General features: G+C 32.9%; 2 protein-coding genes and 1 long non-coding RNA gene across 3 annotated transcripts; 2 read left to right on the top strand and 1 right to left on the bottom strand.

Annotated features, from left to right (window-relative positions):
* Positions 1–5,526: 5,526 nt before the first annotated feature.
* Positions 5,527–23,153, top strand: LOC148623959 (acyl-coenzyme A amino acid N-acyltransferase 1-like). Its single transcript, XM_088566318.1, has 10 exons — positions 5,527–5,549; positions 8,103–8,139; positions 11,014–11,258; positions 12,284–12,544; positions 14,553–14,722; positions 16,038–16,151; positions 17,142–17,218; positions 17,846–17,936; positions 19,465–19,666; positions 20,727–23,153. Exons 3-10 carry the CDS (start codon positions 11,051–11,053, stop codon positions 20,873–20,875), a joined length of 1,272 nt encoding a protein of 423 aa, XP_088422444.1. The 5' UTR covers positions 5,527–5,549; positions 8,103–8,139; positions 11,014–11,050; the 3' UTR covers positions 20,876–23,153.
* Positions 23,154–28,394: 5,241 nt separating this feature from the next.
* LOC148623960 (uncharacterized) lies at positions 28,395–30,474 on the bottom strand. The gene is made up of 3 exons (XR_015919583.1): positions 30,331–30,474; positions 29,219–29,296; positions 28,395–28,587 (listed from the first exon to the last, which is right to left on the bottom strand). It is a non-coding gene; the product is annotated as an uncharacterized LOC148623960 (long non-coding RNA).
* Positions 30,475–34,233: 3,759 nt separating this feature from the next.
* On the top strand, positions 34,234–60,189 carry LOC148623961 (cap-specific mRNA (nucleoside-2'-O-)-methyltransferase 1-like). The gene is made up of 22 exons (XM_088566319.1): positions 34,234–34,368; positions 35,790–35,935; positions 36,120–36,278; positions 36,673–36,765; positions 37,726–37,797; positions 38,462–38,556; positions 40,154–40,226; positions 42,096–42,288; positions 42,720–42,838; positions 44,491–44,587; positions 45,185–45,317; positions 45,912–46,097; positions 46,935–46,991; positions 48,849–48,906; positions 49,399–49,467; positions 51,443–51,583; positions 53,074–53,199; positions 55,296–55,387; positions 56,118–56,234; positions 56,405–56,523; positions 59,124–59,232; positions 59,525–60,189. Exons 1-22 carry the CDS (start codon positions 34,344–34,346, stop codon positions 59,682–59,684), a joined length of 2,439 nt encoding a protein of 812 aa, XP_088422445.1. The 5' UTR covers positions 34,234–34,343; the 3' UTR covers positions 59,685–60,189.
* The last annotated feature ends 10,254 nt before the right edge of the window (positions 60,190–70,443 follow it).

A 70,443-nucleotide genomic window follows, 5' to 3' on the forward strand; every position in this document is an offset into this window, starting at 1 on the left:
TCAAATTGTTAAAAATTTTTCCAATGGAAAAATGCTCATAAAGCAGTTCAGGAGGTAGGTATAAATTCTTCAAATTGCACTTTTATTAAGAACACAAGTTGAATATGGTCCATATTTCTTCACACTTTGCAAGAGAAAAAAACTTGGGTACCAAAGTTAAACGGGACCTTCCTTTTCCATAGCCTTTAACAGTTCATGTTCCATACACGCACGTGTATATCATGTATATGAACTTTTCAACGTTTTGTTGCAAAACACATGGCATTGAGGAATCTGTTAAGTTGGTGTAGTCCAATTAGCTGCCCATTACTGTAACATGAAGTTTCGGGATCTCTACATTATACATATAGAGGTTATGCGCACATAAAAGTACTGTGTACATGTAAGTACATTCCCGAGGAGCTAGCTCCAACGCTTTTTAGTTTTGCTATATAGGTATATGTCAGACTGTCTGTACTAACAACTATTAATATGATTTTTAATTTAACCATTTTTTGTTTATGACTTCGTGCAAATCAAGTAAAGCTGGTACATAAAAATATAATTTTAATCACCTTCATACTTAAACATTGTACGTGTAAATATTACCCTTTTTAAAGATGTTTGCCACATAAAATCTTTTTTAATACTTAAAGTTTACTTATCATTTTTTGTTAAATTTCCGATTTATAGAAAACCGTCACATTATGACTTTATGTACATGTTATTGTGTGTAAATAAATTATGAACTGTACAAGTACGATAGGTCCGTCAAGTCTACATTTGTTAAATCAAGTATGTTTTATACATGTACAAAAGTACATAAAGGGTAACCCGGTTAACTGGCTTTTCGAATCAAAACATGAACAAAATCTTAACTTGACAAACTTTGTTCAAGTTTCTGTATATATGTGCATGTATTTGCATCTCCCTCAGTATTATTTCTCCATTGCAATTGAGAATTGTAAAATTTGGTTTTCAACATTTGAGCTTTAGCATAATAAGCGGAGAAATAGTTTGGGAAATTGAAATGAGGTTGTAATTATAACCTCCTTTTCTGAGCTACTTTTATTATGATATTTGTACACATAAGTGCATGCAAGTTAAAATACATTGCACATGCAATGTTATTAAAAAATGTTTTACAGCCATAGTGATGTCAGATGATGTTTTCCTTAGAATATTCAATAGACATTGATTTTGAATTACACAGTTAGATTTACTGTATATGATTATAGATTAACACCATACACTCAATCAAAAAATGCAGGCATTGATATACAACTACGTGTATGTTAAAAAAAAACATTTTTTATTATTTTTGTAAAGTATTAAAGGATGAGGATTTTGTTTAGTATCAAGACAATCATTATACTACACACGTAAAAATAACTAAATTTTATTACATTGTGAAGATTTACAGGATTTAATAAATGAGAGATTCTTGAGAAGTCAAGGACAGTGTTTTGAAATGCTGAATGTATATACACGTTACGTTGGTTCTGACACCAAACGATACTGGCAGTTCAGGCTACAAATGTATATAACTATTTAGAAGTTGATTAAAATTGTTTGATACAATATTTAGTTGAGATATTGATTTTGAAGTGGTATCTGTGAGCCAATATCTATGGATTTAACCTTAAAGTCCTTCATATACCGGTGTTGTAATTTTGTTTCATAAGAATTTCGAATGTTATCTGTTGAGTACATGACTCATCATCATAATCATCATCATCATCATCATACTTTAGTTCCTCTTTTACAGAGATAAACATTCAACAATAGAAAAGCAAAATACACTACATGACAAAATTAAACAGCTATGGAAAATAGAGAAGAAAAAATAAACATGAAAACGTTTGAAGCATTACTTGTTAGTTAAATCGGCTCAAAAAAGTTTTTTGAAACATTACTGATAAAATTTGCATAAAGGTTAGAGAATTCTGTTAAGGATTGTTCAATTTCTGGACATTTTTCAAGTATACCAATAGTACGTCCCATCATAATATGGAAAGGTTCATCAGGAGTTTTGTTGTACAGTCCATCAAGAAAGAGGAAGGCCTGAATTCCAAAATTGTCAAGTAATGTCGTCCAAAAGTGATCCCGTTCGCCGTTTGAAGCTCCAATGTGACTCGGTCAATACAAACTGGTATTTTATAGTTCACAATATCTGGTGATTGTTCATTATCGTCTGAATTGACATGCTTACTGGTTTGAGTAGCTACCGACGGTAATTTATCGGGTTCTGAAATTGCACGGTCAGTATTAATAGCCTAGATAGATGTGTATTGCGATCATTATTTGAAGTATCGCTTGGCTGGTCATCACTCTGTTTTGATTGAACACATTTTCATTAATTAAATCACATCGTTGTCTATCATCTAGACGGGTCGTTACACCTGATCCAGCAAATGAGTTATTCTCGGTTTGGTGTGTTAAGTCACCTGTAATTACTGACGCACCGTTACTTGGAGGTTCACTACATGGTCCATCTTTTATAACATTCCTGCGAGACGAATGAGGGGATTTTTTTTAGCTTAGATTATATCGCCGATATACGTTTTTCGTTTACGTCATTGTCAAATTCTCCGTCAGCCCTAAGCTTCCCGTCTAACGTTTTCTTATGAGCTATAAGATTGGTTATTTTCGAACTTGTCTCACTAATGTACTGTTGTAACTGGTTTGACAATTCATCGATTGTAGAGTTTGCGTTCTTAAGGTCACAGGAAAGACGAAAAACTGTCCTTTTTTGGTCTTTAACTTCGTTTTCTAGAACCAATACTCGATCTATAACAGAATGAAGAAAAGCATACACGTCGCCATTCATAACAAAATCGGTAATCCCTTCGGGGACCCCGCTCGTGGACTGTGTGCACGTTTTACTGAATACTTCGTGTATTTCGGACGGGTCGCCTAATATGAACTGGTTAATAATAAGCAATCTCTAGCATACTTGTAGCTATAAGTACTCGCTTTGGTAGTTTTTCTGCTTGCAAGTTTCACTCTTGGACAATTTTCTAAGCCCCTCGCACGACTCGTCAACAAGGTCCTGTACCATGTCAACAAATTATCATCGGCATCTGTAAGGTCTAGTAAAGTTTCTATATAAGATTCTTTGGGCTTGTTTTGCAATTCAGTGTCAAGTTTTTGGATAAAAGACTGGTTAGAGATCTACGAGAGTTGCGTGTTAGGGCTGTGGTCACCTAAGTGTATTGTTTGTTGTCGTTGGGATGGGGTGTCGGACATTGTTCTAGCTTGATCTGATCTTCCCGCTGGGGGGTTTTCCTGTCTTGTCTCGAGCACTTTCATTGTCTATAGAACTATGGAACAATTCCTGATCAACAGATCCAAACGAAATATCACTGAGTTGGTTATAATTTCCATTCATTATCACACTTCCACATGAGTGTGCCGCCATTTCTTTTTTTAGGCTACAAATGTATATAACTATTTAGAAGTAGATTAAAATTGTTGGATACAATATTTAGTTGAAATACTGATTTTGAAGTGGTATCTGTGAGCCAATATCTATGGATTTAACCTTAAAGTCCTTCATATACCGGTGTTGTAATTTTGTTTCATAAGAATTTCGAATGTTATCAGTTGAGTACATGACTGTAAGTGGGAATTTTTTTCCATTAGGCCGTTTTATTCTCTTTTCCTAGAGAACAGTTTAACTAGGACTAATGTAAAAACAAAGACATTATAGACGTAAATTCTTATCAAATCACACACTACTAAGTTGGTCCTAAGGAAGAGTAATTGACAGGCTTTTTAGGGAATTGAAAATGGAGCATTCCCAAACCCCGAGTTTGCCTATATATGTGTGTGTGTGTGTGTGTGTGTGCGTGTGTGTGTGTGTGTGTATTTAATATAATAGTGTCACCGCAAAACATTGTATATTGGTTTGGTGCTGACAGCAACATCACCATCGGCGGCGTCCGTGTCGTCGTCCATATTCACTTAAATTGGTTTTCGTGCGATGACTTTATAGTTATGGTTGATCAATTGTTATGAAATTTTGATATGATTTTACTAACTCCTAAAGAAATGTTCTTATTTGATTTTGAGTTTATGGCCCCTACAATTTTAAAATAAAGGCCATGTAACTGACAGATACCACACTGTAGGTTTCTGTTAATCTAAAAAAAACTGAGAGTCCAGAATTTTATCAAGCTAACCTATATAAAGTGAAATGGCCAATCCTTAACATGACATAGCAAGTTCAACACATCCATGCAAGTACACCTTCAAGTAAGAAGCATTGTAATATGTATATGACTTGTCTTATTGCAATTGATAGTGGACTTTGTTCCCCATTTAGATGTTTAGTAACACATGTTAATGGATATTTATCAACATGTGCATAATTCAATTATTGATATCAATAAATGAATGATTGATATTAAGGATTAATTATTGATATCAATAAATTGTAATTTATCGATATCAATTAATATCACAGACTTATTCACTTGTTAATAAATAAATATTGATATCAATAAATGATTTATCAACACATTAATAAATATTTGTCAACGTGTTAATAATTTATTATTGATATCAATAAATTATACGATTTATCAACACGGTAATAAATATTTATTAACATGTTATTTAATCATTTATTGATATCAATAAATAGATGAATATTAACGTGTTAATAAAGAGGGTGCCACTATAAGTGGTTTAATCGTGGTCAGAAAAGTGTTTGTAATTGCTTATTTTATTGGATATTTGCCCGGCATGCATAATCCGGAATAAGATTTAATAACATGTTAATTAATATTTTGTTCAATTTTTTTTTTATATCAAGAAATGATTTATGAACATGTTACTATAATTCCTCTATTTTCCTTTCGTCTGTGGCAACATCCCTTACCCTACCGGTGCACCTGGTCCATGCTCCCAGTTTTAGTGGAGTCCGAGTTGTTCATTTGCTTTTGTTACTTTGTATGTATGATTTTAGTTACTTTATGTTCTATGTTGTATATGTCTGTTTTCCATGTCTGGTCTTTGTCACTGGATTACATTCTTTTGATTACCGCTATAACCGCGGTTCACTTGATTACTCTTTTATCAATAAATCAATTGTGCACATGTTGATAATTATTTATTAACATGTTATTAAACATTTATTAGCATGTTGATAAATATTCATTAACATGTTATTATATATTTATTAATATCAATAAATGGGGAATAAATTCCACAACGGCTTGCCATGGAGAAGTTTTCTAGACAATGCAAATACGTTCAAGACAAAACGTATGTCTGTTCAGATTTGCTCTTCGAGCAATACCAGTCTGCGTCCATACTTGCCCTTCGGGCATTACCAGTCTGTGTCCTCACTTGTACTATCAATAAGAATTCTCGTCAAATAGCATAATGAGCGGTCGTGCGAGATCCACAAGGATAGTCAAGACCGTATAAACCGCCAATAGGTATAGCATAAATCCGGAGGTTTTGTCAATGCCCTACCATTACGGTCCTATTGTTACTTTTCTGAGGTCAAAGGTAATGAAATGTAAACAGGTATAATTTTTCACAAGGCAGAAGGCAATCATGTACATTTTCTACTGGATTTTAAATTGCTTCATATTTTTAAATAGCAGTTTATAATTATGTTTTGCACTTATTTTTAATCTTCAATTGCTTAGATTCTTAATATATTGAAGTTAAACATAATGTTATTTCAACGTGAGATTTTAACTGGCAGCGTAACTTGTGATGAACTGGATGTCTGTATACCTGTTTCTTGTTTTTTTCTTTCACTACCAAACATCTCTGCATGGATTTATACATAGCATAGTTAAGCTTTTTTGTTTCATTATGTTCATATCTGACTTTCTACACAAAAATGTAGTACTTGCAACTACCTGAAGTGAAGACCATTCAAATTTCCTCTGATCCTGCAACTCTCCTCTTTTTTAATTAGTTATGAGTATGTTGAGTTGGGATATCCAAATAAAAAGAGGGTTGCAGTTTCAGAGGAAATTTGATCTAAGTTAAAGATTAATATTATTTTCAGAAAAAAAACAGCCATATCTCTTTGCATTTTATAAAAACTATCAGTAATACATATACGTACTACCTCATATGAATGTATGGTTGATTCTTACAACTGAATACCAGTGTGGTTCTGTTGACTACATGTAAGTCCTAGATGAGAACATAAATTCCAAATTATACTCTTTGGTCACAATAAAAGATATCTACATGTATTCACAGGTCTGAGTCCAAATTATCTCAAATATTTATACAACCCCAAAAATTGTTCACTCGCATATTGGTTTGGATTTGTTGTGGTCATCTAAAGACACTTGTGAAAATTTGAGTATTGGTCGATCTTTATAAATTTTAAAACAAGGTTGCAAACTCCAACAGGAAGGTTGGTATAGATTTTGGGGGTTAGAATAAGGGGCATAAATGGGTCCTAAAACAAGAAATTCATTAAATTAACAATACAACTCTAATAAAAGTATAGCAATATCTATGATATTGCTTCACAATACCACTGGGCCGGAATGACTTTGGGCCGGAACGACTTGGGCCAGAACAACTTTGGGCCAAAACGACTTTTGGGCGGAACGACTTGCATCCATCTCATTCGCATACGACCAAATCTTGTTTGCGTCACTCAAAGTTGGAAATCGAAAATAAATGGCTGCTGACCCTGGGTTAAGGTTTTCAAACTTCTTTTTACCGAGATTTGATGACAAAAAGCTGATAAAACTTATATCAGCATAAAGAAAAATGAATCCTGAATCGAACTAGGTATGCATCACCTACACGACTTCAACATGAAAGTCGTAAGAAGCGCGTGAAGGGCGATACTCCGCGGTACCGCTGAATCTCCAACTTTTTGTATGGCACATCGTTCTGACCCCAACCCGACATATCAATATCCAAATAAAAAAGAGGAGGGTTGCAGGGTCAGACGAAATTCAGACTACAAAGCGCAATGCCGTCAATGGCTACAGCATAGATACACAAATAAATAACTCATTATACAGTATATATAGTGGGTAAATCCCACGCTAATCCCTTCAGGGATTCGGCGCTGGAGATATTTTTTGTTTTCAAAATGAAGAATATCTCCAGCGCCGAATCCCAAAAGGGAATAATCCAACTGGTGGTAAAAATATTAGGACTCCACTAAAAATTCAAAACAACAATTGATGGACATGTTTTGGTTTTATATGTACAAAATGTAGCCTGGATATTCTTCTAAATGGAGAAGGCACTGCCTATATCAGCAAGCACCGTGAGCTTGACCATATGTGTACCGTCTCTGCAAGTTTCATAATATTAATAAGGTAGAAACCATTTGATTTTTCTGGGCATGGGGATAAGGGGACTATGTATTTTTTTCCTGAAACAAACATTTTTTTCCTTGAGCAAAAATAATTTTTTTCAGGGCCAATCAAAAACAAATATTTTTTTTTCACCATCTATTGTAAACAATCTTTTTGTCATCTCACTACTGCATCTCTTACATAGACAGCATGATTTATTTTGTTGTCATTTTTTTTTTATCAAACTTTTTTTTTCTCTCCAGTGATAAGTCAAATTATTTTTTCCCACATTTTCCAGAAACAAACTTTTTATCCGAAAAAAACTCAATGGTTCCCACCTCCCCACATCCCTCCACCCCTGAAAAAAAATAATGTTTGCTGCCTAAAGGACATTACATAGGGTTGGGGTTGGATGAGGAATTTTGTTTCTTAAGTGAGATATTTTTATTTATATTTCAAAATCTGCCTTCTTAAATAATGAATGAGTAAAAATATGTTTTTTTCAAAATCCCAGCCTCATACCCCTTTCCCCCTCGCCTTCAAAATGGTCGATAACTTTGCAGCACTTCACCATACTTTACAATTTTTAACCCTTAAGGGCATATATAGCAACATCCTTTTCCATTTAGCGGGTCAAATTAATTTGTACAGATACCCAGAATATAATAGTTCTCCACAGATGGTGGGAATGTTTTACACATACTTGTACATGTATCATGTGATGAAAACAAAATTCAAAAAAAAAACGATTGCATGCCTTTCCTATTTTCGAAAAGATATGTTATAATTTGGTTAATACAATTGGAGTTATATTTTTTTTAGGCTGGTTTTGGTTCTTGACAACAGCAACAGTGGAATAGTGATATACCTACATACATACGCATTTTTCCCAAACTTTTTAAAAACACATCATATTTACTTCTTTTAACAAGTAAAAAAAATTGAAAAGACTAAAAAACTCAGAAATCATGAAATTATTTTTACTGTAACGCAAAATTAACCTACATATTTTTATTTGTTTGATTTAAGGAAGCAGTGAATTTTCTCTATAAGAACAGTCACTTTTTGTTACTGCTGGGACATGACTTTTTTTCATTAGTATATTGGGGAACCTTAAGGGAAATTTAGATAGTACATGTAATAACCATAGAAACCAGCCCCACACAAACTTCTTTGTTATAAAAAATAAAAAATAATAATAAAAAGTATTTAAAAAATATTATGATTGTGACCTACTTAAGGAGTGGATGAAGAGGGTCGTCGGCAACCATTTATTGTTTGTTTAACCTTGTTCCGATGCAAGGTGAAATTCTTGGTTTCGAGTTTAATTATTATCATCTTATTCACCTACGTAGCTGACCATTACTCAGTTCTGTTTATTTTAGTGTAGATTAAAAATCAATATTTAAATATACATTGTAATATAATTCTAATTTTGAATGCAAACACAGATTTTAGGGTGAACAGTAACTAATTATGAAAAGAATAATATTTGAGCTGATTTGAACATGTAAGTAAACAGCTCTTGAGCTGACCTTGATGAGGTATGATTTACACTCGCAGGCCCCAGTTCTTCATTACAAAAAAAGAATCAAAATTTGTGATTGCACTGGAGTTAAACTTTAATGAAGTCTCTGATTTAGGTTATCAAGAAAATGTCAAATTATTTTTAAAGGGCAGTACTGTAGTTCTCGCTTGCAAGTAATTCTCACCTCAGGCAATGTTTTTGTTTCTCGAGAATCAGTACATTAACCCGAGTTTTTATTAGATGGTGGTATTAGGCTCTCCTTTGTAATACTTTAAATGAATGGGCCCAGAAACTGACGAAAAATTATATTTTTTATCAAATTAACGAATCAGACAGAAATGTTGGTTCTTGAGAAAAAAGGGGGTGGTCGAATTTTTTCGTCTCGCCTGCCAAACAAGTTCAAACTTTAATATAATATGTCTAACAGATTGCTCTTCAATGGTCTTTATTAAATATGAGCTTTTGATACATCATTTTCCTTGAGTCAGTTGAGAAATAAAATTGTGGTTAGCGAACCTGACCTGTTTTTTTTTTTCAGTGGGTTGTTTACCTATGTGTAACAGTAATTAATCTTGGCCCTGTAATACGATTTGACCTACTTAAAAGTGAGGAAAAATAGCTGGAGAGTTAATTTTTTTTTTAAATGTTAAAAACAAAAACACCTTTTAAACCTGGTTGATTCTATCTGTGATAGTAGCTCTTTCCAATTTTAAACCCTTAAACGTTTTTACAGCCTGTATATTGTTTCCATGTGTTAAATGTTTAGTATGGATAACTCATTGGTAAAAGATGTTTTGTTATTATTGGACTGCAAAAAAAAAATCAGCAAAAATAATTGAGTCCTCCAAACTAGACTTTGTCAAAAATGTTTTGTATGAAAGGTAATATACTGTCCTAATCTAAAAATAATAGTATTGAGCAGCAATTTGTTAAATTCACCCATTTTTTAATGATTGGTATGGGTAGATTTATCTATACATAGAAAAAAAAAGATAAAAATTGTCCATTCTGTAATGAGAGGCAAATTGAAAATAAAGAACATTTTTATAGTCCTTAAATACCATGACAGTCTAAAATTAAATGTTCTATATCATACAAGCATAATTAGTTCAACTTGTTAATAGAAATGGAAAACATTTTGTGATGGACTGTACAGCTGTCATATGACAGACACCTAACATCCTTTACCTCTATTATTTTAAAATCAATCAAAACTATAAATATGTATATTTTAGTATAATGTGTTTTGATTTAGAAAAAGATAATTAAGAATTGGCTATGATAAAAATTTTGTCTATTGAAAAATTACATAAATTTTCCATGTGCATTTTGTTTATTGTGCAAAGTGCAATAAACAAAATATGCACATGGAAAATTTATGCTATTTTTCAATAGACAAAATTTTTATCGTAGCAAATTCTTATAAATTAATTTTAAAACATATTTTTATCTTTAAACATGAGAAAAGTAGCTCTGAATTTAACTGAATAAGGGTGTGTCTATATTTTTTTATCCGTCGAGATATAACATTATTTATCTCAAATTAATTTATTTGAATGTGGATATGAAGGGAATATATACTAAAAAATACCTGTATTTGATGGAGAACTGCTATTCTCATAGGACTATACAGTGCAGTGGACGGCTAAGGATTTTTAGGACTTAAATTGGCCAAGAGGGTATACAGCTATATTACATGTACAATGTGCATGTATATGTCAATGGAAAGATAAACAAATGTAGTTTTTGAATATCATTCTATTCTAATTGAAAAGTTGTAAAGTTTTCTGCTATTTTGTATTTATTAGAGGAGGGGTCAAAGATCAATTGACTCCAATACACTTTGATAAGTAATGAATGAAATCAAGTGTGTTGTAGGTATCAGAACTCAGTGACATGTAATGATCGCATGTATAGAATTTCAAAAGTGTAAAAAAGAACTTGAAATTTTATTATTTCTTTTGTGAATCAGACATATTTTTTCAATAATAAAGTCATCGCTTTAATATTTGACAGTAGCTTCATTTATTTGCAAAGTAAAAGCTACATTGAGGTTGCTGTTTTAATGTTGAATTACTCTTTAAAGGAAATGGGACACAAAATTGTCCTTTATTCACTTTTTTCATGATTTATTTTTAAGGTTTTTTAGTGTAAATGGCATGCAATGTTCAAATCCTTCTCGACACCCAAACTTTTTTTTAAAAGTGTAAGACTGTGTAGAGTAAAACACACACGGAGTATAATGGAAATCAAGGTGTACCCTGAAGACCCTTTGATAGATGAAAAACTTGAGATAATTATAACTGGACTAATTCCCAACCAGGAAGTAAGCATCAAGGCTACTGTCACAGAGGCCAAGTCTTCATTTTCATCGACAGGATGGTTTATATCTGACAGTGATGGAAATGTTCATGTTGACAAACAGTCTTCGTTAGGAGGCACTTACAAAGGTACAGGTATTCTTTTCTAAAGTAAATGAAAATATTTTTCTTAAAGACTTTTATGTCCAACTGCTCTCCTTTAGGCAATTACTGATGATATTTTCTTTTATATTTTACACATATATCCATCAAATGTCCATAATAAAAAGAACGGATGTAGTGAAATGTGACAAAAACATCAGCGAATAATCTAAATACAAAATAGTTAATATGTCAGAATCAGTCTAGTCCTATAGTAGCAGTTATTAGTCGAATACATAAAAAGATATGGAGATTTCTTTTGATAATTAAAATATGTTCTATACACCTAAAAAATGTGCATATCAACTTTATAGTGCAGATCAAATGTAGTGAAGAAAAATAAAAATTATTTTAATATTGGTTGAAATGTATAGCACGCTACATTCAATTTTATTCCGATTTGTTGATATCTTCTACTTTTTATAATATATCTAATATAATATACAGTTTAAAAGACATCTTGTAAATTTTGTAAGATTTCTCATAAACTTAATGAGATATCTTATACGTTTAATAAACTTTAACAGTACATTATGAAAGATATCTCACATCCCAGCTGCTCATGGACATTCCTAATTTTGTAATGTCGTTGCACATTCACAGTCTTGTCAGAAAAGATGATATTGATTTAAAGAGATTTTAGAGTAATTTTAGAATGAACTTATCATATATTATGTACAATGTACTATGTTTTAGCTTATAACAGAATATAAGAATTTTTATTTTGTGTTTACTTTTGTTCTTAATTTGGATTTTAAAAACATACATTTTCAGATTAAAAATGATCAGTATAAAAAAATGAAAACGCAGTGTTTGCTGCAGCTAATCGTTTCTACTTTTTTTTAATGAACACGAGAAGTTAAGGTTTGATGTATAATCTGTCACAACAGATAATTCAAAAACAAAACCTTTTGTTACCAAAAACTTGTTAAAGCCAAATGTAAAACTGTCCTCCTTCTTATGTGCACTCATAGATTCAATATGCTTTTTAATATTTACATGTGCTTTTGAAGGTACAGATAGTATGGGTTTATTTTGGAGTATGATACCTGATCCTGGACAACAGAAAGGCCGGTACTATAAACATAGTGTTTCTTCTCCACAGTCTGTTATCCTGTCAGTCTACAATGGCCATATATCATCAGATGATTATCCTAATACCAGTAGTGCTGTGATAATTTCTAAAGACCTCCAAAGAAGGTTTTTACATGAAACTGTCAATAGAGAAGAAATTAGAGAGGGGAACCTTAGAGGCACACTATTTACTCCACCAGGCAAGTGTTTTATGTGTCATCATTTTTAATTGTATATTAAACTTTTCATTGTCACGAAGAGAAATAAATCTGAATTTGTAAATCTCATTTTTACGATCGACAGTTGTTCATTTTACATTTAACAGACAGTGCTTTTTGAAGAAAAAAACAAGAAATAACATAAAAATAAAAGTTGTTTATCATTATTTTGTTTAAAATCCCTTTGATCTTGCTATACGATGATTTTCAATCTCATGTCAGTCGAGTGAGAATCAAAACTATTGTCAGTTTCTATGTCCTCGCGTGACATACAAGCTACAGTGTAGGAATATTTGACGACCCAAATAACCGTCTGCTTGTTTACTGCGTATGAAATAATGGCTAATTTGTGGCAATATTTTATAGTCTACAATGGAAAATGATTAAATACAGTAACTTACCCGATTAAAATTAATAAATCCCAAAATTATTCCACACATTTTAAACGCGACCGTCATAGTTAACCGATTTTTTTTCAAATGATGTGTATCACTGCTGCACAACATACACGACTTCATGTAGCAAGTCGCCAAAAAATAGTCCCGAAAAGAAAATTTGCAGCACTTATGAAACTTACATATTTAAGTCAGGAAAATTGAAAATAAAAAAACTAATACCTTACAATTCAGCAAAACAGCAATAAACAAATTATTAAATATTTTTTCAACTCGCTGGAGTTTCTCATGCTCATCTTTTCTCACGACAAAGCCGCTCTACGAGATCAGCACGAGAAACTCCCTCTCATTGAAAAAATATTAAATAATCTAATAATCTCATCAAATTGCTGATATTACATTTAAAATTTCTTTCTATAAAAATTTATCAGAATGACACACTGTTTTGCTAAGTTAGACATGAACTTGAGTTTTTCATTGTCATAAAGTATTTACAAAATAGTGGTCAGTGATTGCTTTCTATTCTGACAATATCTAGTGACCACTTTCCTTTTATGACATTGAGAAAAGTTTCCTTACTGAGTTCAGCATAGTAATGTCCCTTTCTGTATAGCATTTTATAACAATGATGGTTTGTCAAGATATAGCATTTATTGCTATTGAAATACTTAATTTTACAAAATAAATTGTTATTGAAAGGTGCAAATGAAAAGCTGTGATTTGGAAGTAACTCTTTAGTGGTAGTTCTCTTGGTATAATTAAGTACGAGTCCATATAAAATTCAGACACCACCTATGGTAAGGTGTTTCATGGTGTAGAAAAACCCATGGATCAGACAATGTTTTTTTGGTCTACATATGCTTTTTTTTTTAGATGACAATAGTCCTTTCTGTATTTAGATCTGTACTTTGAGAAAACTACACTTCCATCTCCCACTAAATCAACCAGATCAAACCAAATCAATACCGATAACTCTTGCAAAGTGCTAATTTCATGTACAAACTATATCAATTTTATGTCAGAAGCGCAAACCCCAGATAACAAACTAAGGCTGTTTATGTGATTTAAAACGGTTTCTGAACGAGAAATAAAACTGAATTCTGTGGGTTTTGGAGATGCATCTATAAAAGGAATATACATTTGAAATCAAAATTTGTATGGCCATTACAGGCATATTTTGTCAAATGTTAGAATTGGTTGATTAAGAATTTGCCTTATGTTTATTAAAGGAAATGCTTAAAGTGAAGTCTGCTCAAAGAAGAGTATGATGTCATGATTACATGTACATCACATGGTCTATTAATTAAAGAAGATTTGATTTTGTTGACAACTACTATTTTCTGTTGAGGAAAATATATTATTTTTTTATTTATAATCATCTAGGATTATTTTGATCTGTTTTATTTCGTCAATTTATGTGACTTATATGAGCTATTTCAGGTGTTAATATCACTGGCAGGATTAACTATTTGATTTCAGTCGGGAACACAATAAACTAATTCCAACACATAATATATGATAAGTACTTTCAAATGTTATTTTACACACTACTTGTGTATCAGTGAAAAAATATAAAACTTCAAATTTTGTTACAGGACCAGGGCCATTTCCAGGTGTAATTGATATGTTTGGGACTGCTGGTGGTAATGTAGAGTACCGTGCTGCTATGTTAGCATCTAGAGGATTCATCACATATACTTTACCGTATTTCAACTACGAAGACTTGCCAAAGAATTTCACTGAAATTAGTTATGAATATCTTAAGGTGAAATTTTTTAATGGTTTTTCCATTGGTTTGTTTTAATAAACTACAAAAATTATATAGTATATAAACGCTATAAGGCGACATTGTGGTTGACAATCATTAGCCTATAAGTGTACAAATTAATATATATGATGTACTTAAATATTCAAAATTGGAAGTGTTTTTAGTGGTAATGGCTTTTACCTGAGTTAAACATGTATTATATAGGTTTTGGGTTGTGTTTTGAGTAAACAAACAACTGTACAAGATATTTTTTTACAAAAAGAAGATTTGGATTTTAAGAATAATGGCTCAAACGTCTGATGCATTTGGGGCAAAGTATAGGCATTTTCTGAATCTTTGTAATATCAAAGGAATTCATTAAAAATAAATTAATGCCTTATATGGGCACTTTGATTGTCCTAATAAGTTTAGATTTAGAATTTAACTTTGATATTATAAAAAATATCAACTTTTAGGTTTTTTATCCTTCAAGATAAAAAAATCATATGTTACCTCACTGTGTATTGCCAATTCATCGTAAAATAGACTTCCCTACTATTTCTTAACACTGCACACAGTATAGTCCAAAACTAATTCCTTCTGTTACATTCAAAACCTTCTTAAACCAGCAAATGAAATTTCAGTCAATTATTCAGCTTGCTTACATTCTACTATTGCTGTAAATGAAATGAAGATCTACATGTAGTCCTTAAATCAATTGAAGATTTTAGTGACTCCTATTTGGCCTTACAATCTGTTTAGTAATAAATTTGCATTTAGGAAACTTAGGGTTTTTTTTGCAGAATGTGTCAAGAAATATTAAATGTGTTAAGCATGTTCCATTAAATACACTTATTTGTCAAAATCCATATTAACAGGAAGGGAAGGGCAGTTAACCAAGTAAAATTTGCTGGAAAATTCTAATTGAAAAAGAGTGTCTATTTTTGGAAAATTTTATGCACACTTGGAAAATTTGTTACATTCGAGCATAGATACAATGTAGGAATAAATGTTCTGCTGAAACAGTGTATAAATGTAATTACAAATTAATTTCTGGACAGGTTTAAAAAAAATTGAAAAAGGAGAAAAGAAACAAAATTTGTACATGTGTATGAAGTTGGAGGCTGTTTAACTATTGATCTGCATTTTATATATATATATACATGTATATCTAAATTCAGTATTTACCTGAGGATCAATGTTCCTTGGTTCAAACAAACAACATACTGGTGACACAATAACTGTTTTAAATTAACCAAAGTATGATACACCTGTTGTGTACAATAATAGTTACACTAGTAATAACTTGTCCAGTTAATACTTTTGTTTTTAGGAGTCAGTTGAATGGTTAAGTCAACACCCTAAAGTCATTGAAGACGGTATTGGGGTAATGGGAATGTCAAAGGGAGGAGAGCTAGCACTCATGCTCTCTACACAATGTAAGGAGGTATGTGTATAATAACCTGGCTGGAAATGCTGGAGGTATACAGCGACCATAGTGTCTGTTCGTGCATCCCCAGTTGTGATCCGCAACATGTATTGATAATTTTAATCTACTTTTGTAAAATTTATCAGAAAACGATATTATTAAGGTACCAAAAAGTTGACTGGAAGGGTTTGAAATTCACTTGGTCAGCGATCAAAATTTTGTCTTTAATCTTTATTTCATTAAAATTTGTAAGCTCGGTCAAAAACCATTTATATATTCTAAAAGACAACTTTATTTCCTATCTGATGATAAAAAAGTTATTTTACAGAATCATTGGTGAAAGCCACAATCTTGGCTGGAAGGGTACCTTGTCAGAGCATTGCCATGGCAAAATTTTGACTTTGATCTCAATTTTCACAAATTTATAAAAGCCCCAGTCAATAATTGTTTACATATTCTGAAAGACACTTTTATATTAGACCTTTCTGAGTTGTTGTGTCCAAAATGACACTTAAGTTTGCCTATGTTAAGTATGTCAAAAACTAATATTGTGTCCACACCTCAAGTGAAGAGAGTTTAACTGGCTGTGGTTGTATCGTGCTGCGTTTGATGAATGCTTTTTATTCCCAGATTGTGGAGTTTGAATCTCATGCAGTTTCTTGATATATATGCATGTACCTCCACAGTCAGGCGATATTTGCTTAATGTGTGTTATATCACCTCACTACTTAAACAGTTAAGTTGATTTAAATATTCAGAACTTAGAATTTTTGGTAATCTCTGTAAGTATTTACTAATTTTATAAAATTATATGATGGTGCATTTGTTGCGCTTCACCATATCTGTTCTATGGATTTGTTAAATCGTAAAATTTTTACTTATTATAGCAAATTTTTGAAAATTAAAAGGAAAACAAATATTTTGTGCATTAATTCTACCCATATCTGTCTGTATAAGGTGACCTTGCTCCACCATAGATAAATGTTAACTTTCATTTTCGGTTTTCAGATAAAGTCAGTTGTTAATATCAATGGAGCACCCTTTCCATCATATGCACCTATTGGTCCTTTTACTGATTTTGTAGAGTAAGTTAAATATATCAGTATTAACAAACATTGTTAGATGTTCATGTTATATGTACTTCAATTTTACATGCATTGAAGTGGAACAATATACCCCAATAACATTGGAAATAAAAGTCTCACATGAATTTGAATTTGAAGTCATTTAATATGCTTAGTCTATCTTTGTATGTTAATCTTCGAAAATATCATTATGCGTAAATGTTCATTTTTATTATTTAAGTTCTATGGAAACCTTAACCAATCCTATGTCAGTATGTATAAAGTTTGAATGTATTTTCAGTAACCAACTGGTCAGGGTTCAATCTCAGTGGCGTTTCAAGCTGCCCCCACTGAGCATTTGAAGTCCTCTTAACTACATGTTTATTCTGTAAAAATTGAACTTTTCACATTAGAAATTTCAATCTGCAGAATATGGGACAGCTCTTACCACAGCCATGTCGTCTGAAGTCTACTAGGACTGATGATGACACTGTATTTATTATTATTATAAGATAAGTGACATATCAATGGATTAGGCATCTCTAGATTGTAATTTCGTCCTCTCACATGTTACACCTGCCTTATCTTATTTCGTAAGCCAGTGAATTCTTGTGAATTTTTGCTAGCAATTATTCATTAAATTTTCAGAGCAGATACTTCTAAGTATAGATTTGAAGAAGATGGGGTGTGTATATATGAGGCTTTAAACGTTGATCTTAAAACAGAACATATTTTCAAGGTAAATTCAGTAGTTTATATATATATATATATACAACGTCTCAGAATGTGATGACTCTATTCGCTACACTGCTCCATCGGATCAAATTGATACAGGGAAGATATGTAAACGTATAGAAAGGTCTGAAAAATTCCCAACGATGTTAGAACTGTCAAATTTGCGATTTTTCGTTCCCTCCGCGGGACTCGAACTCATACCGCTATATAGCTAATATAGCAAAAGCTATATTTTAATATAGCCTAGCTGGCCGAGTGGTCTAGGGCGCTGGACTTTGTGCAGGCGATGTTGCCATAGATGTCACAGCGGTACGAGTTTGAGTCCCGCGGAGGAAACGACCAAAAATTTGCATCGCAAATTTGACAGTTCTAACATCGGGAATTTTTCAGACCTTTCTATACATTTACATATCTTCCCTGTATCAATTTGATCCGATGGAGCAGTGTAGCGAATAGAGTCGTCACATTCTGAGACGTTGTATAATATTGATTTGTTGTGACATGCATCATCAATTTGATCCTCTATACTACATAATAACATCTAAATGAACTGTACCGTACAACCATACATCATGTACCAAGTTACAGCCCTAGATTAATCCTACGAGGAGGAATGACCTGGCCAGGGAAAGCTATATTTTTATATAGCCTAGCTGGCTGAGTGGTCTAGGGCGCTGGACTTTGTGCAGGCGGTGTTGCCATAGATGTCACAGCGGTACGGGTTCGAGTCCCGTGGAGTGACTTTTTCAGACCTTTCTATATATATATATATCTCGATGTTTCTCCTATATTCTCTGTTTCAAATATTGTTGAATTCAGATCTCATGCAATGTCTTTATATGTACATGTACCTCCACAGTGAGGCGATATTTGCTTAATGTGTCTTATGTTTATATCACTTCACTATTAAAATAACTTGAAGTTAGTTAACTGACTGGGTGTGGTGTTAGTTCTTTTAAAGTTCAATTATAAATCTTATTTATTAAAATGTCTGCTTTAATTTAAAATCAAATCAAGCTGACTAAAGACGATTGTATATTCTCGAAATTTTTTGTGTGTAAAATATTAAAAGTTATATTCTTCTTTGTGTATGTTATGAGAATAGTAGGCAACTAAATATCAGATATCTCTTAACAAGTTTAAAATGGATGACGAAATATTTTCTCCCCTCTATCCCAAGAACTGCAAGATGTCACAAAGGTGCAGTATTTTAATTAAGGAATTAAATATGGTCTATATACTTATTTTTTAAGAATGTTAGAATAAATCCATAAAAAACAAGGATTTTAGTTTTTATACATCCAGGATTTTAGGATGAGTAACCTAAAATTTGCAAAAAGTAACATAACCTTTGAAAGGTTGAAATTGAAATACTAAAGTATCTAGGGTTCTGGTGCTGGTGAACCGACCTATTCATGGTCGCCTCAACTCTAATGTGACAACTAATGAAATCACATCAATGAATTTCCCTTTTTGCACTAAGATCTGTTCTGGTTCACAGTTATTTAACAGAAATCTTCATTTTATTTTAGACATGGGAGTCAAATGCTCAGATCATGTACATAGCTGGCGATGATGACCAGGCTGTTGACCCTAAGTATTCTCAGATGTTATATGATCTGTACCCAAAAAACCAGCAACACAAACTCATTGTGAAGAGATATCCGAAAACCGGTCATCTTATCGAACCATGTTATACTCCTTTCTGTAGAGCTTCATACCATAAAGTATTTGGTAGGTACCTTGTGGTTTCTTGTACTCATTCTACTGAAATGATTCTGTACACATGATAATCCAAGTTTGTCGCCTTCTACTTGTGTTTTAAATGTATTATTTGAGTAAGAATTTCATATGTACATGGCTACTTTTGCTTAGATGTTGAGTTGTTCAAATCCGGTTACAGTACAGACATTAAAAAATTGTATCCCATTATTTACATTGACAAATTGGCTTGGATTTTGTAAACAAAGCCATCTCTGGTTACCTGTGTCTAATGATTTGACTGAAGTTGAGTTTTATAATCTTTCTACTGATTATTGTTGCTACCAAGATTTGTCTGTTTAATTTGGAAATTCACATGTAAGTACAGAACTAAAAAGAAAAAATAGGATTATATATAAATTTGTCAACAATGTATTGATTAAGAATTACTATGGGAATTATAAAATTAATTGCTACACAGCCAAATAGCATCATGGAGCTGATGTCAATTTATAGTAATTGTTTAATCTTATCATGTGAGAATTGTTTCATATTAACCAAGTAACAAACTGTTTAAATAAAACTTCCTCACATGTGTAATGTACCAATTCTCCACATTTTGGATGTTATTTTTTTGCAAGAAGATACACTTTCGAAGATCTTGTTGATTGAAATGTTGTTAAACTGTCAGGAATTTATTGGGGTTAGTGTGGCACAGTCCTCTCCTTATATTTTTAAGTTAAAACATTGAAAAATCCACAGAATGTAAAATAGTTCAATAAATAATCATGCAAATTAGTTATTAAGTGACGTATTATTAGTACAATTGAATATGACGATTATTTTTCATTTTTTTCTTGAAAATAAAAATGGAGCCCTGGTTTTTACATACCTTGGTTCCCTTGATTACTTTTTCACATTTTTCTTTAGAAAAAAAGCGAGCCTTGGTTTTGGGTGTATATTTTTCATATCTTTCTTGACAAAAAAAATTTCGAGCCCTGGTTTTGGCTCCCTTTTGAAAATATTTAGATTTACCTCTGTTCACCAATTTATTCACTTGATACTTTTACGGATTCTCTCATTTTTTTTTTAGGAATAAATTTTGTATGGGGAGGAGAAATGAAAGCACATGCAAAAGCTCAGGAAGATTCATGGCACTCTATTAAGGAATTCCTTAAATCAACTTTAGTACCAGATCGTTATAAACAGTTTAGAACAATGTGTATATCAAGTCAATTGTAGCTTTTATTTCATGAAATTATTGTATTATTAACTCACCTGACTGGCGATGTGAGCTTGAGCTATTGCCATCACTTTGTGTCCGTCGTCGTCGTCATCCGTCATCATCATTAACAATTTTTCCAAACTCTTCTCCTCTGACACCACTTGACCAAATGGAAGCAAACTTAGTATGAATGTTTTTTTGGGGTATCCTGCATAGGACTGATGTGGGGATTTTTGATCTGTTGAAAAACATGGCCACTGTTGCAAAAATTGAACATAGGGGTCAGACAGTAGTTTTTCGCATATATCTCCAAAATTGTAAGGTTTAGCCAAATTCTGACACAAGTAAAAGTGTTCAGCATGATAAGATCTATCTGGTCAAATTTTCGTTTTAATCCATTAAGCCATGTTGGAGGTATTGCTCTTTCTCGATGTTTTTTTTTTTTATTTTAATTATACTTCTTTCAAAAATCTTCTCCTCTGACACTACTTGACCTTATAGAACCAAACTTGGTATGAATGTTCCTTGAGGTATCCTGGATAGAACTGATTTTGGGATTTTTGATCTGTCAAAAAACATGGCAGCTGTTATTAAAAATAGGGGTCAGACAGTAATTTTGCATATATCTCCAAAACCTTTGTTTAAGCCAATATCTGACAGAGTAAAAGTGTTCAACATGATTAGATCAATCTGTGGTCAAATTTTCATTTTAATCCATTCAGGTCTCACGAACCACTTCCGGGTCAAATGGCCACCCCCTTATGTAGTACCAAAAACACACTGAACCTTGACATATGCATTGTAAGTGCATTATTTATGTGTATTATGATTAAAAGTAGTCAAAATAAAGCTGAGAATGTGTACTTTAAAGTCATATATGTAATTAACTACAAAAGTGTATGAATATTGTTTACATGTGTGATTAATTTGCCTCCATGTTGTCAGTTAGCAGAACAGGTAAAAATGTGGATTTTCAGTATTATTTATTCAAGTAAATTTTGTGAAGAATTTCTACAATCATCGTACCATTAGCATAATGAGTTAGGAAGCCTTACTTTCCAAGCTTCGCAACGGTATGCAACTTTAAGATGTCATTTGTCCTGGGAATTCACAGTGAGACTTTAAAATTACTTTTTTAACATGTAAAGTAATGGAAACGTTGGAAGTGGTTAGTAAGACCTAACCTAAGGTCTCACTAACCACTTCCAGGTCATATGGCCACCCCCCCTCCCCCCCCCCTATGTAGTACCAAAAACACACTGAACCTTGACATATGCATTGTAAGTGCATTATTTATGTGTATTATGATTAAAAGTAGTCAAAATAAAGCTGAGAATGTGTACTTTAAAATCATATATTTAATTAACTACAAAAGTGTATGAATATTGTTTACATGTTTGATTAATTTGCCTCCATGTTGTCAGTTAGCAGAACAGGTAAAAATGTGGATTTTCAGTATTATTTAGTCAAGTAAATTTTGTGAAGAATTTCTACAATCATCGTACCATTAGCATAATGAGTTAGGAAGCCTTACTTTCCAAGCTTCGCAACGGTATGCAACTTTAAGATGTCATTTGTCCTGGGAATTCACAGGGAGACTTTAAAATTACTTTTTTTAACATGTAAAGTAATGGAAACGTTGGAAGTGGTTAGTAAGACCTAACCTAAGGTCTCACTAACCACTTCCAGGTCATATGGCCAACCCCCCCCCCCCCCCTATGTAGTACCAAAAACACACTGAACCTTGACATATGCATTGTAAGTGCATTATTTATGTGTATTATGATTAAAAGTAGTCAAAATAAAGCTGAGAATGTGTACTTTAAAATCATATATTTAATTAACTACAAAAGTGTATGAATATTGTTTACATGTGTGATTAATTTGCCTCCATGTTGTCAGTTAGCAGAACAGGTAAAAATGTGGATTTTCAGTATTATTTAGTCAAGTAAATTTTGTGAAGAATTTCTACAATCATCGTACCATTAGCATAATGAGTTAGGAAGCCTTACTTTCCAAGCTTCGCAACGGTATGCAACTTTAAGATGTCAATTGTCCTGGGAATTCACAGTGAGACTTTAAAATTACTTTTTTAACATGTAAAGTAATGGAAACGTTGGAAGTGGTTAGTAAGACCTAACCTAAGGTCTCACTAACCACTTCCGGGTCAAATGGCCACCCCCTTATGTAGTACCAAAAACACACTGAACCTTGACATATGCATTGTAAGTGCATTATTTATGTGTATTATGATTAAAAGTAGTCAAAATAAAGCTAAGAACATGTACTTTAAAATCATATATGTAATTAATTACAAAAGTGTATGAATATTGTTTACATGTGTGAGTAATTTGCCTCCATGCTGTCAGTTAGCAGAACAGGTAAAAATGTGGATTTTCAGTATTATTTATTCAAGTAAATTTTGTGAAGAATTTCTACTATCATCGTACCATTAGCATAATGATTTTGGAAGCCTTACTTTCCAAGCTTCGCAACGGTATGCAACTTTAAGATGTCATTTGTCCTGAAAATTCACAGTGAGACTTTGAAAATTACTTTTTTAACATGTAAAGTAATGGAAACGTTAGAAGTGGTTAGTGAGACCTAAGCCATGTTGGAGTTATTGCCCTTTTTTGATGTTTTTTGCTATTTTTAATGTTATTTCATTCAAAAATCTTCTCTGATGAAACTACATGACCAATTGGAACCAAACTTGGAATGAATGTTCCTTGGGGTATCCTGCATATATGTGATGGGATTTTTTATCCATTGAAACTATGGGCACCGTTACTGAAAATAGAACATAGGGGTCAGACAGTAGTTTTTTGCATAAATCTCCAAAACATTCGGTTTAGCCAAATTAGACCTACAAAAGTCTTCAGAGCAAAAAGTTGTCAGATGACTCTTTGTAAGAGTTATTGCCCTAGAAAGGAGAAAATGATGTTTTTTTTTTCAGCCAATATCTTGAAAACTATGATAGATATGAAGAAAATTTCAATTAGTGAAGTGATCCTTATGATAAGTCCTACCAAAGTCTTCTTGGGTCAAAATTATTGGACTACGTCTTGTAAAATGTTTTGCCCTTGAAAGGCAAAATTCAACCAGGTGAGCGATTCAGGCTCCTGGGAAGCTCTTGTTTTGATATTATTTTCATTTTGCCTTTGGTTTAAAAGCTGAAATCTGATTAGTAATTGTAATAGAAAATTCAGCTTCACTTCAAAGTCGCAGAAAGAGCTATAATTGTCTATATACAATAAACAAAAGAATAAGTTAAGAAAGTTAAGATGTTCTAGTATTCGATGCAGGCTGCCGTGTAAGTCATTACAGCTAACACTGCTCTGAAGAAACAAATCATTTCAATTTTGAATTAATGTTCAGACATGCCAAAGAAAACATTAGTGTTCTTTAAGGGACTATGTGTTTTATGTCCTTATAATGAAAATCGTAAATGTAAAATTAGCTACGTCATTGTAGTAGACCAAAGTGTTGTGACATCATAACTTATGACTTATTTTACTCTTATGATTTTTTTGTGAAAAGGACCACTGAGTTATTGTCAGTTTTATGGTATTCCAATATCTGTCTGTTGGTCCAAATGACGTTTAGATCTGATTTGATATTTCTGGCATCCCAATATATGTCTGTCGGGTCAAACATGGTATATATCTGACTTTTTGGCATTCCAATGGGAACATCTTGTGCTCCTCTACTTGCTGACCTATTCCTTCACTCTTATGAGGATGACTTTAAAGCTGATCTGATCCGAAAGAAAGAACTTCGTTTATCTAGATTCTTTAATCTCAGTTTCCGCTTATAGATGACATATTATCGTTAAACAATCCTAGTTTCAGGGATTTGATACATCACATCTACTCCAAAGAATTTGAGATAAAGGATACTACAGACACCGTGAAGTCAGCCTCATATCTTGCCTACACTTAAAGATGAATGGTAAAGGAAAACTATTGACCAAACATTACGACAAAAATGATGACAATTTATTCAGAATTGCCAACTTTCCTTTCATCTGTAGCAACATCCCTTTAGCACCAGTATGTGGAGTTTTCATATCACAACTCCAACGTTTTGCCAGAGCTTGCTGTAACTACGCAGACTTTCTGTATCGTGCTAGACTTCTTACAATTAGGCTTCTGGAACAGGGTTATGTTGCTACAAGGTTGGTCATCACTACGGAAGCTTTATGGTCGTCGTCATGACCTTTTGGATCGTTACGGTGTATCCATCTGCACCATGAAAACTGATTTGTTCAACGTGTCATAGTTTTCCTGTCCTCTTTCGTCTACCCCGGACTTAACTTTTTATGGGCAACAAGGCGGATGTTACTAGAAAAGATACTTACCCTACCGGTGCACCTGGTCCATTCCTCTAGTTTTCAGTGGAGTCCGACTGGCTCATTTACTTTTGTTACCTATTCATGGTCGCCTCAACTCTAATGTGACAACTAATGAAATCACATCAATGAATTTCCCTTTTTGCACTAAGATCTGTTCTGGTTCACAGTTATTTAACAGAAATCTTCATTTTATTTTAGACATGGGAGTCAAATGCTCAGATCATGTACATAGCTGGCGATGACTGGCTCATTTACTTTTGTTACTTCGTAGGTATTATATTAGTTACTTTATTTTCTTTGTTGTGTTTGTTTGTTTTCCATATCTGGTATTTATCCCTGGATTACATTGTTTTGATTTCCGCTAAAATCTTGGTTCCCTTGATTACTCTTACTACCATTGCTGCAAATTTATTAAAGATTTAGTCTTTAAATCAAATGAAGATTTTACGGACTTCTTTTTGGCCTTATTGTGTTAATAATAAATTTTGTTTATAGATATGGAAAAATGTGTCAAGAAGCATTAAATGTGTCAAGCATGTTCTATTTAACATATGTACAGTCGTCAGTCAACATTTTCATCCTTTCACCAATATTTTAAACTTGATAAATCTGAAGAGTAATTTTAACCAAGTAAAATGACGGAAAAAATTCAAATTTATAAAAAAAAACAGCTGTTTTATTTTTAAATCTTATGTGCTTCTAGGAAATTATTTACTTAAGCAGAGCCATTGAATAGAGTTGCAAAATAATTTTTTTGGGTTTATAAAAAATTGTTAAATGGGTGAAATGAAATTGATCTACAGATCATACCTGTTAACCTTTCCACAGAATCGATGAAAAATTTAGAATTTTTCACATTTAAATGTAAGATTTGTGGGATATCATTCAATGTCTCATTAGTTGCCATATTTTTTATTGTCGTTGCTATACATAGCGTTACTTAATATAAAATAGAAAATCTTAAGGACACAGAACTTTGTATAAGCTTATTTAGCTTGTTTCCTAATGTGTTTTTTGACTGTTACATGTCATACTTGTAATATATGTAAATTTATATGAATACTTATGTTCAAACTAAATAGAAAATTTAGGATCTCATCCATAAAATAAAAAAATCAACAAGAATTTCCATTTCAATTACTGAAAATGATACATCTTTGATTTCGAATAGCAACCCCTTATTTAGGTGAATACACAAACACATGTCAAGCTGTGTTTAATTAGAAATATTTTTAAAGGATCTAGTCGCGGCTTCTCTATGTCATATAGTTCTTGATGTTTAGTTATTTTTCAGCTAGCACAAAAACGTTATAAAAATGTTTTAGAAACGTTTCCTGAAAAACACTGATCACATTTTTAGAAATGTTTTTTAAACGTAAAAATGTATGGTTGCAGAAATGTTATGATAACGTTTTTAATAATCATTCACTATAAAGTTATTATAACGTTTCCTTAAAAAGACTGAAAACATTTTTTGAACAGGGTTATGTTGCTACAAGATTGAAATAATCACTACATAGGTTTTATGGTCGTCATCATGAACTCGTGGATCGTTATGGTGTATCCATCAGCACCATGAAAACTGATGTATTCAACGGGTCATAGTTTTCCTTTCCTCGTTTGTCTACCCCGGACTTGACTTTTTATGAGCAACTCGGCGGGTGTTTCTAGACAGGCAGAGGACGCTTGCCCTGCCGGTGCACCTGGTCCATGCTCCCAGTTTTTAGTGGAGTCCGAGTTGCTCATTTACTTTTGTTACTTTGTATGTATGATTTTGGTTGCTTTATGTTCTTTGTTGTGAATGTCTGTTTTCCATGTCTGGTCTTTGTCCCTGGATTGCATTCTTTTGATTACCGCTATAACCTTGGTTCCCTTGATTACTCTTTAAAACGTAAAAAATGTATGGTTGCAGAAATGTTGTAATAACGTTTCAATAACCATTCACTATAATGTTATTATAATGTTTTTTCAATGACATTTTTCAATACATTTTCAAAACAAATTTCAGAAACACTTTCAAACGTTTTCATAAAATCATTTTTTTTAAATATTTGTTAATGGTAATGTTCACTTGAAAATTGTTCAAACCTCTTTTTAATGTTTTGAAACTGTAATTGTATATCAATTTAATGGGTATTTCGGATATGTATATATTATTACAGTGAAACTTCTCCAAACAGGTCAGCACTTGGACAAGAAAAAATGGCCGGATTTGTGAAAAACAGCAATGCTTTCTAAGAGCTGTTTCCAGTAATGTGTTCTATAACCCTACACCTTGTCAGTTTGTTGGTCGTGACATGTTTAATGCCAATTCAAAACTTTTGGCCTTTTATTACATTTCAAAGCTTGCATCATTTGTAAATGATTTGACTTTACAAACGGTACTGCCGGCATAATAATGTTCATGGTTTTGAAAGAGTAATCAAGGGAACCAAGGTTATAGCGGTAATCAAAAGAATGTAATCCAGGGACAAAGACCAGACATGGAAAACAGACACACAAAACAAAGAACATAAAGTAACTAAAATCATACATACAAAGTAACAAAAGTAAATGAGCAACTCGGACTCCACTAAAAACTGAAGAATGTGTATAAAAGATCAAAGGACTATTGATGGTAATTGATTATTTGTATTGTTTTCGTAAATTACCTATCAACAAAGTCTAATAATTTCCCCCTACGTTGTTTTCCCTTGGGTACATGTCACATTAATTGACAGAAGATCGTAAAGATCGTACTATTAAATGACCCCGGTTGTCTGACGTGTGTACACGCCAATTAACAGCCAACCAGGGACCAAATATAATGTCTGGATTAATTTTGTTGTTTGAAGTACTGTCCTCTTCAATTATCATCTGTCCACTGATGAAATGCAAACCGGACAGTGAATGTTTTATTAATTACGTAATGTTACGTAAGCATTTACAGTTTTGTTGGCACATTTATTACAGGTGAACAAAAACTGGGCGGCCGGAATTGAGAGAGGTTGTATTTTATTTGAAATAAGTAACTAAAACTGTGAAAAACCGGCCGATGTACGGTGTTAAGGGGTGGTTGGTCTATTTAAGACAAAACACAGGTTTTATGGTATATCGGCCGGGACTTTTGAAAACGGCCGGTTTGAAGGGAAGACGACTGGTTTTCTGAGGGTCCGGTTTGGAGAAGTTGCACTGTACAGACAATCTATCAGAATATTTTAATGCAAAAATCGCATACAGATACAACAGGTTTAACATGGGATAAGAAATTAGCTGAGTTCTCTATATTTTGTAGATGTAGCAACCAACTAAACGAAATTTCAAAGATTGGCTTTGCTAGTTTAGATATTCATCTTCAGGCATCTCCAGCAGCGTCCATTTCCGTTCTTCGGTTACCTGGGAAAAAATGTACAGGATTAATGGTATAGTCACGCTATACATACCTACAGTAGAATTTAAATACTGCGGGAAAAAATTATACATACTATCAATTACATATAACTTACTTTTTTGCAAAACAAAATGTGTCAATCATTGAAATACTATTGCCTGCTAGATTAAAACATGATGTTTTGTATCAAGAATTTATTTGCACTTTGAAAAACCATGAATGGGGTTTTTAAGCTGAAATTGTGGTGAGCAGAGCTATGTACACCTTTAAAATGTATGTCCTCTTTAAACAGCAAGTGGATATGCATGGAACCAAACTTCATACATGTGTTCTATAATTAAAACTTTATTGAAGTTCAGCAAAAACACAGGTGGGTCCAAGAGGGGCGCAGGGTCCCCCTCATAATTAAAAAAAAATAATTCGATTCTATAGAAATTAATGATACCACCAATAGTGAGCCCCCTCAAAGGCGATATTCCCCCCAACTTTTTGGAGTTTCTGGATCCGCTACTGATTTATGTGAAACAGTTATTGCATACTTCGGTCAAATGAATGAACAGACACACGAAAAGACTAACAAACGCCATGATCACTTGTCTTGGTCCAATCAAATTCTCCTCACTATATAAGACTTGCCTTGAAAAAAAATAATCATCGTGGTTTATTGGGAACATTAAATCATTAGTTATGAGCTTCTTTTGTAAGCCTTAGTCCCTGCAAAAAAGAGACCATGTGTATTTCTTATAAAGAAATAAATTAAGAATGACAAGCATTATATAATCAACACTGTGAACTTTATTATCTCGATCCAAACACCGGTAGAGGGTAAAAACCTACAATAAACAAAAAAACACAATTTTATAAACATGAATATGCAAAACAAGTAACAGAAAATATTCAATATTTTGAACCGAGTTTTAACAATATGTGTTGCGTAAATGTTTTAAAGTTTCTGTCAATTTGGCTTTCCATACATGTACATGCAGTACATGGAGTAATGTTCCAAATTCTGAAAATAGCTTGCAAAGTTTGAAAATAAATGTTCTTGTCAGATTCAATGCAAAATATCAGCTTAAGTATTCATAAACATAATCACAATATTTATACAACTATCATGACACTGAAAAATGGTTTAAACATACATCTATAATGCAAAAGTTTTGGAAAATACACACTTCAAAATGTTCGTAAATTGTTGACAACAAACGTTTATATTCATTCAGAAGATAGTTGTTCTCCTTAATACATACCTTAAAAGTACCAAGTTTGGTCAGGAATTAGTGTTAAGTTTGAATGTAAACATTGGCGAAACTAGTGACCGGGTTAATATCTAGGACGTTTTTAATACACGTCAAGATTCACCTATGTACACAAAGTTCGGCAATATAAACATATCAATTAATTCACTGAGACACTTATCTATCATAAGAAAATAAAAGCTAAAAACTTACTCTGTGCGGGGTCAACACCTAATTGTTTGATATAAACTTTGACATGTTAACTTTTTCATTGTGTTCCGGACATGCAACAAGCATTACAAAAAAAAAATTTAAAAATAAAAACAAAATCAGATATCACTTGACTGGTTTTTTTTCACAGCGTGATGTTGTCTAGTTACTGGGAAATTGTAAAATGACTAATTGACCAGCTATGTTAAAATAAAACAAGGTCACACAGACTTGTGTATTAATTCAAAAGTACTTTGGAAAGCAGTTTTTAACTATCTAATTACAATGAATTGTACTTACATCTTGTTGGACAGATCCAGTTCTTTACATCGTCTTTAAAATAGTGTGTGCTCCTTGCATACGTGTGTAAAATAATACGCACACTGATTAAGATTTGCTTTGACCTATTTTAATATCAGCACGTGACACACCATTTACACTATTATCTTATTATTTCTATGGAGATGCCATCATCTATATGTCATCGATGTGGGTTAATTGGAAGAAAGAACCAGTAAACTGGGATGAATTAATTGTAAATCAAATATGCATAACAAATTAAGAAGACTAGTATTACATGTACATGTATAATGCATATGTATAATATTCTTGTTCGGTCATTTTTTTTTAATTCTATAAATAATGATGTAATTATATAGAGCATTGATTTATCGTTACCTTCATCATATTCATTAACATATACATCTTTTAATCATGTAAATGTGGAAAATACGCACAAAATCATCGATGCAATGTCCTCTGTAGGGGGGGCATATCAATCAGTATCTCTACCTTAGTAAACTGTTTCCATAACATTTTCAGCTTAAGCATGATATATTTTGCAGAAATATTTTCAAAATGATTGTCTCATATGTGATTTAAAATAGTTTAGAAACATTTTCTAAATTCGTTTTAAAAAGTTTAAATAGATATATATATATATTAAAATATTTTTTCTTACAGTTCTACAACTATTTATTGCACATTTCAGAAAACTTTATTAAAACCATATCTGGAAATGTTTTAACCTGTTTCAAAGGAATGTAATAAAAACATTATCAGAAAATATTTTTTCGCAACATATAAGAAACATTTTTATAATATTTCCAAATAATGTTTTAAAAACAGATCCAAAATGTTATTTAAACATTTCAAAAATATTTCAATAAACACCTCTGAAAACCTTTTTCAAACTTTAAAGATAAAATTTTCAAAAACGTTATCAAAGCATTTTGAAAAAAAATCAAAATCTTTTAAAAACGTGTTTAAAATGTTCTGCTGAAAATGTTTTAGCAAACTACCAATGAACTCTACTAAATAAAATGTTTTGAAAAAGGTTCGTGCTACCTGGGGATCATTACTTCTCTTTCATGTTTAATCACATATGATAATACGTCATAACCATTTACTGTAAATGTGTTTCAAAGAAATTACTTTTTGTATTTATAATGTACACTGATCATTTTGCAATGATAACGCTGCAATGCGATGCAGGCACTTAGAATCAAACCTTGTAAGTGTTCTTAATAATGCGTCCTTTTCTCAACAGATTTTTAAAAAAATTAAAAAAAAAACAAAGATCGCTACCGTAAATCTCATGAACATGTGCTATTATTGTGAGTTATCTTCCTTTAAAACTGAAAGGTCTTCAAATTTCGTGTTTAAAGCGCTCATTTCTCTGCGGATTTGGATAATACTTGGATCGATTGTTGCTACTATGAATCTACCGGATAATGTCGAAAATCGGCTATGAGCGGCATATGCTGATAGGTTAGAATTTTCTCCAATGGAAATACAATTTTCTTCCAAAATTTCTCACATCTACATTTCTCAAAGGCTTTGAATATCTTTATGTCCTTTGTTTCTTCCACAATGAAGTTAAAAAATCTGCAAGTATTATTCTGATGGTGCCAATTCCCTTTTTCTATATAAAAAAAAACTGAGATGAACGGGGAACATGGAACACTGTTATTTTTTTTCTTATGTCAGGAAATACAAAAGGGGTTTATTGGCATTTTATGTTCATTTTAAATAATTAAGCTCAATGCTTATTGTTAAGAAGTAGTGCAGGAATTCGTTTTATTCAAAAAGTAGATGACCTATAACCTTGATTTACTAGCTACGTATTATTCCGCTTGTTTCTAAGATTGTATGAAAGCTTTGAAAAGGAAATCAGATGAAATTAATTAAATAAAAAAAAGAACACATTCCAGGGACAACAACAAAATAAAGAAAATACTTACGAACTTCACTGAAGACTGTGAGCATGGACCTGGTGCACCGATAGAATAAGCGTCCTCTGCATTTCTAGAAACATCACGTCCGGGTGGAGGAAAGTGGAAAGAATAATTGACTCGATGAACCAGTCGGTTCTCATTTTACAGATTCATCATAACGATCCACGAGATCATGGTAACGCTCATAAAACTTAATGGTGGTGACTCGATTTTGTAGCAACGTATCCCTGTTCCAGAAGCCTATAGCTAATTGTAAAAAGTTTAACGCGGTACAAAAAAAGGTTCGCTTAGTTTCGGCAAGTTCTGTCACAACTTATGAGTTGTGATATGAAAAGTGCTAAAGGGATGTTGCCACAGATGACAGGAACGTTGACGGTACGAAAAGAGAAGTGATTGCGTTTGTTGTATAGTTTATCATGGGTATTCCCTTTCCATCAATCACTATAAGTGTAGGTCCAGATATGCGACTCATAGTGTTTGTATCATCCTTTTGGATAGACAAATGCGATATAATCCCCAAATCTTGGATTGTTTAAAGACAAAACGTCACCCATATAGATCAAATAATAGTGAAGAAATAGGTCAGCGAGAGGTAGAGTACAATTGTTCCCACTAGAAAAACAACCGTATGTTGAAGAAAAACTTGCCCATCACACTGGACAAAATATGTTGTCGATTAAAAATTCCGGCATTTAGACAAAATTTTCTTCGGAATGTTTAGAAGATGATTTGGAATCTTTTTTTTTTTTTTTTTGTTTTTGTTTTGTTTTGTTTTAAGCAAAGATAATACACTGTGTCAAAGAGATTGCTTAAAGGGACCGTTACCGATGGAAAAGGGAACGGATGTGGTGAGGAACATGTAAAAATGTTGTATTTTTTTTCATCGATGACATCTTGTGGAGCTGATTTTATGGACTGGTTATTTGTAAAGGTAATTGGAGGAGGGAAAAGATGGGGTCTTGTAATATTTATGTACCACAAGAGGGAACCTCGAAAAAAAAAATAGATGTTTAAAGTGATGAATTGAAATTTGTTTCTGATTTGCAGAAAAAAATAATAATAATCAAATCTAATCCCTGCAGTGTCTAATCCCATATCCTAGACTATAGTTGACTGCAACATTTTTATCATTCAAAATATTTTGTTTCATTCAAAACAAATTCCATTCACTCGCGAAGTTTTGATATATAAATAGTACTGGTAATCTTGCTAAGATTTTTCTAGGCGTTTGACAATGTATAAAAGCTGGTGTTTCAGGGCCTCTATTAGCTCTCCTCGCCGAAGGCAATGTGAGCTATTGCCATCCCTTGACGTCTGTCGTCGTCCGTCGTCGTTAACAATTTTTCAAAACTCTTCTCCCTGACACTACTTGACCAAATTAGAACCAAACTTGGTATGAATGTTTCTTGGGGTATCCTGCATAGAACTGATGTGGGATTTTTTTTGACTCGCTGACAAAAATATGGCCGCCGTTACTAAAATTAGAACATAGGGTCAGACAGTATTTATGTATGAGAGTAAAACCAACAATTTGATTTTCACATCGCCGAAGACAATTACTTTTTTTCTAAAAAACTGGAAACATACTTTTTTCTTAAAAAAATAAAAAAAAAAAGATCCATAGCCTCCACCAGAAAATCAAATGGTTGCTGCCTTAACACTGTCATATTCTCAGTATATGCTGTTTTTGTTTTTGTTTTTTGTTTTTTTTTGTTTTTGTTTTATGTTTGTTTGTTTTGTTTTGTTTTTGTTTTTTGTTTTTGTTTTTATCAATATTATTATGGAAAGGGGTGATTCCAGGCTACTTTTTGCTAATTTTTTGTCTCAAATATTGCATGAAATTAACAAAATTTTCTAAAAAGAGGGCTACTCTTGGAGTTCCGCTGTTTAGTGAGGATGTGAACACTTGCACATAATCCGTGTTTCTGTAACGCTTACGAATCGAAAGCATTAATTTAGCAAATTGTAGTTCAAGTTTTGTTTTAGGAGATAATTTTGTCGTTGAAATTGAAAACTGAAAGTAGCATTTCTATTTTTCTTTTAACAATTTTGGAGTTTGTTCTAACGAAACCATAAATGATGAGTTTGTATGGTTCCCAAGGTATGATTTTATTAAATTTCGACGCATTTTATGCTACATACTGTCGATAAATCGCTGCACTAACGAAATCTAGATAAAAAAATTCTCGTATATAGGAAAGAGAGTTCAAGACAGGAGCACTTGTCGCCAATCTGCGCACCAAAATTGTATTCCATAATGATAGTCGTTGTATGACAGCTCATTTTTAGAGCAAAATATCAGCAATCTGTTAGACGTTTTGTCTTAAACTTCGGGCATAAACTTGTTTCACAGAAGAGGAAGAAAACTCGGTTGCCGAGAATTTCTTGCTAGCAAGAACTTCTCCTTCAGTCCTTGACCAGTATGTCTGTGTTTTATCTAAATTATCTAATACACAATGTATATGAATATAATATCTTTAGTTATCAGCTAAACCCACTTCAAGACTTTTAAGTAAAGTTCTTCCTAAAACCAGGCAGGGGGTGATTCATCATATCTCAAGATAATCAGTGAAATTAAGTACATTTGTTCCGTCCTAAAAACAACTCTTCCTATGTTTATTTCCTTGGATCTGCGATGAAATATTTTTTGACTGGTTATAGTGTAAACATTCTGGCGGGAAGTTTTCCTGTACTTTTTCTGAAACAGAACATAACAGAAATCTACATGTATATGTAACTGTTAATATTTCCAAAGGGCAACTTTCACTTTCACTTTTATTTTTTAAATACAGTTTCTATGAGGTCTACTGAAGGATTCTTAATCAAAATATATTTGCGATCTCCTATATATCTTGAAATATTTTTTTACTGGTTATTGTGTAAAAATTCCCGCAGGAAATTTTCCCATACTTTTTTCTGTAGTAGAACATAACCAGATTTTAAGTTTTAATATCTATAGTGAACTACTTTTATTTGAACTTTAATTTTCTAATACTGTTTCTATTGGGCCTACAGATGTATTTACAATAAAAAAATATTTGGGATTAAGAAATGTGTGAATCTCCCATTATAAACCTCTGCCTGGTTTTTAGGCAGAGCTGTACTTAAATATCATCAAAAATACTTGAAAATGTGATAATGTCATCAAGAAATAGATTCAAAATGTGAAACAGTTCATTTTTAAAACAATGCAGCATCAGCAGATGAAATGTATCGGATGCATTACAGATTCCAAAAAGCATGTAATAATAGTGAAATAGGACTAGTATTAATGCAGTTTTCTTAATATCATTGTCACTCATGGCAATTTGGTTGTAACCGGAAGTTAAATCCATTGCGAAAAGTAGCTAAGTTCCATTGATATTACATGTATGTTGTTTTACATGCTTTTAGTCAATTTTAAAAGCTCAACAGAGCTTATGTTTGTATATGTTTTATATGTATCAACTTTAAATCTTTTGACTTTGACATTTTTGGGAGGCTATACTATTTCCAATAATTATTTTGTATTTCTTTATCTAGATCTGTCAGATTCTGATAGTGATGAAGACAAACTTCAAGTATACAGTGGTGGAGATGGTGATGCTGGATATGGGGAACCTGCAGCAAAAAAAGCAAGGATTAACAGTAAAATAGATGGCTACACAGATTTTGCCAAAAGAATGATGGTAATTATAGTAATACTAGTGATAGATATAGATTAAACTATATACATATATATATATATATCAGTATATATTTATAAAGATTCATACTAGCAAGTATGCTCCTAATGTTTAAATAGTGGCTTATAAATTAAAGAAAAGATAACAAAAAGTTTTATTTTTATAAATGTTTCTTTGACTTTATTAGGCAAAGATGGGTCACACAGAAGGTACAGGATTAGGAAAACACGGCCAAGGTATAGTGGATATCATAGAAGCATCAAAACAGAGAGGAAGAAGAGGGTTAGGGTTGACACTGAAGGGATTGGAGCCGGCTGATATAGACTGGGATTTTGAGCTGGAAAAGGTAATATATGCATCCAACTGATGGTTTTCCACAAAAACTTCAGTGAAAAGTGGTTGGATCTACTGTATGAAATAGTACTGCAAGATTTCATAACATAGTTAGGAAGATTTTGTTGGATTCAAAGAGTTATGGTCCTAATATTTAAGAAAAATTGGCCAAAAAGGAATCGGAAATATACATTAACCTGAACTTTGTATCAATATCTTATTTCTTTTATTTAAAGTTCTTTCACCAATTCATTTTCATCAAATTATCATACTGTATCAAATATATGAAATCACATTCCAAACTAAAAGTTGCTTCAAGTTTGAATATTTTAACACTTAACCTAACTGTTTAAGGTTCTACATCGTAGTTTCAAGTTGCACTCTGCAAAGTACTACTTTTTACCTAGATAATACAAGCAGAGACTATTGAATGGCTACCTACCTGTATGGAGACAAAGCCTGTTATAGAAACTCTCAGACCTTGGAAAGTTAAAGGACAGGTAGAATTGATTACAAACTCTAGTATGCTTGAACGGATTATATTTTTTGCAGAAAAGAGGGCATACATATATAACTTGTCATTTTTGTTACAAAATATGAAATCAAACAAATGAGAAGTGATTTATTGTGTTTACTGTATATTCTTAATTTTCATAAAAATGAATATCATACAAAAGATAAATTGCAGAGTGTTTTCCATATATTTTTTAAAACACATGAGAAACACATGTTTAGGACCTCAATGAAAAATATGAAAATATATGTTTAGGACTATGAATTGATTAATAAATGATAGGAATGTAAATAAAAATTAAATGGTTATTATATGTTTACCATAAAACTTCATATATATGAAAAGAGTATGATTTTCATATGATTTTGTGTCTGTATGCAAACAACAATTTTACTATTTTTGTTGTAAACATGTGTTTTCTTGTGTGTTAAAACATATTACATTGTTTTGTAATTTTTCCTGTGTAATAATTGTCTTTAGTAGCCTTCAGTAAATCAGCTTGATGGTAACTAACCCATATATTTACCTCATTAAAAGTCATTAGAGTTCACCATGTCTAGCTACTTGTGAATGGATGATGTTTCATAGAGTACCGTAAAATGTTACTCATTGCATTTTCTAAAAAAAATGGTTTATTAATGATAAAATATGCATTACTCCATATCCTTTGCAAATAGTAATCATCCTTTATTTGTTTGTAAAAGTTGCACTTTTGCTAAAGTTGTCAAAAAGGTTACAAAGGTTTTGTTCACAATCCTTAACATCATCTGCTCACATTTAAGCTGCATTATTTAATATCCATTACTGATCTATTCACGATCATTTCTTCCACTCGACCCAGTGACAAGAATGATAGCTGGAATCTGGATATTTATAGTATCAGCATCCAAACCCATACTTTTTGTTGAAATGGTGGGTTGGGTATTTATTATTTTCTATTTATCAGAAAAAGAGAACTATAGATGATGAAAATAAATTCTGTGATGACAAAATTCTTCAAATGGTTCTGTCAAGCAAGGTATGTAGACATTTAGTAATTTTCAGGGTATAGAACTAGAGGTTCTTCAGTTTGTCTATGATATTTGCTGAAATTATTGTACATTTGGTTACAACTTTGAAGTTTTCATGTTGTTATATTGTTTTTAATCATTCATGTAAGCAATAAGCAATTTGGAAATACCTGGTAATACAAAATGTAATTTGTACAAATATATTATTAATATGGAGATATAGCTTGCATTGCTCTTATGAAAATTGTTATTTGGGTAATAACTGGTGAAATATTGTTCTTTTCATTTTTAGTTGTAGATTATTAAGATGTAAAACATGTTACTTCCTTGGTTGGATAGAATGCAGAGGGTTCATCCCTGGCCATACCAAAGACTTTAAAATTGGCACTCACTGCTTTTCCACCAAGCATGTTGCATATAGGAAATAAAGTGATGATTGGTTGGTGCGGAGTCTCAACAATGTCTCTGAATAGAGTAACAGGCCTACCTGCAGGCTGTTATATCTTATAATCTGTGAGCTAGCACATTAAAGATCCAGCTTATTATATTCATAAAGCAGGGTCTGTTTAATTGGCCAAAAGTTTTCATCTTGAAATGCATGCATTATCTGCCATAATTTGTTAAACCACAACAAGTCAATCAATGTTATTGTTTTTTTTTTATGATACACAGAGTATTTTTGATCATTTGGAACCAGAGGAAATGAGAAGAGCTAGAACTAGGTCCAACCCATATGAAACAATCAGAGGAGGTTTTTTCTTAAACCGGTATGTTTTTTCTGTATATCTTATATTTTGACTATTGGTCAACCAACACTATTCAGTTGTGATGGAAGAGGAGAAATATGTCCATAAGACACAATGCTGTCACCATCCCTAAAATATAGAGGAATATTGAACAGGAATGAAGCACTCAGTCAATAGATTACAAACTATACAACTTCAAAACAATGTTAAAAGCTTTTCTTTTCAATTCAAAATTCAAATTTAAAAATGTACCAATGAAGGGTTGCAGAGATTTTCTTGACTAAATTTTACAAAATTGTAATTGTTTCAGTAAACTAGAAGTTGATTGAGCTGAAAAGCTTTCACACTTTCCATTTAAGGATTGCTGAAATTTTTTGCAAAGAAAAATGACAAAACCAGAAAAAACATAGCAACAAAACCATTCTACCAAGCATGAATTAAATGAATGTTTAGCTGGAAAGTTTACACATGGCAAAACTTATTAACAAGAAGCTGCACACAGATTTACAAGTTAACCCCATGAAGGTTAGTTTCTTGACTCAAAATTTCTAAAATCCATAAAGAGCAACAAAGCCCAGCAGACAAATAGTTGATGTGTTACCCAAACAAACAACACACCTAACAACGTATCAATGTTAAGCTCAATACCCAATTTCAAATTTTTTCCCTGAAGGGTTTCTAAGATTTTTTGACAAAAAATTATGGGACAGAGAATACATGCTTATGGACAGCAACAAAACTTACTGCACCTGACACCTTAAGGTGGTGACACTAGAGGACATGCAGCTTACACTTGTCATGTTTACAGTATATTATGCTCTGCCAGCAAAATATATAGAATACTGTGCAAGTACTACCGGTATTCGTGGGGTACCAATGTTCGTGGTTTTCATGGGTGGGCCCAACCACAAAATTTGGTTCCAAATGAAAAGGAGAATCTGATTGATGTGTATACTGAAAACCTCAAAACCACGAATTCAAGTTCCACTCAACTTGTGTTTCTTTCCTTATCCATGAAAACTGGTATCCACAAATTAAAGAACTTCCACATTAGTTAATTTCAATTTTGATTCTGACAATATCATGTGAAATATCTTGACAAGTCTCGATGTTCCATATGATATTGTCAGTTACAAAATCCCATATGATATTGTCAGTTACAAAATCAATAGTATTCAATATTCTGGTTTTTTTTTGGTAATCTTATAATTGTATTTTTAATCATTTTAATGTACTGTAAGTTTTTTTGGACAACTTTTGTTGCACAAAAATATAGTTAGTTTGTGTGGGACATCATTTTCATTCCTTACTCTTAAGAAGAATCACACTCATTACAAAAGTTTTGACAGATATTGTACAAGAGATAGAAATATATCTTTCAATAAGATCAAAGAGAAAAAGTATAGATTACCGATAAAAGATTGGACTTCTACATTTTTTTTTGTGTCTATCTGTGTGTTACTAATTTGGTAACCTTTTGTTACAGTTTCAGGTAAAACTTTATTTTATTAATCGAGGATCAGACTATTATGAAGATATTCTATTTCAAACTACCAGTTCACTTACATTTGTATCAGATTAGTTACTTTACTACAAAAGCCATTTAAAAATCTTTCAGTGCAGCTATGAAAATGGCTAACATGGACGCCATTTTAGATTTCATGTTTACCAAACCATTAGATGTTGAGGGGGTAAGTATTCATTTATTTTCCTTTTTAGTGTAGGTATATTTTTGAAGTAAATGTGAGCCATGTATTAATAATTTATCTTATGTTTCTTGACTTCATTTATTGTAATGTTATAAATTAAAGCAGTCCTACAGTCATACTTTTTTTGTTCAAGAAATAGACAAAAACAAATTCTGGTTTCCTCAGGAACTATAATAAATATCCAACAGAAATTTAGAAATAGTTAAAGATATACAAAAAAAAACATCCCCTAAACCATAGAATATGAAGAAATTTGAAAAATATTTTCGTACAATTTAAACATGTTGAACTAAACCATTTTTTAACCCCCAAAATTGATACTAGCAAATATATTCATTTGACAGAGTCATCGAAAATTAGCAACCACAAAAATTAATACATTTGTAGTATTGTCAACTTGATTGTATTTTTTTTTCTTGAACTTTGAAATTGAAACTTTATAAGAGAACTTAGCAGTTTTTTTTTCTGAGATGGCCTTTTTGTTTGTGCACATCAACTATGATAACTAGCTTTCCTCTTTTAGATTCTGTCTTCTTTATGATCACATCCATTTTCTTTATATCAATTAACAGATCGATATATTTTTCCGTAATTTATTTATCATAGATAATGAGTGAGCAGTTTTGATCAAATATTTACAATGGATGATTTCAATGAAGTTGAATCATACTTATACTGAATGGATTTATATGGTCTATTTTGAAAACATTTTGTGGACATATGTATAAAAGAAATCACAGTTTTCTCATCATGTTAATTAACCTTTACTGAAAAGTCATGAGAATTACACAATTAATACAACCTGAAAAAAAGTTACAGTCTTGTTCAGATTGGTTCAGTTACTGTACACAAAACACTAAAAATCACAAAAAAAGGAAATTTAAAATGTACAACTTAAAATGTAAAAAAAAAAGGAGAAGGGGCAATAAAGGCTCTCATTGGCCTGAAATACAACTTAAAATGTATCTGGACTGTTGAAATTTGGAAAAGACCATTTGGATTGAATAGGCCAAATAAAATTAGAATTCACAAAGAGAACAACCCCTGCTTCAAATGGACTGAAAATGTAAAATCTTCAATTTGGATTTATAGTCATCTAATAGTAATTACATTCCTTCATGCGCATCTACATATGATTCCCAACCTTCCTATAAATAACATGAAAATTCCTGGAGTGGTTTTAGAGGAGTTTCGCTTACAAGGTTTTAAACATGTGAAGCTATTAATATGGGAAATCTCCCTTTGGAGTACTCTGACAGTAATTGTGTTCATTCATGCACATCTACGTATGACACTCAACCTTCCTATAAAATTTACTAAAATTCCTCGAGCCGTTCAGGAGTAGTTGCACTTACAGACAGGCAGACAGACAGACAGACAGGTTATTCCTATATACCCTCCAAACTTTGTTGGTGGGGGTATAATTAATTAAAAGATTCTTGTCCCCTTCCCATAAAAAATTGACAAAATAAAAAAAAAATTGGGTCTGGAATTTCAAGATCGGGATTTTTTTGTGTCAGTTTCTCGTATTGAGCTTCTATAACACACAAATCCTTCATTTCTTGCTGACTTAAACAATGTTTTTTTCTCTGAAACTGATGTGGCAATGGATTTAGAACATATCTATATTTCAAATAGCTAAAATTAGGCTAGCAAATATCTGGTAAGAAATAAAAAATAATAAAAAATAAAATCCTTCCACGCGCCCCATATTTTTTGTGAAGGTTGAATGAGAATCTACCATTTAAGTGTTACTTGGCCATTGTATATTCCTGTGTTTATTTTGAAAACATTAGCTAACATTATCTGAATGTTTAACTTTTAAAAATTGTAAACAAATGTCATTTTTAGAGACCATTAACTCATCATGGTGAGCTGTTATTCTTTGCTGATGTATGTGCAGGACCTGGAGGCTTCAGTGAATATGTTCTGTGGAGATCTAAAGCTGAAGCCAAGGGCTTTGGAATGACTTTGAAAGGACCTTGTGATTTTAAGCTAGAGGACTTCTTTGCTGGTCCTGCTGAGATGTTTGAACCTCATTATGGTAAATAAAGTGTGTTAAATTACAGGTACAAATCACATTTTTTTCCCTAAATTTTATAGCATTGCTTTTGAAAAGAAGAAGAAATTATTGCACACATCTGGGAAGGAAGGGTGAGTTTATCTATTAAACCCTTGTTAGTCTATCCATCCATCTGCCCTTCACACTTTTTGTAGCACTTTTCTCTGCATATGCTTGTCTGAACCACTTGTTATTTGGACACTTATAAGTTATATATAGATGTATCATATCAAGGGATTTGAGTTTTGGCTCGGGTTTGACTACTTGGTTTATTTACGTAGGTTGGGATAGTTGATAGATTTCTTGATTTTTGTTTGCTTTTCTATAAGAACCAACAAGACTACAATAGCAATATTAGCTGTTTGTAAGTCAAACTTGCTATTTGATACAAAACATATTTGTTGTTTTTTTAGGTGTAGGAGGAGCAGAGGGTGATGGAGATATATTTAATCCTGATAATCAGGCAGCTTTTATACAGTTTGTTAAAGATAGTACAGAGGGCAGGGGTGTTCATTTTGTTATGGCTGATGGGGTAAGATTAGAGTGCAGTACAAATGTCCACTTTGGTGTCTTTGGTGTATGATTTACAGAAATCAATAGTTTCCATAACTCCTTTTTTAGCTCACCTGGCCATCACTTGGCGTCCATAGTCGTTGTCCGTCGTCATCCGTTAACAATTTTTCAAAAATCTTTTCCTCTGATACTGCTGAGAGGTATTATATGAAACTTTGCACAGATGTTCCTTTTAGGGTATCTTGCACGAAAGTTCCGTTTAGATTTTTGGTCCGTCAAAAAACATGGCCGCCGTTACTAAAAATAGAACATAGTGGTCAGACTGTAGTTTTTTGCATATATCTCCAAAACCGTTAGGTTAAGCCAAATTCTGACTCGGGTGAAAGTGTTCAGCATGATGAGATCTGTCCGTCTTCAAATTTTTATTTTAATCTGTCAAGCCATTTATGAGTTATTGCTTTTTTTTGACGTTTTGTTAATTTTTATTTTTATTGTTTTTTGTTTCAAAAATCTTCTCTGACATTATTTGACTAAGTGGAACCAAACTTTGTATGAATGTCTCTCGGGTATCTTGCACAAAAGTTATGTTTAGATTTTTGATCCGTCAAAAACATGGCTGCCATTACTAAAAATAGAACATAGGGGTCAGACTGTAGATTTTCGATTAATATCTCCAAAACTGTTAGGATTAGCCAAATTCTGACTTAGGGGAAAAAATGTTCAGGATGATGAGATGTATCTGTGGTCAGATTTTCATTTTTATCTGTTAAGCCATGTATTGATCCTTATAAGTCCTACCAAAGTCTTCTTGGATCAAAATTAATAGTAAACTTCTCGTTAAATTTATTGCCATTGAAAGACAAAATATAACCAGGTGAGCGATTCAGGCTCCTGGGAGCCTCTTGTTGTTCAGTACATAGTTTGTATAACAAAACAAAATCATACAAGTAAAACATTTATTGAACAAAAAATAAGATTGGCCTTTTTACTCATGATGTAGATTACCTTGAGTTAATCCAGGAAAAACAGTGACAGACCAGTAGTAGCTTGCTGTGTTATAATTAACTTGCATCAAAAGTCCATAACATTATGTTTTGGTTCCCTGAATCAAAATGAAATATGGTTGTAGCTTTATTTCTTTTATCGGTGATAATACTCATTTTTGTGGGGCATATCCCACCCAAATAGGTAATATAGAAAATATAAAGCAGCAATTGTTTTTCCATGGCAATAGGTAAACAAATTTCTTGTCAGATAGCACCTGTTTGTTTTTTCTTTGTTTCTAATCTTTGAACTCATAACTGTTAGCTTATGGACAGAAACTGTACACATATAAATATTTCATAGCAAGTCCTACAATCATTTCAGTATGACAAAAACTGTGAAATTACCTAGTTTTCACATATTGCTTACCTATGTCATTTTATGCCAACGTAAGGAAGTCTATTGTCTATTCACGCTACTAACTTACGTTGACAATCATCAGGAGAATAGAAAATACAGGAGACTGATAGTTTTATTTCTCTTTTTGCAGTCTCTCCCATTTCAACTGAGTAATCTATGCATACATTGATGTTTAGGTTAAACTTGCTGAAATCACTATCTGTTATGAAGGTGTATAAATGACATATATGACCAAGATGTACCTTAACAACAATAGTTCTGTTTCAGGGGTTTTCTGTTGAGGGTCAAGAAAACATCCAGGAGATTTTATCAAAACAGTTGTACTTATGTCAGTTTTTGGTAGCTATTTCTATTTTGAGGGAAGGTAAGTTTTTATATTTTGATAATATTAGAATAACAGTAGATTCAGACAGTTTGTATGTGTAATTAAAATCACAAGAAGTCTTTCTTTTTTTTACTAATTCCTCTTTAAACAGTTCAGGCTCCTGCACCAGAAAACACGAAAAACTTACTTATGTCTGAGAAAATTTTTAACTGATTGTGATGTCATCAATTTCAAAGACTTTGATTGGAGTTACCATGGAAGTTAAGATTATTCTCATACTCAAGTATATTTTAACTTTTGTGCCAGATAGGCTTATATCAAACTCACAAACCTGTTGATTTCAATTATGTACAAGTGCTTCAAGCTGGTATTGCTATTTAATGTTACCAAACTTTTAAAAGTTTTGATTAGTAAACTTTTGCAGCACCAATTCCATATTTAATCTTGGTGTAACAATGCAATATTCCCTGACTTTCCATTGTAAACAAGTTTTTATGTTTTTCTTTTATTAAGTATTACCTGATACTGATGAGTTACCAGAAATTATCATATTGAGTTATATATCTAGTTTTAAAATGTCTACATTGAAATTGGTTATATATATTAGTAAAATCTTGTTTTCTTTTTTTCATGCAGGAGGTCATTTTGTGTGTAAACTGTTTGACCTGTTCACTCCGTTCAGTATTGGTCTCATCTATCTGATGTACAGAATATTTCATAAAGTCTCAATCATCAAACCAGTTACAAGTCGACCTGCAAACTCAGAAAGGTATTTCATCATTTTACAGAATTTTTAAGTAGAGCTTCTCTGTCAACAATACTTTTGAAGGCTTTGAACTTATGTCATGTCTGAGTTTAACAGAATAAAAAAGTTCTTATAGAAGTTCTTATTGAAGATTTTCCCATGAAAGTGAGATATACCTTTCTCTTCATAAGCGTCACAAGTAAAAGATGCTGCATTTCTTTCACAAGTATAAGGGAATCAATGTTACAGACATTTTATGAAAGTTCATATCATCAACTTTGTAATATGGCCTCAGTATCCCAATACAAACTGAAAAAAGCAAAACAGTATATTGTGAAAATATTTATCAATTTTAAATACTAATTTTCATGTTTTTTTTTTTAGTTCGTCAAAGCATAATTTTATTTGTCCTATGAAATTTCCCCTGAAAATGTATATAATAAAAAAGGGCAAAAGATATTGAATGAACATCTAAACCAATTTTTGCAATACCAGAAAAACTGATAACAACAAATAAAAGTACTCTAAAAAAAATTCTAGTCTGAAAAAGTTGTGCAATAAATGACTGTATTGTAGATCCCTAAAACATCTGCTTTGGATTTTTGCTTAATGTTTCAGATATATAGTGTGTAGAAATTTATCAGATGATATTGAAGGAGTGCGGAAATACTTCCATGAAATTAATGTAGATCTGAATAAACTTTTATCATCCACATCAACAGAAGATATTAATGAAATAGTGCCATATGATGTACTAGAGGATGATGCTGAATTCTTTACTTACATGTTTAATTCTAATAATATGTAAGATTTTAATGATATGTACTTTTTGTATGTAAAGAAAATCTTCATTGGAATATTATCATAGTGAAAATAGTTGGCATTAGTAGGATTCATGTATTGACCTGCTAGATGGATGTGTATACTGTTCATTCAGGAAATAAGTTGTGTCATTAAAGAATTCATAATATGTTTTTTTTGACAATATTATATACATTTGGGTTGTGATTATAGTTTTTAGACAAAAGATTTAATAATAATAATAATTGTAATAACAACCAATATTTTATTGAAACTGTTTCTGGGTGTACAGTTACTTTTTGTCTTTTACAGCTTAAATGAAAATGTTGTTAGGAGAGAGTTGGTTTTTCTCTTGATTAAATAACAATCACCCAATGCAATCTTTACAATTGAGAAAGAGATTTAACTTTTTAATTCTAATTAATGCAATTTAATATCTGCACATTTGTTTGTAATATAATTTCTGATTTTACAGTCATTCTTTATGTAATTAAAACTATGTCTAATAGAAATTTCAAATCTACTTCTGGATTGTCCACTACCTAATACAGTTCATCAGATGACTTTTATTTAATCAAGAGAGGACTAACTCTATCCTCTGAACTTGCATTGTAAAGGGTTTCTTTAAATAAGACAGATCAAAACTGCAGAATTGAAATAAAAAAATAGTTCAGTGCCTAAGAGACAGCATCGTAACAACCCAAAATGTGGAGATGAATGACAAGAGAATGTCTTTTTTTTTTAAATGAGATGGAGAAAAGTTGTTATATAAACCCTTGTGTACAACAATGATATATGAGTATTTAACAATGTATTAATTAAAGCTTAATATCTTTGCAGACTAGGGAAAATGCAGATAGCTGGGCTGAAGAAAATTCAAGCATTTACACAAAATACGTAAGCATCTTAAGGTGGTACACTACATCAAGGGAAATAACTCTGTCAATAATCAGCAAAACATTTTATTTTGTGAAGTTCTGATATCAAACATCAAAGCATCTTAGTGATCAAAAGTTTTGTTGATGAAGCTACTATATGCTCATTAAATTTATTCTCAGAATCTTTTTAGATACTGCATTTGTAGTAAACTACATCAGTCTAGTTGTTACCAATAGAAATTTGCCTTGTTCAGTGTACATCCATAAATATTTGGTTTACATTGCTGTCCAGTTGATTTTGTTTCACAGATTGCAAATTACTTATTTTGACCTGTTATGATGTCCCTTTATAAAATATGAAAAAAATGTGGTCCCATAATGTAATAGCATCATTTTCATTTGATTTCCAGACAGTAACTTGAGTATAAGTGTATGAATACTTATGACATTGTTCCAGACCACAAATGGAAGGTTGGGATTAGTTTTGAGGGTTATGGCCTTAACTGTTGAGGAGTATCACTAGGTGATATCACACACATCTGTAGTTTCAACAATAAAAAATAATTCTTTGGAATGTATGATATGCTGAATCTAACAATCATGATTGTGATTTGACCACTAAAAAAATTATGGTCATGTAATCGTACCATGCTGTCATCTGTTGTAGTGGCATGGCATTGTTGTTGTCTTGATCTGTAGACATGTTGTGATTGGACAGTATCTTGAGTTTATGTGTATAGATCTTTATAGCATTATATCACAAGGTACCACAAAAGAAAGGTGTGCATTTTATGGGTTTTGGGACATGAACTGTTTAGGAATAAGGGGTCAGAAACAGGAGTTTTCATTTTGTCTGGACAATATCTTGAGTATAAGTGTATTGATTTTTCTGAAATTGTACTGCAAAGTGCCATTCCACAAAAGGAATTCTTGGATGGATTTTGGGGTTGTTAATTGGACATTTATCAATAAAGGGTCAAAAAGGGACAGAAACAAGAATTTTCATGTTATCAGGATAATAACTTAACTACAAGTGAATGGATCTTCTTTAGATTGTTGCCATACCCCAAAAGGGAAGCTGTGGTTGATTTTAAGGGTTTGACTTGAATCACTTAGAAATGAGGGGTAAAAAAATGGCCATAAACATGCATTCACTTGTTGTATGAATTTCTTGGTACCACAGTGAAGGTTTGGACTGATTTAGGGGGTTGTGACCAGAATCTTGAATGAATGAAGGACCAAGAAATGTCCACTATTATTAATGTCAAATTCTAAAGCAGTGTCTATTATTTACCAGTACCGGTAATTGCAATCAGAATTCAGGGATGTATCAAGCTTAAATGATGTGTCCATGTCCCTACTGTTCAGGGACCTATCAAGCTTTGCCTAACACAACATTTTATAGGGAAAAGACTACTCAAACTTTCCAGCTTTCATGGTTGTAGGTATTATTGACCTCATTGTACTCAATTATTGCATAACAATTTTATATGCTAGAATCAGATGGCGTTTTAGCATTGAAATTTTTTAATAGAAAATTTCAATAAGTATAAAGTTAAAATTACCACAAAATAACTGACCTGAAACTACGGTAGGTTAATGAAGCTACTGCTTTGCAATGCACTCCTAAAATAGAGTCTGTATAACATGTATGATCTATCTTTCATGAATAATGTGATGTATGACCTTTAATTTCAGAGTAGAGTGAATTGTGAATAAATTATAATTTTTATGCCTCTGTCAGAATGGTTTATATTTTCTGACTGCATCTGTCCACTATTTTGGGACAATCTATTAAGGAATCTTATTTGCCATGATGACTATTAAATTATCAAACTGATAATGTTGCCTAACATTGTATTCTATTTATTTGTAGTGAGCTGTATGAAGCTAGACAGTCAGATATAAGAAGGGAATGCCTAGAAAAATGGCAGGTGAATTGTAAAATTTTATTAGTCATTATTTATTATCTTCTCCTCAGGATCCATTGGTTAATTTTCCTCTCTGAATCTATTGAGATTCAATAAGTATTTACAGTTCCCTTGTCAAATACAAAATATCAATGATATGCCATCTTTCAACAACAACATGCAAGTGCAAGTCAATTTAAAAGTTGTATTTCTTTTCCGTCTTAATTCACGTCAGAAAGTTATTTTCCTGAACACTTATCTAATTTGTTTCAAAATGTACTATGAAAAGCAATTCCCCAATGATGTTGATTAGTCGTAAAGATTTGAGCTGCATCATTGAAAAATGACGAAATAAATGGAGAATTTTATTTTACTAAATTACAAACAAATCACATTTATGTAGTGTTTCATATCACTATCTGTCTGTTGATTAATGACATACAGTGTGCTATCATGAAATAGTAAGTCTGTGTTGTAATCAATAAAATAACACTTAGTATTTTATTAACTTAACAGGTACCAGATGAGGTGAGAACAGCACCATCCAAACAACCACCTGCCAATGTCTTTTCTGATATAATTGGGGTAAGTTGCTCATGACTTCATAAAAATGTCTCCCCTGATATCATCATGCTGAGTCACAAACAACTTCCTGCCAATGTTCTTTATTATATCATTGTGGAATGTCTTCTTTGAAATGATTGGGGTTAGTCACAATTAACTTCCTGCCAATGACTACTGAAATATCATTGGGGTTAGTCACAATTAACTTCCTAACAATTTCTTCTCTGATATCATTGGGGTTAGTCATAAACGACTTCCTAATTTTGTCTTCTCTGATATCATCATGGTAAGTCACAAACAACTTCCTACCAATGTTTTCTATTATATCATTGGAGATAGTCAGAATTAATTTCTACTAATGTCTTCTTTGAAATCATTGGGGTTAGTCACAAACAACTTCCTAATTTTGTCTTCTCTGATATCATCATGGTAAGTCACAAGCAACTTCCTACCATTGTTTTCTATAATGTCATTGGGCTGAGTCACATATCATTGGGGTTAATCGCAAGTAATTTCCTACCAATGTCTTCTTTGATATCATTGGGGTAAGTAAGTCACAAATAACTTCCTACTAATGTCTTCTTTAATATAATTGGGGTTAGTCACAAACAACTTCCTACTAATGTCTTCTTTAATATAATTGGGGTTAGTCACAAACAACTTCCTTACTATGTCTTCTTTGATATCATCATGGTAAGTCACAGACAACCAATTCCCAATGTCTTCTCTTCAGGGTAAGTTACACTTAACCATCAGCCAATGGCCTCACATTGGGGTAAGTCACAACTTCCTACTAATGTTTTCACTGATATCATTGGGGTATTTACCCAAATACAACAGAACTCAGTGTAGTGTTTGACAATTGAATACTACTTTAAATCTTCAATGTGTATTCTACAGAGTTTTGGAGTTCATTACAGTTACTATAGACTGTGATCTGAAACCAGAGTACAGCCTTGGTTACATTGCCCTAAATACTATCATGGTCCCCTTGAATTCACTTTCATAATAAATCATCTTTTTGATTCATTTTTAAAAAAAAATATTTTGTGTCATTTCATTTCTCCTTGGTTTTGAAGTATTTGTTTCTTTACTTAGCGTATGAAGTAACATAACAACAATTTTTACTCTGATTGCCATCTTTCAATTTCACTTTAATGATAAATCTATTTTCTTTTTCTAAAAATTTACACCTATTTTTTAACATATTTTTTAATATAAAAACAAAAGGGAAAAACATGACTTGTCACACCTAATCACTGGTATGCTTTTTAAAAGGGTAAATCTATAATAAGTTGCAGTCTGAATTTTTGGTATTGACCAATTACTTTTAACACCATAGATTCTCACACATCAACTGATCCGCAAGTAACCAATAGAATGTTAGGATTTATTACTGATATGCAATACTAATGGGTATTTAAAATTCCAAAATAGATCAACTAAAAAATTAAGTAATTTCTCTATTTTTACTAAAAGATCAATTTACGGTAAATCTATGTAGTCACCTTCAGCCTTCAAAAAGAACTGAGTTATTTTTTTTTTCGTAGAAGTAACATAACAACAATTTTTACTCTGATTGCCATCTTTCAATTTCACTTTAATGATAAATCTATTTTCTTTTTCTAAAAATTTACACCTATTTTTTAACATATTTTTTAATATAAAAACAAAAGGGAAAAACATGACTTGTCACACCTAATCACTGGTATGCTTTTTAAAAGGGTAAATCTATAATAAGTTGCAGTCTGAATTTTTGGTATTGACCAATTACTTTTAACACCATAGATTCTCACACATCAACTGATCCGCAAGTAACCAATAGAATGTTAGGATTTATTACTGATATGCAATACTAATGGGTATTTAAAATTCCAAAATAGATCAACTAAAAAATTAAGTAATTTCTCTATTTTTACTAAAAGATCAATTTACGGTAAATCTATGTAGTCACCTTCAGCCTTCAAAAAGAACTGAGTTATTTTTTTTTTCGTAGAAGGAAGATCTAGATTATATTACCCATGACCTAGAGCAATTGACACCTTCAGGACTGCAAAATATACCTAGTCCGTTTGACTACAGATGTTATGTTATGGGAAATCCTGAAAGAAAAAGATGGTATTTATTAGGCTGTGGGGTAGGTATATATTATGCTTACGCCTGTTTCAGTTTGCAAACATTTTGATTTGTTTCTGTTGAAAATATTTGAAACAAAATGATTTAAAGCATAGCAATATTAGTTGCCATTGTTCACTTAACGAGATAGAGAGGGGGGTGTGGCTATGGAATGTAAAATTTTTCAAATGCTATATTTTCATACTCCCTCAAACGAAGTTTGGAGATAAATAGGAATTTGGATTTTGATGAAATTTTATAGGGAGGTTAGGCATAAGTATAGATGTGCATAAAAGATGTTAACTATTGTCTGAGTGCTTGAAAGAGGAATAATCCAACCTAAAGGATTTTACATTTAACTTTCAACTCTGTTTTGAGCCAGTTCTAGTTTGAAAACATTGAAAAATACTCTATAAAGTAATATAGTTCTATAAACAATCAAGCAAGTTTTTTGTTAAGCATTGTGCCCCATGCTGGTCCGGGTGTTAAAAGAATAGGCCTGCAGCAGCGCTAAGCTTGTCGTAAAAGGCGACTAAATAGTGCTCAGAACCCTAGCCGGGGGCTAGGGCACTCTGCCCACAGAGCAACTGGGATGTGTGCCCCAGGTGGTGGAATGGGGTACCCCTGGCGTGTTACATGCTGGGGTTGTCAGGCTATAATACGGATAACCTGACCGCAAACCATAGTGGTGCACCGTGTTGGGAAAGATGCCACGTTCCGCGCACGTTAAAGAACCCTACTGTGGTATTCTCCCTGAGTTGGAACCATAGGGCTCCGCCACAGGAGGCTAAATTGCCCGACCCTACCCACCTCTCCCTATTTCCATAGGCAATCAAAATTTGTCGACCCCCATTGTCCTTTTGTCCCATCCCTTTTTTATTTCATCATCTTTTCATATTCATTTTATCATCAATTTCATGTTCATCGTCTGAATATAGCTGAAATATTGCTGCTCGGACGTTAAACTCCAACCAACAATGTTAAGCATTGTAGTATAAACTCATGTGAATATGATGCAAATTTTTTTACAAATTTCTTGAGCTAAATTTTGGGGTTCTTTTGTAAATCTCTGCATTCCTTACTAGTTAGTATCATTTTATAATTCTTGACAAACATAAGAATCTCCTGTCAGGAATGTTGAATCTCCTGTATTTTCAGATGTTTAAAATGCATGTTTTAAAAATATATATTGTAGGAGAATAAAATACCAGTGAATGTTTGTTATTCAGTGTTAGCATTTGACATTACACAACCCAGGTAAATTATACTGTACTTTAAAGCTAATTAACATGTAAACTGTTTTTATGCAACCATTTGACTTGTGATGGGTTTACATCACTCACTTTTAATCATAAGGATGATTAAATATTCAGAAAGTCAAATGTCCCTATCAAAACTCTATTTATGACCTTTTGATTAAAGGCCTCCAGTTGTGATGTGTAAACTCCTGCCAAAATTTTGAAATCTCATAATCTGTATTGACCTGCTTGACCATGTATGTTTGTATTACAGAGATCACATGTCTTTAAATGGGATGGTCGGAGTAAATGGAGAAAGTTAGATGAAGATAGTATCCATGTTGAATTACCTGCCAAAACATTATTAGAAGTTGAGTTCGTTCAAGAGCTGAAGGGAGAGGTAGTTCTATTATAATGGTTCAGGAGTTAATTCTTTGATATTTTTTAAATTTGCGTGAAAGAGTAATCAAGGGAACCAAGATTATAGCGGAAATCAAAAGAATGTAATCCAGGGACAAAGACCAGACATGGAAAATAGACAAACACAACAAAGAACATAATGTAACTAAAATAATAAAAAAAAGTAACAAAAGTAAATGAGCAACTCCACTAAAAACTTGAATATTGACCTGGTGCATAAGTAGGGTAAGCCTCCTCTGTTTTTCTAGAAACACCTGCAGAGTTGCTCATAAAAAGTCAAGTTAGTGGTAGACAAAAGAGGAAAGGAAAACTATGATGTACAAATCAGTTTTCATGGTGCAGGTGGATACACCATAAACAGTCCATGTGTTCAAGATGACGAACATAAAACCTCTGTAATGATGACTTCAATCTTGTAGCAACATAAACCTGTTCCAGAAGCCTAATTGTAAGATGTGTAGTGCGATTCAAAAAGTATGCATAGTAACGACAAGCTCTGGCATAACATATGAGTTGTGATATGAAAACTCCATATGCAGGTGCTGAAGGGATGTTGCTACTAGGAGAATTTACTTATTGGGGAACATTTGATGTGCATTTTTGTTTCTGTTTTATTTATGGAGATGAACACCATATACATTATTAGATTTAAGCTGGTCTAAGTGTTTCTTAACCTTTTAATACTGTTAATGACAAATGTTACAAAACAGTTGACAGTACAAAGGATTCACTTCTAAAGCAACTGATTTTGAATTTACACATTTTAACATTTTGTGGTGACTTATAGAATCACTGCAGTGGTATCAAGCTTTGTCCTGCCAAGCATTTTGCCATCACATGGCATTGTCATCATTGTTGTTAACAATTTTTCAAAAAGTCTTCTCCTTTGAAACTACTTGACCAATTAGAACCAAACTTGGTATGAATGTTCCTTAGGGTATTTTGCATAGAACTGGTGTGGGTATATTTGATCTGTCAAAAAAACATTCCTGCCATTACTAAAAAAAGAACTTGGGGATCAGAAAAATGTTTTTCCCATATATCTCCAAACTTTTTAGGTTTAGCCATAATCTGACATGGGTAAACGTGTTCAGACTGATGAGATCTACCTGTTGACAAATTATCATGTAAATTCATTAAGCCCAGTTGGAGTTATTGCCCCTTTTCTATGTTTTTCGGCTGTTTTCAACATTATTACTATAAAAAAATCTTTCCCCTGAAACTACTTTACCAATTTGAACCAAACTTGGTATGAATTCTCCTGAGGGTATTCTGCATAGAACTGATGTGGGGATTTTTGATCCATTGAGAAACTAAAAATAGAACATTAGTGTGAGACAGAAATTTTTCTCATATATCTCCAAAACTGTAAGCTTAAGCAAAATATTGATATTGTTGAATGTGTTCAGATGGATGAGATCTGTCTGAGGACAAATTTTTCAATATTTTGTCTTATTTTTAGCGTTCTTACTTTCAAAAATCTTCTCTGAAACTACTTGACCAAATTAACCAAACTTAATGAATGTTTCTTAGGGTATTCTGCATAGAACTGATTTGAAGATTTTTTAACTGCTGTTACTAAAAGAAGAACAAAGGGGTCAATCAGAAGTTTTTTCTCATGTATCTCCAAAACTGTTAGGTTAAACCAAATTCTTTCATTGCCAAAATAACCCTTTTTATAAGTCCTACAAAAGTCTGCATTGGATTACAGTTGTCGGATGACTCCTTGTTAGAGTTATTGCTCTTGAAAGGTGAAAAATGATGTTTTTTTTTTTCACAGTTTTTACCCAATATCTTGAAAATTATGATAGATAGGAAGAAACTTTCATTTGCTGTAATGATCGTAATGATGGAGCCTACAAAAGTGTGGTGGGATCGAAGATTTTGGTCAACTCCTTGTTAGAGTTATTGCCCTTGAAAGGAAAAAAATTCAATAGGCGAGAAATTCAGGCTCCTGAAGCCTCTTGTTTCTTATTCTTTAAATATGTTTATGTTTATGTTATACACCATGATATGTACAGGATATGTACAGGATAAAATTAATGAATAGTATTGTAAATGGTATTTATTATTTAGGGAACAGGCCAGAAAAGACTAATGACAGTACATGCACTGGATGCTTTGTTCCTTTATGGCAATGATGTTCGGGAACTACCTTTCACTGAAAGGTTTGACTTAGTAGATATTCAATGTTTTTGTATAAAAAAAAGCTTTAGATAACAATTGCTTATAATATTCATCAACAGCATATACGTTGCATAATTTATACTGGCTGTTATTCTCTTTCTAGGACTCTTGGATACTGACCATATCAAATGTTTATATGACATCATCATTTAAAAGGAAATCATTGGTTTTGAATTATGCATGTCCGGTCAGAATGTATCTGTAACAACAATTTCATCCTATTTTACTCATAACTAAACTGATGGTTCTTTCTGTGATTGACATATTTATATGGCACATTAGTAATTTTCAGTGTGGCTTAAAATATTTGATATTTGGTTTCTTTTGTAGGTGTTGACTGTTGGTTTTATTGAAAATTGTTACAAAATTTTATGATATATGTAAGAATTTACTGAAGGAAAACAATTTGTGATAAAAATAATGTATATCAAGTCTAAAGATAGTCAGATATATTGAAACTCTAGAATTGGTGTGACACTGCAAGTTTGCTTCCCTCAGTTAGTTTTAACCCCTTCTCTGCTCTGACATTTGTGTCAACATGGCCTCAACTGAGTCCAGTGCAGTAGACCATTTTGAAAAATAGGCTGTATAATATGTAGCTTTCATTAACCTGTGTTACTTCCCAAATCTTGAATGTGAGCTAATGCACACTTATGTAAATGTTGCACATTTACCATTAAGGTTTTAACAAATATATGTATTTATTTTAAGGATGGACAAGCTAAGAAGATTTGTGAAATCCATCACCAAACCAACAAAACCTACTGTAACTCCTATTATAGTTCCACATGTCTATAGATTTGAACAGATTGGACAGATATTTGATAGGTAAGTATACATGCTCAGTGGTTCATAGTTAGAAGAACAATTTGCTAACCAACTCATTAAATGAAAGATTTAAATTTGGTAATAATAGTTAAACAAATTAGCTGTTCAACTTTATTTTTCTTTTTTCATGTATTATAAGATAATCATTGTTTCTTTTAAATATCTTTTAGATTACACTTCAGAAGAGTGAAAGGATCTGGAACTCCCAGGTTATGTTACTTCCCACCAGAGAGAACAGATGAAAGATGTTACCTGCCCTCTGGTGTCTGTATCATCAAAACTGTCAAAGGTTAGTCAATAGGGCTAGTCTGAATTTCCTCTGACCCTACAACCCTCCTCTTTTTTTTTTTTGGATATCTGGGGTCGGAACAATGTGCTATAAAAAAGGTTTGGTTTTGCAGTACTGTGGATTATCTCATTTCAAAGAGGGTATAAATTTAAGGTATTTCAAGTCCCATGTTAACTTCTCCGAGCTGTAAACCATAAAATACTTTTCTTACTAAGTTCGAAGCAATAGTTCCAACATTTGAATATGGCACAGTAGCTAAGCACATTCTTGTTAATATAGGATGATGTGTGTCAACAATACAGAGGTTATAATGTAAAAATGATGGAATCTTCAATTGAAATAAAATTTGAGCAACAAAACTGATATATTCATATGAAATAAATCAGAAAATGTATTAGATATGCTTGGTATGCATGATTTCAACTGGACAGTTTGAAGAAAGTGTTTGTATTGGGGTACTTTTTGTATGGCACATTCTTCTGACCAAAACCCAACATATCAATATCCAAATATAAGAAATTGCAGGATCTGAGGAAATTTGTACAAGAATACCACCAGCATCAATCACAAAGTAGATATATTGCCTGACAGAACTGATGGACCTCATGTCTTGTGTCTGTATCATCAAAACCGCAGCTTACATCCCAAATTCTAATGTATCATCAAAAATGCTAAAAGGTCAGTGAATACCCCATCTCCCATCCACAATACTAATGTTAGTATCATAAAAAAGGCAGTAAATAAGTCAGCTAATACTCCAGAATCTACTGTCTGTGTCATGAAAAATGAATATTCTAAACTGTCATCCCTAATCCAGTTGTCTGTATTATCAAAACTGTCAAAGGTTAGTGAATACCCCCAGTTCCCATTCACAATACTGATGTTAGTATCATCAAAACTTTAAATAGTCAGTAAGAAACCCTACCTCACATCCAGAATTCTAATGTCAGCTAGGTGCATCATCAAAACTGTCGAAGATCAGTTAATACCCCCAGCTCCCATCCCCTATCAAAATGCCCGTATTAATTTTATTGTCAAAGGTCAATTAATATCCCCAGCATCCATCCCCAATCAAAATGCCTTTATCAATTTAACTGTCAAAGATAAAGTACTGTGAAAGTACTATTATTCGTAGGATACCAATTTTCGTGGTTTTTGTGGGTATGCTAAACCACGAAATTTGGTTCCCCACAAAAAAGGAGGTTTTCATTGATGTGAATACTGAAAACCTCAAAACCAAGAATTCAAGAATCCACGAACTTGAGTTTCTTTCCTAATCTATGAAAATTTTTATCCACAAATTAAAGTACTTTCACAGTAATACCCCAACCATCCACCCCCAATCAAAATACCTGTATCAGTTTAACTGTCAAGGGTCAGTCAGTACCCCAGCTCCCATCCCCAATCTATCATCAAAACCTTAAAAGTCAGTAAATAACTCAAGTTTTAATCCTAAATTCTAATGTCTCTATCATGAAAATTGTCAATAAAAATGAATATTCTAAACTGTCATCCTGTTATCTGTATTATCAAAACTGTCAAATGTCAGTAAATACCGTTAGCTTCCATTCACAAACCTAACATCTGTAGCATCAAAACTGTCAAAGGTCAGTAAATACTCCCAGCCCTAAACCTGATATCTGTAACGTCAAAGCTGTCAAAGGTCAGTATATATCCCAAGCTCCCATCCACAATCCAGGATTGTATCATGAAAACTGAAGATCGATGAATATTCCAAGCTGTCATCCCAATTTAACACTCATTTTCCTTTGGTGTCTGTTTTATCCAGACTGCAGATGGTTTGTTCAAATCCCCAGGTCATTCCTCTTAAGACAGAACTGATTGGAGGTTCTACTTCACACTTAAGTGTCTATCAACTTCTGAAGATACATAACTGGATCAGCTCCCTTCCAAACCTGTACACAGGGGGGGGGGAGAGAGTGTGAGGTGCAATCACACCCCCTTTGAAAACAAACAAGCAATTTTAATTTGTCATTTTGATTCAGCTGTGACATTTTATTTAAACTGTGATTATCAGAGTGGAGAATTTACATCATTCACTATTCTAAATGTCTATATACATTATGAATTTATCCCATGTGCCCTCTCATCTACAATCAATCTGAGGCTTGAAATTCATTTTCTTCCTTGGAGCTTTGCCCCAATGGGCCCCCTACCAAGGCACTGCCCTGTACCTTGCTGGTGACCTAGTTGGCTTTGCACCCCAACCTTTTAAGTAAGCGCCTCTTTCAAAATCCTGTGTATGATCCTGCTTCATCAGATCACTCCACATTACCTAACCGATAATGATCTTTAACCTAGACCGAATCATCTGTCATTATATTATTTACCCTTAATTATATGCTTCTGTCAAACCTCCATCCATTTGAGTTCACAGCTTTGCATCAACATGTTGTGTTCCCAATAATTGTTAGTATTAATAAACACTAAATAACAGAAATAAAACTTTAAAGAGGCTGAAAATTGCAAGTAAGCACATTTAGTGTACTTGATTGTCAATTATTTCAAAATATGATCTTTTCTTACATTTGTCAAGTTAACAACTGCCAAGACTAATGGCAATTGGTTCTCTATTTTAGGACCATGGACAATAGCACTCAGCAAGTCAACCAATAGAAAATATTTTTACAATCTGAAGTTAAAATCATCAACATTTGAGGCTCCAACAGATAGTGTAGCTTCTGTGAGGTAAGTGTATCATATTATAGTAATTAGAGCATTTGAGGCTCCAACAGAAAGAAGAGTAAGAACAAAATTACCGATAAAATGGCATCAAAAAGGATAGTCTGTATAACAAATGGCAATATCAGGGTAAAAACTGGAAAGTTGGAAACCACCACCACAATGTTCCTGACTTGGTACAGGCATGTCAGATACAGAATTATGGGTGTGAAAAATCTGAATATTACAGTAATTACTGCCAGAAAACATATTTTGTTTAGCTGTATTTATAATTACTTAATTTTAATTTTTCATGTAGAGAGTGCAAGTTACATAGTTACAGGTGGGACTTTGAGGTAGGTGTGAAAATCCATCCAGATCAGACTTTTGAATCTTCAAGTGATAAGATCTCGAAGGAGGACTTGATGAATCACATAAAGAAGATAACACCACATAGAAAAGAGGTTAGACCGAAGTAGGGATGAGAGTTGAAAGGGTCAGCTAAAGCAGACTTGAGTTTTCAGTTATCATCTTAAACAGAAGAATAGTAAAAGGAAGGAAAGGATATGTACACCTGTCACTGGATGGAATTATTCATCAATGATTTAGAGTATATTTCTGTGCAAGAAATGTTTTCATCAAATTTGCTTTTAGGTTACACATTGATTTTTATTGAGACAGTTTTATTTCATATACAAATATTGTTAATTTGTTATTGTCTTACTTATAATAACTGGATATGTTATTTAATTTCATTAGTTACTACCACACTTACATTTTCAGTAGTGGTGACAATCAGATGTAAATATATATTGAACCAAGCAAATTCGCTATGGTCAAATATACCTTGATGGGTATTTTGTGCACCAAAATGAATTTACCTGAATGCAAGGTTGAAAATTGGCAGCCCGTCTTATTTTTTATTTAGAAACTGATTTACTTAAAAAAGAACATTTATATTCCATTAAAATGTTTATGCTATCAGATGGTACCTTCAACACTTCGAATGTCCCGAATTGCTAAAAAGAGAAAAAAGTTTACATTTTTCTTATTGCCATGTGATTTTTGGCACGAAAATCGGTCCAAAAAAGTACACATGGTTACGAAATATATATGACATGTGGTAAAGAAAATTACTGCAATTACTAAAAAGACTGACAATTTCTGAATACATAAGTACTTTTGTCCTGATACCAAGGAGGAGGTGAGAATTTTTTTTTAAATAGTTAATGACGACCAAGACGGACACCAAGTGGAAACTAATACTTAAGACAGCCGACTATGGAGGTATAAATCTATTGGATACAAATCTTCCCCTGTCACATCTGAAGAAAAGTTGTTTTGGTCGCGGAAAAGTGACAAAAAGTTGGAAATCCTGGCTAAAACCCTGCACATTGTTCTTCATGATAAATGAGGTTCTTTTTTTTTATTTTTGGGATGTTAGATACTTGTTTATGTGACCATCATCTTATAAAATACTAGTAATTTAAAAGATTTCAAAGTACTTAAGAAGGTTAAATTCGTGCATTTCTAAGCTATATATTTCGCTATATAGCTACATTATAGCAAATATAAATACACAATACCGAACACTAGGCACTCCATTTCTTGTGTGCGAAATTCTCAATACTTTGTTTGCAGAGAGAAGTGACATCACCCTACTTAGTAGAAAAAAGTGACTTCTCCCTATTAGTTTTAGTTTAGTAAACTTAGTTCGTGATAAAGGCAAGAAATCCAGAACTAGATACTACATGTGTCAGTTCCTTGGGCTACCATGAAGTACAACTAAAACTAAAAATAATCGAAATAAACAAAGTTGCCTTTGATTTTGCAAAAGCAACCAAAAGAGAAAAAAAACACTTCCGGCTGCCACCACTTTTATAACCTCTCAAACACTGGAATAGCTGGGGTTCCTAATGCATAAGTAGATGTGATTCAGTAGCATTTGACTGCAGTCACTTGGTCGTAACTGAAATGCAATTATTTTTGAAGGCATTTAAATTGTTTTAAGTCATGTATTCGGTTTGCTACACTGTCGGATCATGTTTGATACTATAATGTAAGCATATAGGTGTAGCATATAGATTTTAAACTGGTAGTCACAACGTACAGAAGTTGACTGAACATAGAATCTACAATTTAAATGACAATTTTACAGGTATTTGGCTGGTATGTCCTTGTACAGACCTTGACCAAACTGTTATCTCCAAGGACAATACTTTAATGTGATTTAAAGCCGACACATGACCACATGCCACTGTAGTCATCCATGTCTCCATACAACAAGACTGCATACATATTCTTATCTTCGTTTGCGTTTCCCAGATCTTTGGTGTTCCAGATGTTTCTGGGCTATATGAAAGCTGCTCTTGCTTTTTATATTACTTTAGCTTTTACATACTAATCAGTCTCTCCTTTTTGATCAACTATGCTTCCTAGATATGCAAAGTTTTTAATGTCTTCTAGGGTTTCTCCTTCAAGCTATATTGTTTAATATAGTGGGTGTTAGTTTGGAGAACTTTGGTCTTGTGGTTTACCTTCAATCCTGATTTTGCTTATATTTCATTGGTATTTTCTTGATGCTAGTTTGCACTTGTTGTGTGTGATAGGAGAGCTAAACAATTAAAAAATCTAGATCTTCAAGCTCTCCAATGTGTCCACTAGTTATCGTTTTTTATTGGATCATTGTTATTTTCATTATCCAGTCAATTATCAAATTATCAAAAGGAAAAACAAAATTGCGTTATCGTGCTCCGGTTATGTAAAAAAAACTCTGTCGTTGCCACCCCCCTCCCCCCGTGTTTAGTTCTACAGTCCTTTATAGTATATAATATTTCCGATTTTACTAGAAACTCCATAGTGTCTGAGTAGCTTCCATATGGTGTCATTACCAATACTATTCTTCCTCATACTCGAAAAAAAGTTATATGGAGAGAAGAGTTCCATTCGGTAGATTATTCTGAAGTAATCCGTTGTATTGAGATTTGATCAGTGCATGATCATCCTTTGCGGAATCCAGCCCGTTGGTTAGTAAGATTTAGGTCTTCTTTTCCTCCATCCTGTACAGTAAGATCCAACTGGAAACCTTTTTTGGGACTGATAACTGCATTATTTCTCTGTAGTTACTACGATTACTAAGGATTTCCTTTTTGGCCGTTTGTTGTGATATCCCTCTTTCTAGTCTAGAGTTATTAGTTCCTCATTCCTTATTTGTATGATGAGCGAGAGAAGCATATCTACTGTTGTCTCAATGTCTGTTTGAAAGACTCCACTGTTATGTTGTCTGGTGAGGCGTTACCATTTTAAGCTGTTGTTTAGCTTGTCTGATCTCTTTTACATGGTGGAATATATTGTATATCGAAATCAGTTTCTGCTGGTATAATAATAGGAGGCTAAGCTGGTGCTGGTCGGTTAAGCAGATCTCCTAGGTGTTCTAACTATTTTCCGCGTTCATTTTCTCCGCATACAATTTGATTCCCAGTCTTGTCTAAGCGTTCTGGTTAGTTATATTTCCAAAAAGCTATGTGATCTTTCACAAGATTCACATGAATAAAAAAAAACATACCGGCTAGGACAAGGGCACCATGAGTGCCCATTTAAATACTGGGGAAAAATGACAAATATTTCTGTAAAGGAGTAACTCTATTATACTTATTGTTTGGTAAAAGAGCTTTGTCGTTTGTACTTTTTAGGTTACAGACCACCAATTCAACCAATGAGCATTTGGAACGTACGCAAAAATAGTCCTGCGTAGAAATTACCCCCTGTTCCTCATAGTGCTGTGAAAAAAGTTTATTTTATTTTCATTTTATTTAAAAAAATTAAAGTCTGAAAACATTTCTGTACATTTTATAGGTGCATTTTGTTTCTTGTGGTGTGAAGCCTAATCTTCATAATGATTTCTAAATATACCCCTATCTTGTGAAAACACGGGGATTTCTCATGCTATTTGTAGACCCTTAACTTCCGGTGACCAATACTGCACTGCAAGTCCGCTGACCCCACATGCCATTCTGAAGATTCTCAATTTTAATAATGGTCAGATCACCAGTGATGTAAAAAATGTTACGGGCAGTGGTGTTGTAACTTAATGAGACAATAGGAACAGATAAAATTTTATATGCCCGTCTTTAATACGGGTATGTATTATGGTATGCTGGGGTCCACCCCACGTTCACACTTCGCACAATAATTCATAAAATGCTGCCACCAACTTTTGTGAAACTTTGGTGAATTGTTCCTCTTAATTGATGTGACCTCTTTTTTGATTTTCATCAGTTTCCAATTTTCTTTTTGAAGTTACAAGTACTTTGTTCGTTCAAAAAGTTTGGTTTTATTTGTCTGTGTCCAGACTATAATTCAAAAACTCCCGTAGCAATGTCTACAGAACTTTGGTAATTTGTTTCTTTATATTGGGTAAAGCTCTCTTTCAATTTTTTTGAAAAAATGTGTTATTTTACGATTTAGAGAGTAATTAAGGGAACCAAGATTCTAGCGGAAATCAAAAGAATGTAATCCGAGGACAAAGACCAGACATCGAAAAAAGACACAGACATCAAAGAACATAAAATAACCAAAATAACATATACAAAGTATCAAAAGTAAATGAACAGCTCGGACTCTACTAAAAACTGGGAGCATGGACCATTTCATTTGATAATTGAGAGCTCCCTTTGTTTTTTATAAATTTTAATTGTTGACTGAATTCACAAAAAGATGCCATTCCCATATTTTCCATTAACCTGAAAATTTTACAAGCATTTTTATTGAAACATTAATAGATTATTTCTATAAGTGTAAGCTCCTTTTGATTTTTATATATTTTTGAGTTATGAGACTTAATTCATACGTTTCCACTTTCAGTTAACCTTATTTTGCTTGAGTATATGGAAGCAACTATATAGCTGTACCCGTGTTTTAAAAAAGAATTGTAAGCTAAAAGTTTAGATGGTTTTAGCTGATGAATTTTAAATAACTTCTTTAATAAATCGATTGATTGATTGTTGGAGTTTAACCTCCGAGCAGCTATATTCAGGCGATGAACATGAGATGGATGATAAAATGAACATGAAATAATGATGATGACGGGTGGGATACAAGGATAATAGGGTCGACAACTATAATCGATAGGAGGTGCTTGAATGACTATTGGCTCTCAGCCCCGAAGAAGAAACCTGATTGTTAGATAAAAAGGCCGGATCTGTTATGAGAGTAACCGAATAATTATCTCTGTTAAAAGAAGCCATACGTCTGAAATGAAAAAAAAACATGAAATTATCTTCTCTTACCGGAAAATAAAACCAGCAGAAAACAACACTTGTGTTAAAGATATTTGATATCTATTTGTTCTGCTGGTTCAAAAGGTTTGGTTTAAAAGAAAATAAAATCAAACTTACATTCCAAGAAGGAATTTAAACTGTCTATCTTAGGCCTTCATTTTCTTCATTTTTGTAGTAAAAGAGAAATATTAATTCGTCATTGCTAAAATCAGGACCTCTGGACCAGTGGATAGTTCTGGAAATAGCAGAACGATAGCCTGTAATTGTGGAATGAGACCAACTTTTCTCTTCAAATAGATGGATAAGGTAACTGCTGAACAGTGATTTTGTGACGATCAATTTCTTTCTCACAACACTAACTACAGAGGATTGTCCAGTCAGCATCACAGGCGATGTTGGTCTACTCTCTTACTGCTCATGAAATATGTCTAGCTGCAAACTCAGAAAAGTTACTCTCCTTGAAATATCCCTGAGAAAAGCCACGCGAATAGATGTAGATTCTCTGGTCTGAGATGATAAATCTTGCTCTTAAACTGAGAAAGAAGATTGTGTCTTACTGGTAGAACCAGTGGACGAAAATAAGAAAGTAGAAGAATACATGGGAATCAAGCTTGTTTTGGCCAAGCTGTAGCAATAAAAATGGTCAGACATTGCTCCGAAGCAATTTCCCGAAGAACTAATCTGAATGCAGAGAATGCATAAGCGAACATTCCTTCCCATGGAAACTCATGGTGTATTCCGCATAGGCTTTTGGGTCTGGAACAGGAAACAGGAAAACATGAGGCTTGCAGCAAACAGGTCTATATGGGGAGACCCCCCACATAAGGTTTATTCCTTGAAAAAGTGACTGAAGTTCCCATTCTGTATTGACTGGGGCCAGCGTTCTTGATAGAGAACCTGCTATGACGAATGGCAGAGCTCTGAACTGGTAAACCTTGTTTTACCAAACAGAACAAAGAAATAAAAAACACATTGGAACATGAAAATAACCGTCCGTCAAATCCAGAGAAGTTGTCTACATGTCTTGTAGGATAGAAGCCTTCATGAACGATTGGTCTCCATCTTGAAGTGGGAAACAACCAGATTAGTTTTGAGAGTCGATAAATTGATGCCTGGTTTCATTGCTCCTGTTTTCGAGAAAAAGGCGGGAATAGAAACCTGTATCTATTGTATCTTCCCCACTGCCGTCATTGTCAGAAGAGAATCGACCTCGGCTGAGTGAGATTTTCCGAGGTTGTGTCGTGGTGAATAATGGAATAGGAAATGGAGAAAGAGGAGGTTTATCTCTGAATTGAAGCGTAAATTTTCCTCGAATTACTTACAGAACTCAACAATCTGAGGTAATATTTTTTTCATTTTGTCAGAAAATGAATTAACCTTCCCCTACTGGAATTTGAGAAAGAGGAGGGTTGTAAATAACCTATGGAAAAGGGTTTGTCAGCAACGTACGAGGGGGCAACTTCCTAGGTAGAAGGATTGGACTTCTTACCACCTTTAAAATTACCTGGTTTGTGCCTCAGAACTAGATTCTTATGGCCACCTTTGGTACCACCCTTTATGATGGCTTTCCTTCTTTTTTTGTGCTGGTTAAACCCATCTAAATATGGGACAAAGTTAGTAACCTGATTAGCCAGAGATCTGACAGAAGAGGTAAGTGCAGTTGTAGGTAGCACTACTAGTAGGCACTGCCACAGAAGGAGCAGTGCTGGTAAAATGGGTTAATGTCAGGGCCAAAAGGTTCAAAGTTAGAACCATAAGGCCAGAAACCTGGAAATGCCTGACCAAGAAAACCTGTATAAGGGTAAGCTTCAGGCCATGGAGGTGTCAACCGTCTAGATATTTTACGAGTAACCGTAAAATTAATAGGGGTGTCTCCATTACAATACACAGAACTGTTGAAAAGTACTGCTAGTCACCGAGGTTGGTTAACTAGTTATATTTGGTGTTACTACCTGACTACCGTTAGGTAACGAACCGTCCATAGAAATATCCTTGTCAGTAATGGCTTCAAAAGGACTTTTAATTTTAAACTTAATCAGAAAGTTTCAATAAACAATGATAAAATACAATAACAAATTCCTCAAATAGTTTCTTACATCACTAAATTTTGATTGAATATTTTCTACAAAACTTGCGCAGTTGGAAATAAAAGGATGAATAAAAGGCAGATAGTCACCTCATGGAAGGATATTTTAAGTTTGGGAATTCCGCTTGTTGACATGCGTAGACAGAATTTATTGTGGCAAGCGCACAAAGGCACAAATGGATAGTTATTAAAGTGAAAGCATCTCCGAATTAGCAGAAGGGGAGACAAAATTATTAAAATATACAGAAAACGTTTTGGTACTTAGATTGGAAAATAGTTCCGTTTGAAATGAGAATTGAATTTATCAGCGTATCGTGAAACACACAGTTCAGAGTTATAAACCTACGCATAGTTCCTTTAATGTGTGCGTTTCATCTCATGTTCATCATCACGTAAAAGAAATTCAAACTTTACAGTAGCGAAATTACACATTCTTTTAGATGCAGTAAAAAATTATGACATTTAATTACTAAGAAAAGCGCCGTAGTAACAAACGCCGCTTATCTGTTAGGATGAGATAGGATGGTCTGAAGGCACTTGATTTGGTATTCTAAAGTTAGGAAATATGTGATATAACTTTAGTCAAGAGAGCTTCGAGAGAAAAAAATCGAGATTCGTCCTTATCTTTGGACGGAAAACTTCCCCTGTACTGTAGAGTATTGTTTTTATTTAATCTGTTTAAATAATACTTTTCTAACATTCTTTCAGATTTGAAACAGAATTTTTGGGTGTCCTATAGAACTCTATTTTTTCCTTTGTTATACTCCAAAATGTTACCCATTTTATTAGATATTAACCAGTCAATTACCCCCCTTTTTTGAAAGATATATTTTATAATAAATTGTGATACTGTTAAAATTTCTCTTGAAATAATTTGAAGATATTTTTCCTACCATACAAAATATTTGCAAATTGAAAATATATGTTTCTATTTAAATTATTGCATAAAAATACCGAAGCGTCAGCAATTAGATGATTCAAATACGTCAACATCAAATCAAAGTACTCATGTACTGAATCGATTTATATCGATCGTATATTTTTTTACTCCACAAATAATCGTCAAATTGCAAATAAATGGGGATAAAAGGGAAAAAAACGGAGACTGAATTCAAACGTATCTAGACATAAGCTTATTGTTGTAAATAGTCTGTATTGATGCATCGTAGCAATGCGCCAGTTTGCGTAATATTCAGGTTCGATGTCGGTTTACATGGAATACCTAGATGAATGAACACAAAACTCCGACACACGTACATTAACATTAACGCCAAAGTCTTAGAATATCATTGTCGTAACTACGCAGACTTTTTGTATCGGACTAGACTTCTTACAATTAGGCGTCTGTAACAGGGTCATGTTGCTTCAAGATTGAAATCATCACTACAGAAGTATTATTGTCGTCATCATGAACTAGTAGATCGTTACGGTGTATCCATCTGCCTCACGAAGCTGATTTGTTCAACGTGTCCTAGTTTTCCTTTTCTCTTTCGTCTTCCCTGGACTTGACTTTTTATGAGCAACTCGGCGGGTGTCTCTAGAAAGCAGAGGACGCTTACCCCACCGGTCCACCTGGTCCATGATCCTTGATTGTTTTGTGTTCTCTGATGTGTTAGTCTGTTTTCCATGTCTGGTCTTTGTCCCTAGAATCTTAGTTCCCTTGATTACTCTTTCAACACTTATATCTGGTGCAGACAATACTAGCCATGCACTTTTAAGGCCCTGGAGCACCGACCCGCAGCTCTATTATCTTCACACATGGCCAAAATAGCCCAATTTTATGATTTGTACAAATAACAATATCACCAGACAATAGACTAACCCCATTCAAGAGAAATGCATTGTCAAAATTCTTATGCTAACGTCTAAGCAAAGTTCCATTTTTATTTGTCATCCATCTCCTGGTTTCCGGTGTCACGAGGCGGTATCCGTACTAAAAATACACAACACAGTGAGTGATACATTGGGATGTTTCGGGGGTTATGCAACCCTTTTGTACTACGTTTGGCCAAAACATTGTGTGATAAATGATAGCTTGGAACCCTTATATATATAAGTTTCTTTATCGGATGCACTGCCCCCTGTTTTGTATATATTTGGATCAGCTAGGGCCTGGATTAAATATCTTATAACCGCTTCATGAACGATGAATATCTATAGCCTCGCATGGTTTTTTTCATTTCTAGCTAGACATTAAATAGTTAATTATGCGTAAAAAAAAATAGACAACTTAAATATATCAACAGTGAGCGACTAAACATGTACTGATAAGAGGTTAGAGGTCAACTATTTTTGATTAGATCGTTGTTAATACAAATATACAATCACTTGTGTGTACATGCCTAATGAATCAGCATATTTAGATCGCAGTAAAAGTTATTTATTGGGTTTGTTTCTTGGCGTAGATAAAATTAAATTAAATTTGATAAATTAGAAATACCTATGAAAAGGACTGTATTTGAACCTAAATGGGGTATGCCAAATGGACTATTTTACTGCAATAATGTAAGATAATTGCAGATTCTATCAGGTTTACAAATTTCAAGGCTCTGGCGACTGCTATGTCAATTCTGATCTTCGATCTAAATTGATAAAAAAACATAGCTTAAAACGGAGACGATCTACATATGTAATGTAGCGAACCAAAAAAATGGAGATTACACATAAAAACTGAAGATAAGGGGAAACAAGACGTCACACAAAAAATATATAAAAGAGTAATCAAGGGAACCAAGTTATAGCGGTAATCAAAAGAATGAAATCCTGGGACAAAGACCAGACACGGAAAACAGACATACACAACAAAGAACATAAAGTAACTAAAATCATACATACAAATAACAAAAGCAAATGAACAACTCGGACTCCACTGAAAACTGGGAGCATGGACCAGGTGCACCGGTAGGGTAAGCGTCCTCTGCTTTTCTAGAAACACCCGCTGAGTTCCTCATGAAAAGTCAAGTCCGGGGAAGACAAACGAGGAAAGGAAAACTATGAACCGTTGAATAAATCAGTTATCATGGTGCAGATGGATACACCATAACGATCCACGAGGTCGTGATGACGACCATAAAACTTCTGTAGTGATGATTTCAATCTTGTAGCAACACAACCCTGTTGTAGAAGCTTAATTGTTAGAGTTCTAGTGCGATACAAAAAGTCTGCGTAGTTTCGGCAAGCTCTGGTATAAACAGCAGGTGCTGAAGGGATGTTGCCACAGATGAAAGGAAAGTTGACAAATCTGAATGAAAAGTCATCACGTTTGTCGTAAAGTTTGGTCAATAGTTTTCCTTTACCATCGATTTCTAAGTGTAGGTCAAGATATGAGGCTGACTTCACAGTGCCTGTAAAATCATTTATCTCAAATTCTTTGGGGGTAGATGCGATGTATCAAATTCCCGAAATTAGGATTGTTTAAAGATAATACGTCATCTATATTGCAGAAACTGAGATTAAAGGATCTAGCCAAACGATGTTCTTTATTTTGGATCAGATCAGCTATAAAGTCAGCCTCATAAGAGTGGAAGAATAGGTCAGCAAGTAAAGGAGCACAGTTTGTTCCCATTGGAATGCCGACCGTTTGTTGAAAAACACGTCCACCACACTGGACAAATATGTTGTCGATTAAAGCATTTTGTAAACATCTTCCTCTGTATATTTGGAAGATGATTTGGAATTATTTTTTACAAAGTATGAGGAATCTCTACCAAGAACTATATATTTGTATCTAGGTGTACCATCTTTTTTGAAAAAAACAACGATGTATAATGTTTAAATGTATAAAGTCGGGATTTTAACTAAGTATGGGGAATAGGAGTATGCAGTGTTGAAAAAATCATAGGTTTTAATGCTATTATATTCAGATAATAATCT

Source organism: Perna viridis, chromosome 2 (assembly GCF_037379345.1).
Source record: "Perna viridis isolate PV_CMFRI_1.1 ecotype Kerala chromosome 2, ASM3737934v1, whole genome shotgun sequence".
NCBI lineage: Eukaryota > Metazoa > Mollusca > Bivalvia > Mytilida > Mytilidae > Perna > Perna viridis.

Bases quoted from the DNA above. Each gene is read 5' to 3' on its own strand.
- LOC148623959 (XM_088566318.1), top strand. From the start codon at position 11,051: ATGGAAATCAAGGTGTACCCTGAAGACCCTTTGATAGATGAAAAACTT. The intron at 14,723-16,037 runs GTGAAATTTTTT...TTTTGTTTTTAG, and splicing joins TTAGTTATGAATATCTTAAG to GAGTCAGTTGAATGGTTAAG. The intron at 16,152-17,141 runs GTATGTGTATAA...TTCGGTTTTCAG, and splicing joins TCTCTACACAATGTAAGGAG to ATAAAGTCAGTTGTTAATAT.
- LOC148623961 (XM_088566319.1), top strand. From the start codon at position 34,344: ATGATGAGTTTGTATGGTTCCCAAG. The intron at 36,279-36,672 runs GTAATATATGCA...CTTTTTACCTAG, and splicing joins GGGATTTTGAGCTGGAAAAG to ATAATACAAGCAGAGACTAT. The intron at 59,233-59,524 runs GTAAGTGTATCA...TTTTTCATGTAG, and splicing joins GATAGTGTAGCTTCTGTGAG to AGAGTGCAAGTTACATAGTT.